This window comes from Halichoerus grypus, chromosome X, assembly GCF_964656455.1.
Source record: "Halichoerus grypus chromosome X, mHalGry1.hap1.1, whole genome shotgun sequence".
Taxonomy (NCBI): domain Eukaryota; kingdom Metazoa; phylum Chordata; class Mammalia; order Carnivora; family Phocidae; genus Halichoerus; species Halichoerus grypus.
In genome coordinates, this window is record NC_135727.1 from 120,045,913 (window position 1) to 120,118,001 (window position 72,089).

Genomic DNA, 72,089 nt, shown 5'->3' on the forward strand with positions numbered 1-72,089 from the left:
CTAAGATAGTGAAATAAAATACTTAATGTATATTAATATGAAAAGTACATGCAAATCTATATTTATACAACTGATTAAAAGAGGAAAGAACTGGGGTGCCTGGGTGGCTCAGTCGGTTAAGTGTCTGCCTTCAGCTCAGGTCATGATCCTGGGGTCCTGGGATCGAGCCCCACATTGGGCTCCCTGCTCAGCGGGGAGTCTGCTTCCCTCTCTCCTTCTGCCCCCCACCCCAGCTCATGCTCTCTCTTGCTCTCTCAAATAAATAAAATCTTAAAAAAAAAAAAGAGGAAAGAACTATGCATCAATAATGTTTATTACTTGATTCTTTTGTTTGGTGGTAAGCGCTAAGCAACACAACTACTGGTGGTTTGAGAAGAAATGCTGGCAGAGTCGATATCCCCACCTAGAACCCAAACCAAAGTACCATTTCTGAAGAGTGGTTGAACTCAAAAAGTGGGAATCAGAATGTACACAGGGATGACAAGTGTCTTAGTCTGTTTGGGCTGCCATAACAATGTACCATAGACTGGGGAGCTTACAAACAACAGGAATTTATTTCTCACAGTTCTGGAGCCTGGAAGTCCAAGATCAAGGTGCCAGCAGATTCAGTATCTGGTGAGAACTTCCTCACTGGCTCTTTGATGGCCATCTTCTTGCTGTATCCTCACATGGCTGAAGAAGTGAGAGAACTCTCTGGGGTCTCTTTTATAAGGGCACTAACCCCATCATGAGGCACCACCCTTATGACCTAATCACCTCCCAAAGGCCCCACCTCCTAATACCATCACACTGGGGGTTAGGTTTCAACATATGAATGGGGGGGCCATAAACATTCAGTTCCTAATAAGAATGCATTACTATTTACATGTAAAGTAGCCAGTATTGTTTAGATGTACTCATTATATGATTAAAATTAGAGCCTATTCGCTTAAATAAACTATATCCATTTTTGATCAGTAACATTTTATAGGAAAGAATTTAACCAATAAAGTTGAATTAAAAAGACAATAAAACATTAAGTAGAATAGGTATCAAGTAAATAATGTTGGTTCTTCTAGTGACACAGAAAAATACCTAAAGTGATTACAGTACTGTAATTTTGCTAATACTGCACCAAAAGAAATGTGTCCCTCGGTGAGCAAGGGAAAGACATCTTCCCCAGTTTTTTTGAGGGGGATGCCTGCTTTTAGAATAGCCAACTTTACCCTAGCCCACGTAGCTCTGGAAAGGAGAAAAGGACTGGCAGCTTGCCCTATTGGAATGTCAGCAGATTGTGCACTGATCTGACAGAAAGAGGTGAGCTGAGGAGTGGGTGGTTTTTGTTTTCATGCTTTTCTAATAAATCTGTTAGGAGTTTTCCAGTCACTTTCCGATCTACATGGTAAAGGATGTCCCACTAATTTTAGAGATATTGTACATATTAAAAAAAAAAACTAATAGGAAGAAAAAGCCATTCAACAAATATTAATATTGTAAAGGAAGTGTTTTATTATAATATTTAATGAAGATGAGCAGCAATGTTAATACAAAATTCTTTCTCAAGCCCTCTGACAGACCTCAAGCCCATTTTCCCCCTTCAAGTTTAGGAAGGTACAAGTAAAACACTTTTGGAGGCACAAAAGACAAAAAGTTTCTTGTTAGGGTGTATAGTAGCCCCGGAATCTGCAGCACCCCTTTGGAGATCATATGGTTAAGGTGGAACCACACCTCCCCAAGGCAGTTTCCATAACCTCTATGGAGAAGGTGACCAAGAATTTATCATGCAAACCAGGACATGATTGAGAGTGGGAGGATGCTGTTAATAATCACACCAGAACACCAGGTGCAAGTGAATCATGAGTGGCAAACCGGGACACACCCAATAAATACATCTTTGTAGCTCTAAGATTTAAGGGCAAATCAGGCATTGGTACGTTGGTTCTCACTCCAATTTGGAAGACTCATTGCAAGAGAATTGTGCATGAGGAGTTTGCAAGAGGCCTGGGAGGGAAGCCTATGTGCTCTGGAAAATGTGTATCTTGTGTGTTTACCCTTTTAAATAAAGGTAACTATGGTTTGAACAGATCAATTATATACAGTTAACATAAACTCCCCCCCCCATTTATCTTTTTAAGAATTTTATTCATTTTCTTCCCAGAGAAGGCGTGCATTTTAGAAGCAAATGCCTTCGCCCCCTCCCTTTTTTAAGAGCAGATATCCCCCCAAACTTACACAGACAACTCCAACCTTATTTGTTTCCTACTGAATGTATTATTTATTTTTAATTGTGGTAAAAGACACATAAAATTTACCATCTTAACCTTTTCCAGTGTACAGTTCAGTAGTGTTAAGTCTACTCATCCAACCTTACCTTGCAGATCAGATGATTAGCATACTAATGAAAGAAATACTACTAGTAAATGCAATATGAGTTTGAACACAGGCTTATAGGCAACTAGAAACATTCCAAGATATTTACAAGCAAAGGCAACAATGGCATGGATTCCTCAGAATATGTAGAATTCTCTAGATTTTTAGCCTGTTAAGTTTCTCTCCTTATTACTGTAGCAAAAGTCTTCTAAACCACTGTTTAAATTGGGAAGTTTATGTTGAGCACCTGCCTTGCAAAGAACCTCAAGTTCAGACAGTTTTCAAGGGAAGTCAAGATAGTTCTGTCATTGTGGAAAACATATTTTATGAAAGCGTACAAACAATGCAAAATAACACTATAAACTATAGACTGTTATATTACTAGTCTTTCGAAAAAGATTTCTGTAAATATGTCATGAAAGAATTTTAAATTCTAGGCACTTCAGGCATTTTCTTTAAAATGTTCTGCATATGCTTTCTATATGATCAAGTCCTGAAGTAATATATCTAATCTTCAGAAGTGCAAAAGGATTCCCAGTTATAAGTAAAATCTTGTTTTCTCTGAACTACAAAATATTTTTTCTATACCATAAATTGATAGTAAGCATATCATGTACTAGGAATGACAACTGAAGATCAGGGCAAATACTGAGAAGGCCTCATAAAAGAATATACATTCATGTTTTAAAATAAAATATACCTAAAACCATGGCCAATGTTCAGCGAGCCAGGAAGTACCAGTTTGGGCCCTAGGGTTGTTTCTGAAAGGCCTGCCTTCTGGATGGTGTCTGTGCCTTTCTAGTTGTTAAATATTTTGATTACCATCCCTACTTATAACTCTACAGAGCTACTAATAAACATAAAAGGGCAGCGCAGAAATATCAGACATAAAAAGACATTACAATTACCAACAGGTTGCTGTAAGGAGAAACTCCCGTCTTGTGCTGCTACTTCAGCGTTAGATGTCATTATCAATAAAATTAAGAACTTGTTTACCAAAGAGCTTTCCTCAAAGACTGACGAAGCACTGCCACACCAAGAAATGCATATCTATAATTATTATTAAATGCAGGTGTTTAGAATAGTCCAGTTAGCAATTTTTAAAAAGCTAGTATTTATTAAAGCAAAGTACTGCTTAGAGATGAGCACCTTAGGGGGTCACTTGGCTAGTTGAAGGCTGGGGTTTCGCTTGTATATTCAGTACATAATCATGACGGAAGGAAGAGCGGACAGTGCGATTCATTAGGGGCTGAAGGGGGCGGAAATTGTCCACCATTCTTTTCTCTTTCTCCCCCTCTGAAGTGAAAAGCAGGGTCCGAAACTGTTCAAGCTAGAAATAGAAGTAGGAAGCATAAATAATTTCAACAGAGTAACAGCTTAACTTTCATTTTTACAATTCTGAAACATTCTTCCACAACTAGATACAGTACAACTTCTTTCTGGGTAGGAATGCCTTTCACTGCTAGATAGGGATTAAAATGTGTAGGGAGGAGAGTGAGAGGAGGTGGTAAAGCCAATGTGGTACTTGGAATCTGAAGACTGGGGGTCAAAGGCCCTGTCCCCCACATATTGGCCACTTGCCAAGGACAAGTTACTTCATCTTTGATTCTAGGAACCTCATCTTCATTTTTTTAAAGATTTTATTTATTTATTTGAGAGAGAGAAAGAGAGAGCAAGCACAAGTAAGGGGGAGCAGCAGTGGGAGAGGGAGAAGCAGGCTCCCCGCAGAGCAGGGAGCCCAACGCCGGACTCGATCCCAGGACCCCGGGATCATGACCTGAGCCGAAGGCAGACGCTTAATCGACTGAGCCACCCAGGTGCCCCTAGGAACCTCATCTTGGAATGGGCAAAATAACTAGCCTACAGGATAATACAGGGAAGACCTGATGCATATAGTAATGGTGCTGAAAACGTTTTATTTTTTCAAAATGTAACTAAATCATTAACATAAACAATGTATTCTTCATTGCTCACTGTACCTGGGCATTGTGGGGAAGGCAGTGTATGTGGATATCTTTTTAACAGGCAGTGGGATACCTACCCCCTGCCATCACTGTCCAAAAGAATTTGCTGTGATGATAGAAATGTCCTCTGCATGATTCATTATGGTAGCCACAAACCACATATGGCTACTGAGTGCTTGAAATGTGGCCAGTGCAACTAAGGAACTGAATTTTTCTGTATTTATTTATTTTTAATTTTCTTAAGTTTATTTATTTATTTTTTAGTAATTGCTACATCCATCGTGGGGCTCAAGCTCACAACCCCGAGATCAAGACATGCATGCTCTATTGACTGAGCCAGGAAGGCGCCCTGTAACTGAATTTTTAAATTAATTTTTATTTTAATGTGTATATATATATATTTTTTTAAGATTTTATTTATTTATTTATTTGACAGAGAGAGACACAGCGAGAGAGGGAACACAAGCAGGGCGGGTGGGAGAGGGAGAAGCAGGCTTCCCGCGGAGCAGGGAGCCCGATGTGGGGCTCGATTCCAGGACCCTGGGGATCATGACCTGAGCCGAAGGCAGATGCCTAATGACTGAGCCACCCAGGCATCCCTGTATTTATATTTTAATTTAAATGGCCACATGTGGCTAGTGGGTAATGGATTGGACAAAAAGTACAGTACAAAAGGAGCAGCCCCAGATCAAGGGCTTGTTCTCTAACATGGCAATAGCATCACTCACCCCCTGGCTTTCTGAGCAACCGTATTTTGGAACACTTGACTTCAAGCCAGCCATAAGATCTTTTCACAACATTTCTCCTTACTCAATCAGGCACACTGCAACTATGGAGAGGACAGCCTGGGGCACAGTAGGCAAGCATGTTTGGATCAAAGACTTCAGGTCAAGTAGAGCTGCAAAGGCAGGACTGTGACCAGGGACAAGTGCCAAACATAGTGACCATACTTGCAAATTATACATATACCCTCATAAATTAAGAACATGTCCAAGTAGTTAAGATTTATTTTTATTCAGCTAATTGCAAAAGATTAGAAATAACTCAAGTATCATTAATAAGTTACATTAGGGGTGCCTGGGTGGCTCAGTCGGTTAAGCGTCTGCTTCAGCTCAGCTCATGATCCAAGGGTCCTGGGGTCGAGCCCTACATCGGGCTCCCTGTTCAGCGGGAAGTCTGCCTCTCCCTCTCGATCTGCCTCTCCCCCTGCTCATGCTCTCTCTCCCCCTCTCTCTATCTCAAATAAATAAATAAAATCTTTAAAAATAATAACAAGTTACATTAGATCTATAAAATGGACTAGTACATTGCCATAAAAAATACTGAAGATAATGCTTATTATCTATAAAATGTTCTACATATCACTGAGTGAAAAGAGGAACAAAATGGTAGGTACAGAATGATTCCATTTGGTTAAGAAACTTATGTATATTTATGCAGATAAAAGACCAAAAGGATTTATGTGTATCTGTATAGATAAAAAACCAGAAGGATTTACCCAGTGACTGACACTGATTATAGGTGACTGGGATTATAGATGACAGCTAACATTTTTTTTCTCAATGAATTTTCTGTGTTGAGATTTCATTTGAAAACTCCTCACATGGGCCACTGACCCTCTGATTTATTGATTTTACTGATTTATTTTTCAGTGTTATATCAGTTTTTAAATATGAAGGATAGATGCAGACTAAATGTATAGGCCACCAAGCCCAGGCTTATGGACAGTTAAGCTCTCTATTTTTTGTAATTTGTTTTTGGTGGTTTTTATCACACAGATTTAAAAAAAAAAATTTTGTGGTCTAACTTACTAGTTACTTTCTTTAGGACTTCTGGGTTTGATAAAATGTTAGAAAAGTTTCCTCCATTTGGAGGTATAAAAGATTTCTCTATGCTTGTCCTAGCACTTTTATGGTGGTGTTTTTAACATTTAATATATCTGGAATATATTCTTGTGTGAGGTCTGAATGGTGGATCTAACTTTTCTCCCCCCAATGTCTGCCCAGTTGTCCCCCAACAGCATTTACTGAGGAATCTCATCCCTACCGCCCCCAACTGAGATGAGATGCTACCTTTATCACAAACTAAATTCTCATATGTACTTGGCCATATTCCTGAACTTACCACTTCTGACCACTCTTCACTTGTGTGCCAGTACCACACTATTTCATTATTGAGGCTTTATAACTTTGTGGATCTAATCATCTCTCATTTTTTCTTTCAGAATTTTCCCTATTTATGCCTGTTTGTTTTTCTGTGTGATTTTAGAAGTAGCACATCTATCTAAAAATCCTATTGGCACAGTAAATGGACCACATCAAATTTAGGGAGAATAAACAATTAATGGAGAATAACAACTGAAAGAGAGTTGACATCAAGGTGTTTTTATGCTGTCTTCTGATTAATAGCGTGGTATGAATTTTATGAATTCTCTTATGTCCTTCAGGGATGTTTTAAGTTTACATGTTAAATTTTCTTGATAGGCTTACTCTAAGGTATTTTATATTTTTGTTTCCATTATAAACAGTGTTCATTCTTCTATTATAACTTTATATCATTATATCCTTTAACTGATTATGATTTATATATGTTAAATATATTGATTTTTATAAATTAATATTATACTCCACTAATTACTGAATTACCTTAGTTTTGAAGTAGTTTTTTATTGTTTCTCTAATTTGTTTTTTCTTTTTTGGGCTAATCATATTGGATACTTCAGGAACATAATACAAAATTGTATATGGTAATAATCTTTCTCTATTAGGCATACTATTTATTTTTGAACTGAGAGCAATCCCTTTTATCAAGTTAGGGAACTCTCCATTCATTTCTATTTTATTTAAAAATTTACGAAATTGAGGGGTCCCTGGGTGGCACAGTGGGTTGAGCATCCAACTCTTGGTTTTGGCTCAGGTCATAATCTTAGGGTCATGGGGTCAAGCCCTGCTTCAGGCTCCAAGTACCGAGCTCAGTGAGGAGCCTGCTGAAGTTTTTCTCTACCTCTCCCTCTGCCCCTCCCTGTGTGCTTGCTCTCTCTCTAAAATAAAAAAACCTGGGGGGCCTGGGTGGCTCATCGGTTAAGTGCCTGCCTCTGGCTCAGGTCATGATCTCGGGGTCCTGGGATCGAGCCCCCCATCGGGCTCTCTGCTCAACAGGGAACCTGCTTCTCCCTCTCCCTCTACCTGTGGCTCTGCCTACTTGTGCTCTCTCTCTGTGTCAAATAAATAAATAAAATCTTTAAAAAAATAAAATAAACCTTAAAAAATTTTTATTTTTATTTTATTATTATTATTTTTAAGATTTTATTTATTTATTTGACAGAGAGAGACAGCTAGAGAGGGCACACAAGCAGGGGGAGTGGGAGAGGGAGAAGCAGGCTACCCGCCGAGCAGGGAGCCCGATGTGGGGCTCGATCCCAGGACCCTGGGATCATGACCTGAGCCGAAGGCAGACGCTCAATGACTGAGCCACCCATGTGCCCCACAAACCTTAAAAAAATTTTAAAACTGAATAGTGAATTTTGCTAATGCCTTTTAACAATATATGGAAATGGTTATATGATTTTTTTTTTTTAAGATTTTATTTATTTTTTAACAGAGAGAGAGACAGCGAGAGAGGGAACACAAGCAGGGAGAGCGGGAGAGGGAGAAGCAGGCCTCCCGCCGAGCAGGGAGTCCGATGTAGGACTCGATCCCAGGACCCTGGGATCATGACCTGAGCCGAAGGCAGACGCCCAATGACTGAGCCACCCAGGCACCCTGGTTATATGATTTTTCTATGTAGATTCACTGATATGATGAATTATATTAATATCATTCCTAATAATGAACCATCCTTACTTTGCTGGAATATACACTATTTGGTTGAAGTGTATTATTTCTTCTAATGTACTGCTAGCTTCTATTTCTCATATATTATTTTTGCTTTCTTTAAAATATATTCTTCAGAGGGGTGCCTGGGTGGCACAGTTGGTTAAGCATCGGACTCTTGGTTTCGGCTCAGGTCACGATCTCAGGGTCATGGGATTGAGCCCCATATGAGGCTCTGTGCTAAGCATGGAGCCTACTTAAGACTCTCTCTCTCCCTCTCCCTCTGCTCCTACTGCTCATGCTCTTTCTCTCTCTCTCTCTCCCTCTCTAAAATAAATAAATAAATCTTTAAAAAAATTAAATATATTTTTCAATCTTTAGTTTATCTTTATTTTTTGGTCCAATATTTGATGGATGTTGGTATCTGTTATCCTGACTTCATAAAAAAGATTTTGGAAGCTTTTGCTCTTGTGAAAATGCTTTGTAATTAATAAAAAGCCCATAAAGCAAGCATATACAAATATTACTGTAGTTTAGTTCAATTATGAATTAAACAGGATTTTGTTCGTTGACATAGTAATCACCACTTAAACTTACTTTTAAAGAGAAAATAAACTCCAAGTTCAAAACATCTGACTTAGAATTTCTGGACAGACATTGTTGGATTCTGTCTTTATCCTGAGGTTCCAGAGCAAAATTTCCTTATGGATTTTAAAGGGTTTTGAGCACATCCATTTCCAGCCTTCATTCTTCCCTTTAAAAGGGTCTTGTTTATATAGAGATTCATATTTATATATAAAATACACAATGCATAAGACATATGTCATTGCCAAATATGGAAGTAAAAAGCTTGTTTCCTAAATTTTAACTCTTCTCTCTAGTTGACTTGAAGCATTCCCTAATTTATATCCAAATTTTAAGACAAGATATTAGCACATTTTAATAAAAATGTATAAGCATTACAGGATGTTAACAACTGATGCCAAAGTCGGAGGCCAGCCTTGTTTTAAAGGGGCAGGCTAGCATTTCCTCAGACAGAAATGTGGGAAGAACATACCTGATCATGATCAACCTCTACGGGCTGCTTCTTAATGATCCAGGTGACGGACTCGGAGAGTGGCGGGGTAGTCAGGGACCCTGAGTAGGTCCAGTAATCTGGGCAGGCAGGCATTAGGCAGGAAGGATCAAATGACTCAAATTCCACAAGGGTGTCCTGGCCAAGAGAAGAGGTCACCAAAGTTATCATTTCGTGGTGAAAATCACTCAGGAATCAGATGATGAAGTGATGAATCTAGGGGTGTCTGGGGACCAGCAATGGTCTAGAGGATCTCTGGGTACCTTAGGACAGAATCACGCCCATGCCTTGTTCCTGTAATTAACTATGTAGTTCTGATACTCCTCCATGGGAACATAGCACAAACCACTTCCTCCCTCCATTCTAGTGAGTTTACTGCAGGTGGTCTCCTCTGAACTCTTTGGGAGGCATCAGGCAGCAGCTGGTGCATGAACAAGGAGACTTCTCTCTTTCAAGAGAAACCAACAGAATCCTCCTTTCTAAAACACAATGCAAATTTGGGGGAGCTAGGCTCCTGGACTAAAAGGGGAGACAGAAGAGAGGGAAGGGAAAAGAGGGAGATAGACAGGGAGAGAGAGGGAAAGAGGCGGTGGGGAGAGAGACCGAGGTGGGGAGGAGAGGGGGAGAGGGAGAGAGGGAGAGAGGGAGGGAGGGAGGGAGGGAGGGAGAGAGAGAGAGAAGATGCGGACCTCCAGGGAACAGCCCCTTCGGGATTCTGAATCATGAACAGTTAGTCCTGGGGCCTGGACAAAGGTATCCATTCTGAAGGATACAGGTCATTGTTCTTTACAGGCCAAACCACATTTCTGTCAAACGCTTCTCTGCTCCCTGCCCATGGGATGGGAGGTCGAGTCAACAGGGCTGCTCTGAGTGTTTCCACAGGGACTCAGAAGGAGCAGAGGAGGGGACAGCACTGGGTTCCCGAGTCCCCGAGTGCTAGGGCAGGGCAGCAAAACCAAAGTGGTCAGCACGTACCCACAGAACCACTTCTGTCCCCTGCAAGGTGTCCCAGGGCCGGGAGCTCTCAACACACACATATGAAGTGGCAAGTGCTCTTCCACAACTCGCAACATGCCTTGTGAGTGTCTCCACTCTGAGATTAAACATAACATGTATTTCAAGTGACTTAGGGAAAAATAGTACTACCTTATGCTTGATCGATGGCAAAGTATCCACCAATTTCTGTAGCTCTTTGTGATGTTTGCCTAGCTAAAGGAGCAGCAATGAGAAAATATTAAAAACAACTGACATCTCACTTTTGAAACATGACAGAATGTGAATTAAAATTAGTCACCTGGTGATTACATAAAAACAAACCAATCACACGACTTATACTACACTTAAACTGGTAATTTAGATCACTAAAAACGTCACTGAATTCAATTAGATACAGAACAAATGAGCAGGCTGTTTGCTGACAGGGTCTGCGTGCCTGCAGGAAACGTGCCCCTGCTCCACTTAAATAGCAGTCCTTATGCTGAGATTTTAATTAATTAAAATTAAAAATTTTTCAAGAGCTCATTTGCCACATGTGGCTTGTGACTACTCTACTGGACTGTGCATTTTTATACCATTTGAAATATATTCATAGCAATCTTGTATTTTAACCACTGTTTATTTTTTTTCTTTCCTGTTTTCTTAAGTTGAAGTGTAGTTGACACAGAGTATTACTTTAGTTTCAGGTGTACAACATTCCACAAGCCAGTCATTGTTTCTTTTTAATCCCAATACACTTAGATCTTAATATTACAATGTCGTATCTTTTCATCCTAGGATACAATACATCATTTAAAGTTGGTCAGACTTTCTTACCTTTAAAAATACTCCGATCACAGCCAAACCATGTTCTTCCAATGCTGCATCCTCAAAGTTTTCAAATTTGACTGCATTCCAATGCACCAAATGCAGCTGAAACACCATTAAAAGCTGGTTTGACACATGACCACATAGGATCGCTCCAAAACAAACAGCTTTACTCAACACGGTATTTTAACATGGTTCCTCACCCAAAATAAAGCCGCTGAGAAAAGCATACACCAATCTGGTGCAAAATGAGATAGAAATAAATAGGAAGAATTGCATGCAGGAGCAGTAATTGGTATTACTTCTTTTTTTAAAAAAAGATTTATTTATTTATCTTGGGGGGGAGGGGCCGAGAGAGAGAGAGAGAGAGGGACTCTCAAGCAGACTCCACATGGAGGGTAGAGCCCAATGCGGGACTCGATCCCAGGACTCTGAGATCATGACCTGAGCCGAAATCAAGAGTCAGCCACTCAACTGACTGAGCCACCCAGGCACTCCTAATATTACTTCTGAATAGAGGGATTTGTTCAGAGAAAAATAAAAAAAAATACAACAAGGTAATATTTCAGTAAGGGAGCAACATCTGTGCATTCCCATACTGATTTGCATGAATCCATCATATCCAAAATCTATTTGCATCCTAAGGAGAAAGGTTTATATTGAGAGAAATAGATTCTCTCCACGGGAATTAGACAAGAGTTGAAGACAAATTTCTTTGAGGGATAACCACTTAAAATGTGCTGCTTTTTAAGGTGACATCTAAAACTAAATTAGGGGAAAAATTGTAAGAAGAAATTCTACTTCCTTATGCCTTCCCTATACCTCCCTACTAATTATTTCTTGTCCATCATTCACGAATGCATCATCACCCAGCCTCCCAAGTAGACCCTCAAGGTCACGGTTCACTTGTTCCTCTCCTCTCCTGAAGTGGACCCTGCCTCCAAGTCCTGTTCCTTTTTATTTCAGAAGTGCCTGTTAAATCTTGCTCTTTTCCTCTATTTCTATCGCCACAGCCTTCCTTGAGGCTCCTACCAATTCTCACTTGGATTAATTCAACCTGGTGGCCCTGCATGGTGGCCTAGGTTTTAACTTCAGGCTATAATTTGAGCCTAGCTTAGAATTCTGGAAGGATTCTGTTTTAGGATCTTACGGTTCATTTCTGCTCTATTACTTGAGATGAGGGCAGATCATCATGTTTACATGTATAAACTGGGAGTAATCACATATGCCTGAGAGAGCGCTTTAGCATTTATAGGACCCGCCCCCCTGATTTTTCCTGAGGCTATCTTAGAAACACAGCACTGTCCCCGCCTCACAGTTGTCACTGCTCCCAAGCTGCTCAACATACCTCTGCCGGGTAACATTTGCTGTCCACGGTGTGCTCGGAGCCCCAGGCATCGATGGCCCCCCAGTGAAAATGGAATTGCTTCAATCGGTAGTTGTGCTCCAGGGGTCCTCCCTCGATCACTGAAATGGCACGCCCAACAATTCAGGGGACAGTTTTTCACACCATGGAGGAATGTGGGGGGAAAGGCCAGAGCTTTGGGTGGACCTTCTACATAAACTGTCTTAAGCGGAGCCCACTTAGATATTAGATACAAGTGTATAGAAACTTGATTCCACGCAGTCAATACAGGTATAAGGGCGCGACCTGCACTCTGGAAGACACTGAGATTTAACGGCACTCCAAGCTACCTACAACTGTTAAAGGCCAAGTCTTGGCTTATTTTTATATTCTATATTTACTGTGCCCACTTTTTTTTTTTTTACAGGAACATGAAATAAGTTTAAGGGTTTTATTATCAAAGTCTTGTAAAACAATTTTAGAAACTGTACATCAACATGGCACAGACTGTAGCCTACTTTAGTTTTTACTGCACAAAAGTGAAGCTTGAAACTCCTGTAACTAAGAACCCAGCTGCCTAACTATGTTGCATTTCACATGGGATCACTGTGTGCATTAGACTACTATCGCAGTAACAGTAACAAAAGGTACTGGTTTTATACTTGAGGTCAAATAAAAAGTACATTATAAAGTAGATCTGTCTTATATGAAGGTCCATTTAAAATGCACTACCCCCCTTTTCCAACACTGAGATGAAAACAAATTAATGAAAGAGTGGGGAAATTGAAAATCAGGACAAGAGACAACTTTCTTTTACAGATGCACTCACGCAGATAGCTTTCACTGCCGTACAGGTGGGATAAATGCTTTCAGGGAAAAAAAATTCCTAAACACCTTAATGAAAAAGTATATGACTCTACTTCAAAATATGCTACTTATTCACCGCCAAAGAGAGTTTCATTTGAAATCTTGTTTCTGTAATTAAAGCCGTTAAAAAAAATGAGTGCATACATAACCTTTCAAAGTTAAACAAAAGCCACAAAAATTTAGCTATGAGGCTTAAAGGATTATCTATTTCAAATGTTCACTTTCAGATGTAACTATAAGAACGCTAATTTGTCATGTCAGCAAACAAGACCATAAGCAGATCCATTACGTTGGAGATTTTAATGACATTTAGGATATTCCTGCCACAATTAACACTCATTCCCTATATGGCTCTATTACAGCAATGAATCAAATTCTAGAAATACTGTAAGTGAACTTACTTAATAAAGGAGATCACACAACATAAACAGTCCATGCCTGCTGTGGATGCACGCTGCTTTTCATGTTTGTTATGAAGCAGCACCAGAAGACTCAAATTGCTTGGTTACCCAATCAGATTTCAGCATGTCATGAACTGGTTACTCCTGTATCACTTTGCACAAGCTTTGGGGATGTAAGTAACTAGTATCAATATCAGGAGCTATGTAACCATTTATAACTCAGAGCTGTATCCATGTGGGTTTGAGAACAAATACAGCATTAAGAAGTCAGACAAAGGAACGGCCGCTGGTGCGAGTATGCAGCTGGCTCCCCATGGAGGCAACGCGCAGCCACTCACATCTCTATCTTCTTCACGATGATCATCTCCATTCACTTCGATTCTCTCAGTGAATCACCAATTCCTTTTTCCACAGAACAATTTTTTGTTTTAGGGGAACTTGATTCTGTTGGCTTCTTCTCTTTTTTCTCTTTATCGCTATCATCCCCTTGTTCCTCTCCATCATAGTCCTGTGTAACTTTTACATCTTTTTCACTCTCTGATTTTCTTTCCTGATGATCCTTTTCCTGATCTTTCCTTTTCTTCTTCTTGCTTGTTGATTATTCTCTTTTATCTCTCCTTCTTTGTCTTTATCTTTCTTCTTCTTCTTTTTATGTCTTCTAGGGGATGGTGAGTGAGACGATTTTCTCTTAGGTGACCTAGGCTTTTTAGGAGATCTTGTGCCACTCCTACTTCGTCCTTGTCTCTCTCTGCTTGCGCTTCTGGAACGTCTGGCTGTGCTATAACTTTTTGGTGGTATTTTGGAACATTCCTTTTCTTCATCTTCTTTCTTTTTGGCCCTGGTTTTTGATGTACTCCTTTACCTTCTACCTCTCTCTCTGGAATGAAATCTTCTCTGTCTTGGACTTTTGGATCACCGCCTACTCCCTGACTTAGAATGTGATCTCCTTTTCAGTCTGCTTCTTGATTGCCTATGCCTAGAAGATGAGGGAGTCCTCCTCTTCCTAGAACATGATCTTGACCTTGAGTTACTGTGCCTGCTTTCTAATTGTGCAATAAAATGCAAATTTCTCTTAGCATATTTATCCAAACCAATCTCACAAAACTGAAATGTGGGGACAAAAGATGCTCTCTTTCTTTATGCACAGATACGTTTTTTTTCTTAAGTAAACTCTATACCTAACGCGGGGCTCGAACTCACAACCCTGAGATCAAGAGTCACATGCTCTATCAACTGAGCCAGCCGGGTGCCCCTTGTTTTTCAATTTTGGAAGATACTAGCATTTCTTTCCCTTTCACTGAAATGGAATAGGAAATTTGCAAGTGAAAAATTATCCCCCATCTCTCTTTGAACACAGTGAACAATGTGAGTCATGCACACTCTACCACTGGCCTCACCATGTTGGATAATAAATACCTTCTGTTTGTGGAGTTTTCTGAACTAGTGAAATCAATACATTAAACGCAAAATATTCAGATAAAACGAGATTTTAAAATCACCCTTCCTCAGACTTTGGGTTGTGCTGGTATTTTTTCCCTTGAATTTGCTAACACCTATTAATTAGTTCCTCTTTTCTTCCATCTAATCCAACCCTGGTGATGTCTGTCCACGGTTAAACCAATACAACAGCACAAAACCCACCCATCTCATCTATCTTAGTGATCTTTAGTGCTTCTTGCATCACTAGTTGAATTTTATGTACGACAACAGCAACCCCAAGGACCAAATACATTGGCTATGTCATGCAGTGGTCTGCTATGTATCTTACTGCCTTTTGAAAATATTTTACATAATTTCTTCTTTAAAAAAAGTTTTTGAAAGGGGCGCCTGGGTGGCTCAGTTGTTAAAGCGTCTGCCTTCGGCTCAGGTCATGATCCCAGGGTCCTGGGATCGAGCCCCGCATCGGGCTCCCTGCTCCCCAGGAAGCCTGCTTCTCCCTCTCCCACTCCCCCTGCTTGTGTTCCCTCTCTCGCTGTGTCTCTCTCTGTAAATAAATAAAATCTTTTTAAAAAAAGTTTTTTAAAGAGGCGAGCAAAGATACCAATGAGAACTTTTCTTTGAGGGGCAGGGGAGGTGCAGAGAATAATACCACCTGATTCACTAAGTTACTAGGAGAATGGTACTAGAGCATACTGAAATAAAAATAAAATTATCTTTCCAAAACGTGTTTTTCCATGCCAGCTCCATACTGTGAGCTTGATTTTGGCAGATATTCAATCTAATGTGTTTAATGAAATTGAAGGTCTCATCCCAAGTTAAGTGAGCAAGGTGAGAGAGGAAGGCCTTCTCTCCTATCCCCAGAAAAACTGGCAACATACCCTGGACACTCACTGTGTGCCTCCTCCCAAGATAATGAGCAAGGCAGAAAGATGTTAGCATAGGGAGCTGCAGGGGGAAGGGGGCAGAACTGGTCTTCAGGTGTGTTTTGATTCACCCACACAATACTAAATACATTTTAAAGTTCATTACCAATATTTAAAGCTAGACAATTTCACATAAAAATCCACATTTGCCACTTCAGAAAGAGATGTCCTGCCCATGTTGGGCACATGCTCGCCAGGCAACAACAGGCTGGGCGGGAGAAATGGCCACTGCCTTTAGATGGTCCTGCCAGTTCTTCACAGTCACCATCACTGCCTTTTCTTCCAGACTCTCCCTGCCTGGCTCAGGCTCATTATCTCTACGGCACTGTACCTCTACCTTTGTGATCTCTGGGAGGGAAGTTAGAAACCCAGGCATCTGACTTGGGCACTTCTAGCTAGAAAAATCATTAAGTCACTACATGTAGGGGCGCCTGGGTGGCTCAGTCGGTTAAGCATCTGCCTTCAGCTCAGGTCATGATCCCAGGGGTCCTGGGATTGAGCCCGGTGTCGGGCTCCCTGCTCAGCAGGGAGTCTGCTTCTCCCTCTCCCTCTGCCCCTTACCCCCACTCATGCTCTCGCTCTCTCTCAAATAAAATCTTTTTTAGAAAAGTCTCTACATGTGCTGGGTACTATACCTATATAAATTGTACATAGGGAAGACGTGAGACAGGGACGTATTCTCCTGTTTGATGTGGTTAAGAGCATTCACTTTACAGGAAAAGGACCTCAGTTTGCATTAATGGGCTTTGTGTCATTAGCCATGTGTCCTGGCAATTTCTAAGATGACTCTCAGTGATCCCTACCTCCTGGTCTTCACACCCTTATGTAATTTCCCCTGAGTATGAGCTGGACCTTGTGACTTGCTTCTAAGGGCAAAATTGATGGGATGTCACCTTTGAGATTAGGTTACAAAAAGATGCTGGTTGCCATCTCGCTTGCCCTCTCAGACTCTTCTTACTTGCTCGCTCTGACGAAGCCAGCTGCCATGTTGTGAGCTGCCCTACGGAGAGGCCCACTTGGCAAGGAAAAGGGAGCAGCCTCTGGCCAACAGCCAGCAAAGAACTGAGGCCCTGAGAGAAACTGATTCCTGCCAACAGCCACTTGAGTGAATTTGGAAGAGGATCCTTTGCCAGAGGAGCCTGGAGATGAAATGCCAACAACAGCTGACATCTCAATCACAGCCAAGTGCGAGACCTAGAGCAAGAGTTCCCAGTAAGGTGCACCCAGATTCCCCATCTCTGGGCACGGTCTGCAGAACTCTCCGAGTATCGGCTCCTGCCTACCTCAGGATGTGCTTGTCTTCTTCCTTCTTGCACTCTACACACAGTAATACCTAATACAAGCATTGCACTTCCTTGAACCTCCACCTCCTTGTGGACTACCCAGATGTCACCTCTGCCAGGAAGCCTTCTCCCACTGGAGCCCACGTGAACACTTCCCTCACAGCACTTAGCACTCTGCATTAGCGTTGTCTCTTCAAGGGTCTGTCTACCCCCCCCCCCATTGTAAGCTCCTTAAAGGCAGCAACCGTCCCTTCTTCCTCTTTCTATTCTGGGTACCTGGCACAGTGCCTGGCACTTAGATCCTCGATGAAAGCAGGGACTAAAGAAATAGACTACAAAGTGTCTGTTGGGTTTGTTAATTGAAACATCACTGGTATCCTCAGCAAGAGCGAGGAAAAGGGTGGGGTAAGGGGGAGCAGAAGTGTAGATGAGAGAGGCAAGTATAGTCAGCAAGAAACAAGCAGAGAAGGGAGACGGAAGATAGGAAATTAGAAAGCAGAGTAGTCATAAGATGTTTCAAACAAATATATATTTATTTATTTGAGCTTGTTGACATTTTGTTCTTTTGGTTTTCTAAGGTGAGAAAGGATTAAACTTGTAAAAAATAACGTGAAGGTGAAGGAGCTAGCAGAGAAAGGGATGATGAAGGGAAAGGCGATACACAGGACCCAAACAAATGAAACTAAATGCAAGGAAATGGGCATGAAACTGTCTGGGGGTGATGGAAATGTTCTAAAATTGGACTGTTCTAATGGTTCCACCACCTTCTAAATCTGCTAAAAATCATCACATTGTTTTCTCTGAAAAAGTAAATGTGGGACCAAAATTCGGAAGAACTTCAAATGTCTGTGGAAGCGTTCTTCCTGGGTTTACCAGTGATGCCCCATAAAAGTGTAAAGTGATGCAAGATGGGGCAGGAAGCACCCTTAGGAGAACAACAGGACTCATCTCTTCCTCCCTTTGAGGCCTGGTGACATAGGCGATGAGGGTACTTATGGAGGAGGTGAAATTATTAGAGATCATTCAAGGGCATAATTTAGTGCCCTTCCCCAGAATATTTTGTATCCCTCACATGCACTCATTAAAATCACTATCTGTGTCCTATTCGGGGAAGACAAATAAGAAAACAACACCCAGCAAAGGGCGGCGGTACGAGATGCTCACATACCTTCTCTTATTATCCTTTTAATTTCGATAAGGTTGGTGGTGATGTCCCTCTTTCATTCCTGATTTTAGTAATCTGAATCTTCTCTTATTTGTGTTCTTGGTCCACCTGTCTAAGAGTTTATCAGTTTGGTTGATCTTTCTGGAGAATCAACTTTTGACTTCATTGATTTCTGCTCTGTCCTTTATTATGCCTTTCTTTGTGTCTGCTTTGGGTTTAGTTTGCTCTTCTCCTTCTAGCTCCTTAAGGTGGAAAGCTAGGTTATTGATTTGAGAAATTTCTTCTTCTCCAATATAGGCATTTTCATGTCTAATTTCCCTCTAAGCACTGCTTTTGCTGCATCCCATAAGGTTTGGTATGTTTTCTTTTTATCACATACCTTCCCCAAACCCTTTCCTTGTATATGTTATCCTGAGTTCTTTGTAAAGCACACTGCAGAAGCATTGCCTAGTTTTTTAAAATTTATAGACGGTGATATTTATTAGCTCCTTTCCTTTCTAGAATTAGAACCAATGTTCTTGCCTTTCTTCATTTCTAGGTAGTCTTTGCTCTCTTTTACTTTTTCTTTAGGTTTTATGTTCATTCACTCTTTCTTCCTCTTTGAATGCTATGAATTATTTTGCAACAGCATGGAGAAATAGCAATGAAGAATAAGCAGGAAATAGGAGGCAATCACTGAAATGTGGAAAAAGAAAGAGATAGAGAAAGTTAGGTACTTATCATAGATTAATGGTATCTTAAAGAAAATGATTATTAACGCTTAATAAAAAGAGGTTACCTATATTTTGGTCCTTCCTAACAAAACAAGCAGAAAATTAGCAACCTCTCCACAATTTTTCTTGTATGTTTTGTAAAAACAGTGTGACACTCTGACACACCTAGAGAAGGTGACGTGAAGGAATGATTTAGTTAGTTGTCTTGGGAGGTACCTCATGAGCTATTATGAGGAAAATGCAAGTCATTTGTTTTCCATCTGAGACTGCCCAAGCAAACCGGTGGAAAAGCATTCTTGAATCTATTATTCAAAAGAAAAAAAAATGACTAGAAAATAAAACAGAAAGCTATTTGCCTGGAATGATCTGGAGATTAACTCACTTGGTTAAGAAACCAATTGAACAACTTCCCACAATTTCCAGTTCAATGAAGCAATCATAGATTGGAAACACACAGTCTCTAGATCAGCAAGGTCATTAGAAGGCTAACCAATATTTAGGATCCTCAGAAGAAAAGAAAGAAGGTTGCCAGGGCCCTACACAGGACTGAGATTTGAGAGAATCGCCACGCATCCTGAGTGCATGCAAGAGAGTTGGGTGTTTACAGACTGGGTCTGCCCACTAGTCTAGTTGGCAGGAGTAACGGTAGAATTCGACAGAGACAAAGTAAAGCTCATCATCATGCAAGGTGGTCATCTAGGACATAAGAATGCAGGTTGCTATTTTGAAGATTTCTGGAATCGTTATATACAATGTAATATTATAGGCTTCCAGTTGAGATGGGGGCACACTATGGGGTTTTGGAAAAAACTAGGAAGGATACTAATGAATTTGGGAGGAAAAGGAGTAATTACTTTCTTCTTAGTTTGAGAAATATATGTAAGATGGTCAAGGTTGGGGGGCCAGGTCATACCCTGGGGGAGAAAGAAGAAAATGGGGAACACAGGGACACCTAAACTCTTAAGGAGAGACTTGAGCACTTCCTGGATCACAGCAGAGAAGCAGGTCAAAGGGAAGAGAGCCGGAGATAATTCCCAATGGAGAAGCAGTCAGTTTGTGGCTGGGGCCAGAGGGCTGGGTCTGTTTCAGAGCATCACTAGGAAAATGCAGAGAGAACCAAGATACAGGTGAGAATCCTAGAGCCAGAACCAGGATAGATACAGGAGGGAACACTTCTGTTTATGCTTTAGGTTACATTTTTTACTTCATTCATTCACACTTTCATGGGCTCATCTCCTCATATTCATGAGAGAAAACTAATTTCCGAAAGGATTTCTCAATCTTGGAGGCTCTATTGATTTTTGAGGCTGGATAAGTCTTTGTGAGTGCTGCCCCGTGTACTGTAGTTTTTCTTCAGCAGTTTTTCTGGCCTTGACCCACAAGATGTCAGTCGCACCCCCCTCCCCCCCAATCTGCAAGGGTGACAACTGAAAATGCCTACACATGTTGCCAAGTCCCCTAGCCCCTGGGGAGGGAGATAGGGCAAAACTGCCACTGGTTGAGAGCCACTCTTTAAAGATACACTATTTCAACTAAAAATGATTTCAGACTAAGATTACTTGATACCATCAAATTTGGTTGGGAAAAAAAAAAGGAGAAAAAGAGAAAAGAAATCTACAGAGAATTAATCACATTCTGTGTTCAGGAGACACTAAAAGTTTCAGGTAAACTTTGAAATCATTCAGATGAGTCTATATCTGGTAGGTTGAAACCAGAAGATTCAAAAGCAATACAACATTTGGATTTGAAAATCTCTTTTAAATTGTGTTTCTATTAAACCAGGTAATATTGTTTAATCAATAAAATTAACAGAATGTGAGTTTTCATTTTTCTATGTAGAACTGGTTGTTAAGACAATAACGTCATGTACACATGAATATTCTTTTTGCCCCATTTCAAAGGTATTGCAATCTGCTCAGTTAAATCTAAATAGTAATACTATTTAATGTAAAAGTGTCTTGTAAAGTCAGCAAGCAGAGAAAATGAGTACATATTCAATACACACAAAATAAACTTCAGGCAAAGCTTTAATTTCAAATCCTATCTCTTATCTATATATAGAGATATACATACTTATTAATAAGTACTACCTATACTAGTAGAAGAAAATGTTCATAAAAACTAGACGGTATCTTTTTCATATGTTGAAAAAGCTCAGTGCAGTGAGTCCCATGCCACTGCCCAAGGCGGTCTGCGTGCCCATGGATGCGGTGTGGTGTGGCCTGGGCTGACACGAAGCTGTCCCTTAACTCCAGACAAGACCACCAGTCGGGCTCTCACCTGATTTATCTGTAGAATCTTCAAATTCCACGAGGAAAGAGTACCCGTTATTCCAGACATGGAGGCAGGTGGTGGGGTCGTAAGAGATGGTGAGCGGTTTTAAGCCAGGATCATAGACGCTGTCCCTCCACCGGATGTTGATGGGCGACTGGCGCTCGCCCCCCGGGACCAGGTCCACGGTCTCCCAGAGCGGGTGCACTAGGAGAAAGCACAGCGGGGCCATCGTCAAGACGCCGCCATCCGGGATCCCAGAGCAGGCAACTCCGTGCTGGGGTGTGTCGAGGTGACGCAATCTAAGTCTCAGGAGTTAGCCACCCGGAGGCGCACGGGCCCGACGGAAGCAGGGGGCAGAGGCGGCTCAGAGAGCGCCTGGCGCAGGAGCAGCCCGCTGCTCTGTCCGCCACGAGCCGCTCGGTCTACCCGCTCCTACCCTGGCCTCTCACCTAAACCAGGCGCCGCCCGGTCTCCTGAGGACAGGAAGACGCGGGCAGGCTAGCACCACGTGGAAGGAGGGTATTCTCAAATGGGTTTCCTTTCTTTACCGATCATCTTCTGAGCCCCACCCACCAACCAGGTTCACATACAAGTACAAAGTAATGAAACTTTCCATCGTGGACTTCTCTTCAACAAAGGTCACGGGGGAAGAGGAGGGACACTTTTTGGAACGCAGATGTTCACTAAAGCACTGTAAATTTTTTAAATTGCCGGGCTAGTAGAAATAAAGGCTTGCGTGGCATGCGTCTGTAACTTAGCTTGCAATGTGGAAGATTTCTGGATTATTTATACAATGCGATATTACAGTCTTCCAACTGAGATGAGGGCAACACTCCAGGGTTTTGGAAAAATGAAGGAAGGTACCGATGAATCTGGTGAGGAAAAGGAGTCTTTTTTTTTTTTATTTGACAGAGAGAGAGAGCGAGAGCAGGAACACAAGCAGGGGGAGTGGGAGAGGGAGAAGCAGGCTTCCCACGAAGCAGGGAGCCGATGCGGGGCTCGATCCCAGGACCCTGGGATCATGACCTGAGCCGGAGGCAGACGCTTAACGACTGAGCCACCCAGGCGCCCCCAAAGGAGTTATTTCTTCTTAGTTTGAGCTATGCTAACCTTAAGAATAACACTGCCAGTCATTTCACCAGCAAAAAAAAAATGGGGTTTTGGGGGGGAGGGGAATAGCAGAGAATTACAATCTGGGACAAGCAAGCTATAGCAAAACCATACACAAGTCCAGAGAACAAAGAGGAATGCTCTTTTACAGAGGAAAGGAGGAAGCTGGGAAGGCTTTTAGAAACAAAAAGTCCACTGGAGCAACCTGGGAGCTGGAACTGCAGTGGCTTCTCGTTGCCTGAGTTGTAACTGTTTCACTGGCTGGGCTCTTGCTGGGGGAGAGGGGAAATCTTCCTTCCTCCTGCTGCCACAGTAAAGGAGTAGCTAAAGGAGTATCCACGTGCAACGTTTATTTCTTACTGTTGGGTCTGCAACTGACAAGGAGCACTCCGACTCCACTCTAGATCCAGGTGTTCAGGTGTACTGTACCAATCGTCCCACACAGACGCCACACATCACTGATAATGATTTTTCTACAAAGAATCAAGCACCAGGTGTTGTTCGTGGGAAGTCTCTGATAAATCACAGTGGACTTCCTGTAACACAGAGAGCTGCTGAGACATCCATGCATGATGGATAGGACGTCATGCATAATCGGGGGTGCTCCAGTTCTCTGCCCCTTAGAAACGCCCCAGATGGGTAGAACCAAGAGCAATAGGGAAAGTAGAAGAAACATGAATTGAGATAAATCATTACCAATGACCCTCTGAGCCTCACCCCACTACGAAGAATGAGAGTAAGGATCTGAGAAAGTGATAAGGTAGCTGCTATTCAGTCAACCCACTCTGTATGGCAGGTTCACAGAGACACCTTTTTTCATTTAAAAAAAGGCCCAGAAACTTGCCTCCGGTTGACCTTTACAAAGGAGACATTTGTTTTGCTTGGGTAGCTGGTAAAATGTATAAAATTGAAATCCTAGCCGTATGGGTTTTTTTGGGGGGGGGGGTAAAAATGAGACAGAGGGCTCTCCTGAGAGTAGACCAGTTGTTCTCAACAGAAGGAGGGATGCTGCCCCTAGAAGACACTTGGCAATGTCTAGAGACATTTTTGGTTGTCACAACTGGAAGAGAGTGCTACTGACATCTAGTGCATAGAGGCCAGACATGCAGCTAAACATCTTACAATGCACAGAATTGTATGACCCTAAATGTCAGTAAGTTGAGAAACCATGGTCTCTGCAAACTCAGGGTATTTTTTTTTTTTAACTATTTCTTTCTATAAAACAGTACCATCTTATCTCTGGAGAGATCCAAACCCAATGTTTTTATTGATTTTCTTAGTATAAAAGAACTTGCTCGTTTGAGAACAAGAATTTTGTTTCAGAAACCTCAAACAGAAAATGCATTTGCCTGGTACAATATTTTAATATAATAATCTAATTAGAATGCAAATTAGAAAGCAACTTGTAGGAGTGCTGACAATACTGACTCCATCTTTGGCCCACCATCTCGTTCGCTGACCTGTCTTAGGGCTATGTGTTATGGGCCCCTTAGAGATTAATATTCGTACCTTAGAAATGCCAGCCAAGGCCAGAACGTGGAGATGTTCGCTTTGGCCTCCCATGAATCTATTAGAGATAACACAGTCTCTCTCCCCTTCCTGACGCACAGATGGTCCCATAAGGACTGTTAAATGTTGGCTGTCAATTAGGTGCATGCAAACCCTGTGAAATGCATGTGAACCCTCTGACCTCACTACAGTGCCCCCTGAGAGTCCCCTCACTCTATAAAATCTGTGGACCAAGGTCCAGACTTTGCAAAGAATAGCTGTGTCTCGTCTGGATCGTCCGTCACCTGCCTGATACCCCGCAGTAAGTTACCCTGAATACAATTTGGTGTAAACTGTACAGAGTGGCCTGCTCTGTTTTCTGGTCTCAAAGTGCCTACTCAGTTTGGGGGAAACTTTACTATCCTTCTCCCACCTTCTAACACAGGCAAACAGCCCTGATTCGGTTGTAAGGATGCCTGGCACAAAGAGACCTTGCAACTCCTTCCCCTCTAAGATACTCAGACTATGGCTGAAGGTTTGAGAATTCACTCTTCAAAACCAATTCATGAGGGTCTCCTGTAAGGACTAGGCAAGAAGGAAACTAACAAGCAGATCCCCAAGACGATCCCTCCTTTCACCTTGACTCGTCCCCCACACTCCATTCAGGAAATGCCCAGAATCTACTCTCACCCATGCAAACACTAGCCCAAGAAAAGCAGGCCTATTCCTTCACTGCTCTTTTATGACCTTAACGCTCCTATCAATTTATGCCTTTTGATTCACAAGTTCAGCTTCTAGAAGGTTTCCTTTCCCCCACCACTTCCTCCTTTAGCCCAAACCATCCCCCCAACCAGGGGCCCGTGGTGACTGTGCCTTAGTGAAGACAACTTTTGCCAAGGGTTTGTTCTGATAAGGATAATTCACATTTTTGTTCTGTCCTCCCATCCTCTTCCTCCATGTTAACAAAATACAGATTGAAATGATATCTTGGTAGTTGCTCATACTTTCCCTCAAAATAGGAAGAGGATTAAGTGTTCTGACTAACAGTGCTTTCATTTTCAGGGGAAAATGAAATAAACAGAAACAGTGATTTTATCAACCATGGTTTCAGTGAGCAGAGGTACACTGTCATTATGAAGGAGTCACTACTATATTGCTGACAAGCACCAAAATCTCTTTAGATACCATAATGATAATGTGCTTGGTTTTAGTTCTTATTTATACGACTAGTCCTGGCTTTGATTTATTTTGTGTTTGTACCACCCTATGTCTCCAGCCTCAGGGGTGTCCCTCTTTCAACTCCTGAAACACAGAAAGCACGTTCCTGTCTTAGCCCCTCAAGTTCCTGCTCCTCCTCGTCAGAAATCAATTTCCCCTCATTCAACTTCCCCCTTATCTATAAGTCTTGGGCTTAATTGCCACCTTCTCAGTAAAATGTTCTCTGGCTACTCTCTTATAATATGATCCCCTCTTCTTATTATTTTTTAATCATAACACTCTGATCTTTTTCTTTTGAAAGATTTATTACACTGGTATGGCTATTATTATATTCATATGAAGGGTAGCAGAATATGCCACTGTAGGGAAGGACAAATAATTTTTCCCTCTACACTTCTGGGTCCTTAGGTGAGACCCCCCCTGCCACTGTAACAAAAAGACAGATTAATAGAAGAAAAAAATTTTTTTAATTACCTACTTCCTGACCAGAGACCCACAAAGATATGAGACTCAAAAGGTAGCCAGGTGATTGAGGCTTAAATACAACTGGAGCTAAGGAATGGGACAGGGCTCTGAGGCTTCAAAGTGGAGGAAGGCAATTCACGGGAAGGTGAGAAGAGGAAATATATGGAGAGCCAAGTTTGCCTTCCCAAGCAGGTAAGTCTAATGAAAAATCTGTCTGTGGTAATAGCTCTCTTCCTGGTACAGCCCCCCTTCTTAATGTAAATTTCCCTGACAAAAGGATAACATCTACTCTGCTTTCAGAGCTTCTCCTGTGTCTGCAGTTTCTCAAAATAATCGGCTCAAAATAATCCTTATGCCAAAGAGGCATATTTTGGGGTGGTGATGGGTAGCATAATATACCATCCCATATGTCTCTTTGGCATAAGGATTATTTTGAGCCAATTATTTTGGAAACAGCAGACATGGGAGAAGCTCTGAAAACTGAGAAGTTACCCTTTTTGTCAAGGAAATTTACATTTATAAGGGAAATCTCCATGTGTACGGGTGTCTCCCTCTCTGTACTAGGAAGAGGATGACTCTAAGTCACCAGGAGCTCTCGTAGGAGAAGGCTGGACTTAAATCTACATTACAACCATGCCCTTGTTTACTGTGCTTTGCTTGGTAACCTCCCATAACTGCCCCCCCTCAACATCTCTTGTCTTTAGCTGAAGATGGTATTTAAGGTGATGGCTTGGGCCATCTTGGGGAGTTTCTCAGCTTTCCTAGGTCTCTCCCATGTATACAGGAGGTGTACATGTTACTAAACTTGTATTTGTTTTTCTCTTGTTAATCTGTCCTTTATTATGGGTGGTCTCAGCCAAGAACTCAGAAGGGTAGAGGGAAAATTATGTGTTCTCCCCTACACATATACACATAATTATCTGCCTCCCCCACTGCTCTGCAATCTACAAGTGAGCTGGCTTTCAATCACTGCTTGTGCACTGAATGTATAAGATAAAGAGCATCCCTGGGAAGGTTCCAGTCCCGTTTTATCTTTATTCCTCTTATCCTACTGACCACCGCATTACTTTTTCTTTAAGGATCTTTCAGGTTTATCTCTTCCTTGACTTGCCCATGACCAGCAGCCCAGTTCAGGCCCCTACACCCTGGACTTCCTACCATACTCCTTGGTTTCTTTTCCTGTTCTCTCATTCCCCTCTACTCCATCTTCCCAAACTTTGGTTTTGACATTTTCTCCCACTGCTCTGACCTCTCTTTCTTTTGAACTCACATCATGTTCACTCTTGCCCTTTTCACACCCAACCATTGCTCCTTCAGTGTGCATTTGCTTTATCTGCTCACGGGGCCTGTGTCAAGGCCTCAGTCTTAGGGCCGGTGTCCTAAACTTCTTCTACAACCTCTAGGCTGAACCTGGTGCCAGGCAAAAAGAAGGCACTCAATGCTTATTCTACTGACAGAGAAAACCAAACAAGTTGATACCAAGGCTCTCTACCCTTACCTCACACCCACAGTCACTTCAACCAGGCAAGCAGGTTTAGGTCAGAAAACTTCCTTTGTTCCGTAGGAGCCAAGGGCAGGCCACCCCAAGATGGCCTACTTTGGCATGAACATTATTTTGAGTTAAAAGCAATCCAAACCCAGGAGATTCAGGAAAAGTTCTTTACCTCCCCTTCAACAGCCTGCTTTACCAGGAAGGGAGCTATTAACAGAGATTCCTCTTTACCTAGGGAACTCATCTGCATAAAAAGACAACCTCTGTTTTCCAAACACTTCCTTTCACCTTCTTGCTAATGGTCTTTCTCCCCTTTGTGTCCTCAGGCCTCTACCCTTCTCTTTAGTTCAAATAAGCCTCAGGTTGCCTCCTTGTCTTTGGAATTTCCATGTCTGTGTGGATTCCCCTTACATATGCTATTAAATTTGATGTTCTCTTGTTAATCTGTCTCATGTCAATTTGATTCTTAGTCTGGCTAGAAGGACCCTGAAGGGTAGAAGAACTTCTTCCTCCCCAACAGTTGGCGTAGTCCGCAGGATACTTTAACTCACTGGACATCACGTGCCCCAACGCTGCCACAGCTGAGAGCTTGGGACATCTGACATTCAGCTGGCAGAAGGTGAGATTTCTTACCATGTCAGCCTCCCAGAATCTCTATCTGCAGAGTCCGATGGAGTGAGAATGGTGACAGTCCTTTTTCTCTCTAAATTTAGATTAGCAGGAGAAAATATTTGTGGAAAATATTTGTCTTTCGGCCTAGTGACTCTGGTTAAATTTGATAGAATACTCTGGTTACCGATCCATTTCCTCCCAGAGATGGTCTTTGTTTTCTTTTGTCTGTATCATTTGAGGCACACTTGAGGTAAAGGCTGTTGCTAAGGGACATTTTGGAAGCCAAAGCCACAAAACTGGTGGGCACAGGCTGAGCACTTAAAAGCTATTAAAGCATTTACCACCTCCTATCCATGACAGGATAAGTTGGTCACAGAATGGGTTAGATTGACACTAGGTCACCTGCCAACCTCAAGAAAACCGTGTAACAAAGTATACTGTAAAACAACCCAGTCCCCAACCCTGTGGCACATCCTTCTTAGGTATTAGTGTGTCTCTTAAGAGACCCAAGGCTTAGCCAAGACCGTTAGCATGAGAATATTTTTCCTTTCTTTTGTTCTATGTCCTAAGAGCTTGGCTTTGTGACCAATGAGAACATTCTCTTTGGTCTCCACCATCCAGAGGGTGCACTTGCCAGGGTGCACCTTGGCAGCCAGTTAAACAGACTGGGGATCGAACTCAGACACTCTCTCTCTCTGTCCAGCTGTGTCAGCTCTCCAGGGTGTTGGACATGAGAGGTTCCAGCCCATAGGAACCTCTGTCATCCCAATCCTTGTTGCCTGTTAGTGCTGGAAAGTCCCATTCCAGTACCATCTATCCAGTGTCATAGATTAGTGGGTATGTGACTGAAGACATCTTACAATTTTGTGGGAGACTGGAGACCCCGTTCTCACCACACCATTTTTTCTGCCTGTGCAACAAAGGTCTTTGCTTTCCTTCTTTTTTTAAGACTTTATTTATTTTAGAGAGAGAGTGAGGGAAGGAGCAGAGGGAGAGGGACAAGCAGATTCTATACTGAGTGCAGAGCCCCACGCGGGGCTCGATCCCATGACCCTGAGATCATGACCTGAGCCAAAATCAGGAGTCAGACACCTAACCAACTGAGCCACTCAGGCGCCCCAGGTCTTTGCTTTCTTAGACTAATTTTGGGAGTAAACTTCTGGATCACAGGGACAGGTCACCTATGCCCTCCTTGGATGCATCTTGCATACATCTTCGGTTACGCCATTAAGGCTTATCGGTTTGAGTTGCTATTAATAGATCCTACTCATCAATGGCCAGACAATGGAACCTCTAAATTGGCTATATTTAAAAGAAAAATTTTCTTTATACAGAGCTCTCACTTGTCTTATTAGTATAACAGCTAGTCTTAGGGACTCCCTTGACAAGATAAAATCACAGAAATTAGATTTAAGAATTTCCTTTCCATGTTAAGATTTATAGGTAGCACTCAGGCCTAATCTCTAGGTTCAAAGTATACAGGTCTTCGGGTAAATGCTGAAAGCCAGGAAATGAATTTAACAAAAGCACTTGAGACTGGCAATAAGGCTTGCAGTGCTCCTACCTTCCAAGGATTGATAACCAGGCCTGCCAGCTTCAGGCATTCCAATGCAACCTCCTTTGCAGGTGTATCCTAGACCCCCTACTATAAAAGAATTCATGTCTCCTAGATGGCAGCAAGATATTTTAAATTATAAAGCCCTTTTACCTCCACTTTGAAAAGGTCCTACTAAATTTAGAAATTAAAAAGAATGACTATTCACAAACCCTCTTCAGGGGAAACAGGACTAAAAATTTCTCTTAGGCCCTCTTACAAATGATCTGCAAAAGGCCATTATTCAGGGATTAATAGAAGCCCACGCTGAATTATGAACCCAGAAAGAAGGGTTAAAATGCTTTGTTAAAGGCTATAATGTTAAAATGTTTTATACAGACTTTACAAAGATAAAAATCTTTTGATTCCCATTTTAGTTAAAAACCTCCCTAATATAAAGAAGCAAATTTAGTTAAAAAGACAGGTCAGTCCTTTGATATTCAGACTATAATCTAGTTCTTTGAGGAATTAAAAACAATTCTTTGTCGTCGGGCGCCTGGGTGGCTCAGTTGGTTAAGCGACTGCCTTCGGCTCAGGTCATGATCCTGGAGTCCCAGGATCGAGTCCCACGTCGGGCTCCCTGCTCAGCGGGGAGTCTGCTTCTCCCTCTGACCCTCCTCCCTCTCATGCTCTCTGTCTCTCATTCTCTCTCTCGCAAATAAATAAAATCTTTAAAAAAAAAACAACAAAAAAACCCACAATTCTTTGTCTTACAAATCTCTACAAACCCAGAAATGCAACTCCAGAAACCAGTCAAAGCCCACCCATCTTTACCAATTCTCAAACCTCACCTATTCCTCTCAAAATGTTTGTGGATATTATGAAAGATCACAATATTAAAACAACTGTCCTGTACTTTAAAAGAAAAGTAAATTCTTTTTTAAAGATTTTATTTATTTGTTTAACAGAGATAGAGAGAGAGCACAAGCAGGGGGAGCGGCAGTCAGAGGGAGAGGGAGAAGCAGACTCCCCACTGAGCAGGGAGCCTGACACGGGGTTTGATCCCAGGACCCTGGGATCATGACCTGAGCCGAAGGCAGATGCTTAACTGACTGAGCCACCCAGGTGCCCCAGAAAGGTAAATTTTAAATCACAATTGCCCTGAAACTCTGGGAAAAAAAATAAATTTTTTTTGCATCCCTTCTGTCCCCTGAAATTATAAATCTTATGTCTTTAAAATGTAAATACAGCCCATAATTGCCTTAGACTGAAGAAACAAAAGGGAAAAAGGTTTTTAAAAATACAAATTTCTAGAATGGCTTTTGTGCCCCAACTCCAACACCTCTCATAATAGACAGATATGCACCAAATCTCCATTTTGAAGAAAATGTGGATACTTTCTCTTCCTTTGTGATGTAAATTTCCTACTCCCATCTTCTTTAGGACCTAAAAGCCATTCTTTGAAATAAAAACAATTAGGGGGAACGTTAGAGAAAAGTTTTTCCCCAAAACAAAAAAGGTGGGGAAAGGTATTTGGAAATTGGGCCTTTAATGTCCTTTCCACAGATCTTAGTAAGACAAAAGCTAGAAGACTGTTTGCATCTTTTTTTATTTTTATTTTTTTTTAAGATTTTATTTATTTTCTTGACAGAGAGAGACATAGCGAGAGAGGGAAAACAAGCAGGGGGAGTGGGAGAGGGAGAAGCAGGCCTCCCACTGAGCAGGGAGCCCGATGCGGGGCTCGACCCCAGGACCCTGGGATCAGACCTGAGCCGAAGGCAGACGCTTAACGACTGAGCCAACCAGGCACCCCGACTGTTTGCATCTTGTCTGTGTATGAGTGTCTATATATGTTATAAATTTTGGATATTTTCTCTACCTCTGGATGGTATTGCTAAAATTAACTTGTAAAAGAGCTCTATTTAGTTGGTTTGAAGGCAAGTGCCTGTAAGAATTGAGTATTCCAAAACTCTGAAAGATAGAAACCCAAATCTTTTTTCAAGTTTATGTGATCTGGAAAAATATTCAGTACTAAAGCTAACTTAAGGTTGTTGGTTTACTTGAAATAAAATTGTCTTTGAGTTATGCATTAGATGTCAAACTTTGATCTGTGTTTAATGAAGGTCAAATGGATTCTTGTTGTCTCTGTTGCAAATGTGTCAAAAATATTAGAATAATGGTTAACTTTGTCTAATGCCTCATGAAGTTTTGTAGGTATCTGAACATAATTGTCAAGAACAAGTAGATTAAATAGATGTAAGTAAGACTAAAAGGTTTATAGGTGAACTTTTAGGTGGCTTCCAAAATGTTTGGCAACCTGCAATTTTGGAATTTTCCTGAGTCAGATGATGAGTTGAATTTGTTGAGTATCTGCATAATTTCCAAATAAGATAAAATAATAAAGTAATAAACATAGGTCTACTTTTGTCTTATTGCAAAGAAACTAAAAATAATATGGTTCTATTAGTAAATTTGCCATGTGATTTCTTTAAGAAATTGTACTATGAAAAAATGCATGTCCCTAGAAATTATGAAATGTATTCATAAATTTACTAATCTAAAGAATACTGTATAACAAAAACTTATAGTTGCTTAATACTTAGTTTTCACCAAAAGCTAAGGCTCCTAAGAGTTAAGAATTCTAATAAATGCAGTTAAGGCTACTAGAAATAATAAGAAAAACAACTCTGTATGCAAGAAAAGTAAGATCTGTGTTTTGGGGAAAAAATACGAGGAATGAGAATACATTTCTGTTGAGGGAAAAGAAAGTAATTTTTTCCTAAAGTGAGACTGATTATTTAAAGAAGGGAAACTTAGGGCAAACTCTGAATGCAAACAAGAAAGTTGCAGGTTTATGAAAAGGGAATCTTCAGAAGGGAATTTTGTGTGTGGTCAGTACTAGCTAAGATTAGAATAAATTTAAGTAAGTAAATGGGTTTTAATGTCAAAAATACACTAATGCCAAGTTAAAATTGTTTTCCCTTTGTTAAAAAACCCAAAGTTTCCTTAAACTATTGATCTGCTCTTAATAAGACATTGTAAATGTTTTTATCTTTAAAGTTAACTGCCTAGGGACACCTGGGTGGCTCAGTCGTTACGCATCTGCCTTCGGCTCAGGTCATGATCCCAGGGTCCTGGGATCGAGCCCCGCATCGGGCTCTCTGCTCAGCAGGAAGCCTGCTTCTCCCTCTCCCACTCCCCCTGCTTGTGTTCCCTCTCTCGATGTGTCTCTCTCTGTCAAATAAATAAAATCTTAAAAAAAAAAGTTAGTGCCTAGAAAACAAGGATTCTGTGGTTTGCCAAAATAATTTCCTATGTTTATCAGGTCTTTGATTTACTTTAAAAAAAACACCTCTGAATCTTAATATTTTTAAAAAGCTAAATTTGATTACAGGTATGGAACCTTCTGTATTTGCCTTTGATATCTTATTGCTGAGTTGATTACATGGATAATTAAATACTATTTCTTAATGATCAGAGATCCTATTTAATAAAATGTTCAAACCTTTTGATAGTTTTTGACATTCTTCCCAAAATCAAATTCTAAAATGAAATCTTTTGACTACAATCTAACTGAGATGTTCCAGAGAGCTCCTGGAACACTTCAAAGATTTTGTGAGAAATTAAACCTATTAGACTTATTTGGTATATTAAATTAAATGAGAAGCCTTGTCAAATAAGTGATATTACACCCTATTAGATTATATTTGTGTAGATGTGTAATTAAAATAAGTGTTCTAAAAACTGCATACAACCCCTAGAAATCTGATGTTCTGGTATGTTATTATCTTGAAGTGTTGTGTGTCAAAGAAATAATCACATTTCCTTGCCACCTGCATCATAATGAACGCTAATCAAATCTTTAACCATGGCCTTTTTTTTTTGTTTTTTAAAGATTTTATTTATTTATTTGACAGAAAGAGCACAAGTAGGCAGAGCGGCAGGCAGAGGAAAAGGGAGAAGCAGGCTCCCCACTGAGCAGAGAGCCCGATGCAGGATTCCATCCCAGGACCCTGGGATCACGACCTGAGCCGAAGGCAGACGCTTAACTGACTGAGCCACCCAGGCGCCCCATAACCATGGCCATTTTTAACTATTGTCATTTACAGTCACTGTTTTACACTGATGCCATTGCAGTGTATTTCATCTTCAGTGAAACTCACAGAAAAAAACTCTTGAGGACAAATTTCCGATAACCTTAAGATCGTAAAACTGAACTAGGTAAGAATTTCTACAACTAGTGGAAATACTGGATTCAAGGAAAACAAAAACATGGCACTAAATGAACTGAGGATGATGATTATAATTTTTGTGACTTTTAAAACATTTCCAACTTTTTAAAATGGTTTGTTTTTCAAGATTAAGGAAATCTTTTCTCTTAAGCTAACTGATCTATAATAATTTGATAAATTATACCGTTATAAGCAGTATTGAAACATTTATCTTGTCTCCCTCTCTGAACCCTCCAGAATTCAGAAACTCAGTGAGAATTCTTATATTTTTATGGCAGTATATTTATTCTCGTAAGTTCAATAAGAATCTGTTCTCCTTGTAATAGGACACAGTTGGAGGCATTGGCTATATTACCAAGGCTTTGACTAGAATGTCATATTTGAGACCTGGATAGATTCAGATATGACCAGACAGCTTTAAGAAACTAAGAATGACTTTATGGAACCAATAAAACCCTGTGGAAATATCAGCCTATTACCTTGCTTACAGAATTCCCAATAGCCATACCAGGTGATAAATTAGGTTACTTCCTAGCAGGTATGGGAACCTCAGGATATATGGAGAAGCTCAAGAAGAGGAGAATTCACCCAAATCTATAGGTATTGCAGACAAAGTCTGGCAGTTGTCTGGTGCAAGTTTTGGCTTGGTTTCTGGCCTTGAGGCTGTTAAAAGTTCAGTCTAGAAATTCCTTATGAAAAGTTCTAGCAGGAAGAACAAATATTCTTAAAATGTCTATACTACCCAAAGCAATTTTCACATTTAATGTAATCCCTATCAAAATACCAATATTTTTCACAGAACTAAAACAAATAATCCTAAAATTAGCATGGAACCCCAAAAGACCCGAAATAGCCAAAGTAATCTCAAAAAAGAAGAACGAAGCTGGAGGTATCACAATCCCAGATTTCAAGATATAATACAAAGCTGTAGTAATCAAAACAGTATGGTATTGGCACAAAAATAGACACATAGGTCAACGGAACAGAATAGAAAACCCAGAAATAAACCCACGATTATATGGTCAATTAATCTTCGACAAAGCTAGAAAGAATATGCAATGGAGAAAAGAGTCTCTTCAACAAATGGTGTTGGGAAAACTAGACAGCTACATGCAAAAGAATGAAACTGGACCACTTTCTTACACCATACACAAAAATAAACTCAAAATGGATTAAGGATCTAAATGTGAGACCTGAAATCATAAAAATCCTATTAGAGAGCACAGACTAATTTCTCTGACATCCCAGCTGAAGCAATATTTTTCTAGATGTGTCTCCTGAGGCAAGGGAAATAAAAGCAAAAATAAACTACTGGGACTACATCAAAATAAAAAGCTTCTGAGGGGCGCCTGGGTGGCTCAGTCGTTAAGCATCTGCCTTCTGCTCAGGTCATGATCCCAGAGTCCTGGGATCAAGCCCCGCATTGGGCTCCCTGCTCAGCGGGAAGCCTGCTTCTCCCTCTCCCACTCCCCCTGCTTGTGTTCCCTCTCTTGCTATCTCTCTCTGTGTCAAATAAATAAAAAAATTAAAATCTTAAAAAATAAAAGCTTCCGAACAGCAAAGGAAATGATCACAAAACTAAAAGGCAACCTACCTATGGAATGGGAGAAGATATTTGCAAATGACATATATGATAAAGGGTTAGTACCCAAAATATAGAAAGAACTTATGCAACTGAACACCTACACCCCCAAAAATCCAATTAAAAAATAGGCAGAAGATATGAACAGACATTTCTCCAAAGAAGACATCCAGATGGTCAACAGACACATGAAAAGATGCTCAACATCACTCATCATCAGGGAAATGCACATCAACACCACAGTGATATATCACCTCACACCTGTCAGAATGGCTAAAATCAACAACACAAGAAACAACAGGTGTTGGCGAGGATGTGGAGAAAGGGGAACCCTGTGCAGTGCTGGTGCGAGTGCACACTGGTGCAGCCACTGTGGAAGAGAGTATGCGGGTTCCTCAAAAAATTAAAAATAGAGGGGCGCCTGGGTGGCTCAATAGGGTAACCTTTGTTTTCCAAACATCTCCTCTCATCTTCCTGATTTTGGTCTTCCTTCCCTTTGTATCAGTGGACCCCCACCCTTCTCTATAGCTCATATAAGCCTCATGTTGCCTCACTATCCTTGGAATTTCCATTTCCATATGGATTCCCCTTACATACACTATTAAATTTGATTTTCTCCTATTAATCTGTCTCATGTCAATTTGATTCTTAGTCCGGCCAGAAGGACCTGGAAGGGTAGAGGAAATTCTTCCTCCCCAATAGTTCACATGATCACATCTACCCATTTCTCTCATTTCTTAAAATCCTACAGGCTCTCAAGATCACTTCCAGCCCCTTCCCTGACAGCCCCACACTACATTAAGCATCCCTTCATCTGCTGTTACTCCTTGGCATCTATTCTCTGTACCTGCACTGCCTAATAAGGTAACCACTCACCCTGTGTGACTATTTAAATTGAGATCTGCTATAAATGTAAAACACCTAGGGACCTAAAGACTTAGTACAAAACCAAGAATGTAAAATATTTTATTTATAATTCTTATATTCATCTCATGTTTAAGTGAGAATATTTTGGATATGCTAGGTTAAATATTCTTCCTTCCCAACAAATATATTGGTAAAAATAATTTTACCTATTTACTGTATTTTACCTACATATTTGCTATATTAGAATGAATTTCCCCCAGTTTTGAGATGTAATTCACATATTATTTGTTCTTTTTTAAATGTGGTTGTTGGAAAACACAGAATTGCCTATGTGGCTCATATTGGTGGCTCACGTTATTTATCCACTGGACACTGTTGTTCTACACCCTCATTGGCTTTTTCTCCCGCGCCTTGCCCTGTTACCGTCCTCTTTCTCGAGATGTGCAGATTTCCTCATGGAACTGAAGACCACCCTAGTAGGCCTGGGGCTCAGCACGGGGACATGATACATAGGGACAGCCCCCTCCCAAATGACATTGTTAAGGGTGATCTCAGAATCACAAATTGTCTTCTCGGAGCACGAGGGCTGTTAGATGCACTTTGATGCTGAGCCCAGGTAGCTGCAGCATACACATGCGGCTATCAGCACAGGAGACTAAAGCCCACAGTTCCTGGGCTTATTGTTAGCTCCCTGTTGCTGCCGACACCCCTGAAGCTATTAATACAATTCTAGGGGGCTCTTAAGCAGCCTATTGTTTCTGAGGGTTATTTGAATGTTAATGAGAGACTCTGCCTGGCGCATCCTGAATCTTTATTACTTAGGGATTACCAGAGTTCTCTGTGAAGACACTGCACAGCAAACTTTTTAATACTAACGTTCTCGAGGACTTTTGTCCTTCAAAATTAATTGGAGAAATAATGGAACAACTTTCTAACACAGTTCAGTTATAATACAGACCAGTCCTGTCAAATAGAACTTCTCTGATGACAGAAATTTTCAGTATGGTAACTGCTAGCAACATGCAGCCATACCATTTTAATAAATTTATATTTACATGAAAATAAACACATGGGACTAGTGGCTAGATTTTATACAGTGCCATTCTATTCCACATTGTCCTAAAAAAATACTTTTCTTCCATCTAAAAGTAGAGATCATGAATAATAAGAATCAATGAAATAATAATAAATAGCAAATATGTACCATTTCAATTCTAGATGATATTCTTTAAATTTAATTAAATTAAGAATTAACATTATTAAATTTATATTGTTATGCTCTAAGATCTCATGTTTAATTTTTTTTAAAGATTTTATTTATTTATTAGAGAAAGAGAGCGTGTGCATGAGCAGAGGAGAGGGACACAGGGAGAGGAAGAAGAATACTCCCCACTAAGCAGGGACCCCAATGTGGAGCCCAATCCCAGGACCCTGAGATTGTGACCCGGGATGAAGGTAATGCCTAACCGACTGAGCCACCCAGGCACCCCTCATGTTTAATTTTTTAAGACTTTATTTATCCATTAATTTATTTAAGGTACATTGATTTCCCATTTACCCCTGTCCCCACACATGCAGCATCCCCCATTATCAACATCCCCAACCAGAGTAGGACATTTGTTATAATTCATGAACCTACACTGACACAGGATAACACCCAAAGTCCATAGTTTACATTCTTGGTGTTATATATTCCATAGGTTTGGACAAATGTATACTGACCTGTATCCATCATAATATACAGAGTATTTTTACTACCCTAAAAATCATCTGCTCCACCTATTCATCCCTCTCTATACTCTAACACATGGCAACTATTGATCTTTTTACTGTCTCCATAGTTTTGCTTTTTCCAGAACGTCATATAGTTGGGATCACGGAGTATACAGCCTTTTCAGATTGGCTTCTTTCACTTAGTAATATGCATTTAAGGTTCCTACATTTCTTTTCATGGCTTCAGAGCTCATTTCTTTTCTTTTTTTTTTTAAGATTTTTTATTTATTTGCGAGAGAGAGAATGAGAGACAGAGAGCATGAGAGGGAGGAGGGTCAGAGGGAGAAGCAGACTTCCTGCTGAGCAGGGAGCCCGATGTAGGACTCGATCCCAGGACTCCAGGATCATGACCTGAGCCGAAGGCAGTCACTTAACCAACTGAGCCACCTAGGCGCCCTCATTTCTTTTCAGTGAGGAAGAAAATTCCATTGCCTGGCTACGCCGTACTTAAGATATCCATTCATCTACTGAAGGACATCTTGGCTGCTTCCAAGTTTTGGCAATTACGAAGAAAGCTGCTGTAAGTATCCATGTGCAGGTTTTTGTGCAGACCTAAGTTTTCAACAGTGCTGGGTAAATACCAAGGAATATGACTGCTGGATTGTATGGCAAGGATATATTTTGTTCTAAAAGAACCTGCCAAGTTATCTTCCAAAGTGGCTGTACCGTTTTGCATTTTCACCAGCAATGAGTTAAGAGTTCCTGTTGCTCTACACCCCCATAACCACTTGGTGTGGTCAGTGTTCTGGAATTTGGCCACTGTAATAGGTGTGTGGTAATATCTTGTTGTTTTAATTTGCATTTCCCTGATCACAGAACACATAGTAGGGCACCTTTTTATACTCTTATTTGCCATCTATAGATCTTCTTTGGTGAGGTGCCTGTTAAGTAAGGGCTCTGATCCATTTTTTTATTAGATTTTTAAATCAGATTTTCTTGTTGTTGACTGTTCGGCTTTGTTTCCTGATCTGCTCTAACCCTAGATTTTTTATGTGACAAAATAAATTTCAGTAGAAGATATACTAAGTGAATTTGACTTTATTTTCATCTTGGGTAACAGGTGCAGCCTTTTATCTTTATTTTGTCATATTACAAATCAAGTTAGGATTGTCAACACTGTCTGCTCCTTGAGATAAGAGCAAACAGCAATGTGAGTGGACAGCCAATGATTCCCTGGGAAGGGGGGGAGCGGAGTGAAGGTGAAGCACAAAGCACAGATAGGCTCCAGGGAAATGCTGCTTTCTGAATCTGCCATATCCTCCTCCTTCCTTTACTCCTCATCCTGCTTAACCCAATCTTAACAATGTTCAAACATCTGAGGGAGGCACTGAGCCTATAATGATGATGATAAAGATGGTGATGATGATAATCCTAGTACTAGAAGTAACGTGCCAACACAGTCCTCACTGTGTGGCAGGCACCAGCTAAGGACTTTCCATGTTATCTTTTCTAACCCTCAATGATCTTGGGTCACTCTGTCACACAAGTAGACAACGGGCCTTCTGCTGGAGTTTTAAGTTGCCAGATACAATGTGTATTGTTTTTGCAACTGATCAGTGGAGGGTCTGGGATTTAGGAAGACAACATGCTCAGTGGCTCAGGGCAGCAGAGACTATAATATTCTCCCCTGCGAAAAGGGAGGGGTGGTGCAATATGCCAAAAACCAAATCAAATCATGTCTGTTACCTTTTTTTCTTAGTAACTTAAAAACAAGAACATCTGATGTGACAAATTAATCACGGAAAGCCCACATCTCCCCAAGCCACCACTTTTTGTTTTAGTCAGCCCTAGAAGAAGCAAACTATCCTGAAGACATTCGTATGTTGGATTTTAGACCTTTAACTTTCAACTCTCTGTTAAAAAAAGTAAAACTTTAGTAACTACATGAACATGACTAATTTTTTCCATTTTAAGCCTCAGACCACAAAATGCCAATGCTGAGAATAAGCCAGTCCTGGTAGGATGTAGGTCTGTTGTTAGGAAGCCACACCCAGCAACCAGAAATTTGTTATAACTCCAACCAGTTCACTTGAATTAGAACACTGTCACTGTTGGAGGAAACAAAGTAAATATATAATAGAAATCTATTTATGGAGCAGTTCCAAATCCTTGGATTTAGCTAGATTAGCTTTACTAATTTAAAAGCATTCCTTTCTTACCTTCTTTTTTTATTACGTGCATATGAAATCAAAAGAGAGTAAACCCAAAGAGAAAAAGTGGAGAAACTTAGACCCAGAAGGAAGGCAACATGTGAAAACTCTTGTCAATTCCTTTAAAATAACAGAAAATATGAAAAATTCCTCTTTAACAATATACTTAGCCATTTTACCTCTCCACAAATTCAAACTCATCTCTCCACAAATAAATACATTATTCTCTCCTATCGTCCCACTGATTCTTTTTTTTTTAAAGATATATATATATATTTATTTATTTGTCAGAGAGAGAGAGAAGGAGAGAGCACAAGCAGGGAGAGTGGCAGGCAGAGGGAGGGAGAAGCAGACTCCCCACTGAGCAGGGAGCCCCATGCGGGACTCAATCCCAGGACTCTGGGATCAAGACCTGAGCCAAAGGCAGATGCTTAACCGACTGAGCCACCCAGGCGTCCCTGTCCCACTGATTCTTAAGCAGGGGCAGTTTTGTGCCCCCAGAGCTCATTCGGTAATGTCTGCTGATATTTTTGGTTGTTACAACTGGGTGGGGATACAACTGTCATCTAATGGGTATTTGGCAGGGATGCTGCTAATCACCCTACAGTGCACACTGCACCCACAACAACACAGAATGACCCATCCCTCGTGTCAGTAGTACCTCGGTGCACAATCCCTGCACCATAGGGACGGGGCAGGGAACTGGTATTTCAGGAGGGGAATGAGATACGAGAGCGTTCAGGAAAGGCCATCTGCTGCCTCGCTTGATATGCTGCGTCTACGGCAGAGCACACACTGGTAAGCTGGTCAACTAGAATGAACGCTGCCATTTGTGACTTGAGAAAGAATATTCCAGAGCGTGAAGCTACTGACCTGCTGACAAACATTAACATGCAACTTCCAGAACGTTAAGACTCACAGAAATAATTCGCAGTCTGTGGATCAGTGTCAGTAAGAAGACTGTTGCTAACAAGAACGATACAGAACAGGTTCCAGAGTATCTGAAACTGGGACACCTCTCTTATCCTTTTTCTGCATGACATCATTTTAACATGTTAAAATTAGTCAAGAAAAGAACTTTCCAAACCTATTATGGAAATCATTTTGCAATATATACGTGTATCAAATCAGCACATGCCACACCTTCGACCTACACAATGTTAGGTGGCAATTCTATGTCAATAAACCTGGGGGAAAAGAATCTTCCACATTTATTTTAGAAGACAAAGAAACAAGTAGTTATTCTCACATTCTCAAGGCACATAATCCCACTCTGGAATGCCACTGACACCTATGGATAAACACAGGACACACGTCATTGTCATGCAACACCAAGCCTCTCACTCTCTCTTTTTTTCAAAAGTTTCATTTATTTATTTGAGAAACAGAGCATGGGCCAGCGGGGGAGGTGGGGGGCAGAGGGCAGAGGGAGAGGGAGAGAGAATCTCAAACAGACTTCAAGCTGGTGTGGAGCTCGATGCGGGGCTCCATCTCATGACCCTGAGACCGTAAGCCTGAGACCACAACCTGAGCCGAAACCAAGAGTCCAAGAGTCCGCCGCTTAAGCGACTGCGCCCCCCAGGCACCCCCACCTCTCGCTCTCTTTAAGGCAGCAGCGTACTCACAGGCTCGGTTCCGGCTTCTGTACGTGCAGGTGTAGAGGCTGCAGGGCCTCGCTGGCACGAACCTGGGGCTCTGCAATCTTCTCCACAGTGACTTGCATGGAGAGGCTTGAAGAATGACCCTCAGGCTACTCGTCGCCATGTTTAGCTTGAAATCTTGACCGGGTCCCAAATGACTTGCAGGAACCTAATAACCTAGAGGCAGGAGGACAGAGGAGGCAAAGCTATACACAACGGAGACTGACCATCAAGTGGAAACCTCTAAGCAGGACACCACCACTCAGACTATGAGTACACATGGCAGGGGTGGGGGTGGGGAGGGGGAGGGGAGGAGGGGGGGATGAGTCGGTGGTTAATCCGCTCCTCTTCCGGAAACTCACTGGTTACCCCAGGAGGACAGACTCTCTGGCTGTGCCGGCCACTTCCCACCGCTGCCTGCACACCAGCCCCGTGGACTTGGGTTCTTCCCGCTCCCGAAGCTCCCTCCCGCCTCAGGGCTTGTGCAGATGCTCCTCCCCCACCCTGCCTGGTGAATTCCTCCCCTCCCTCCCCTCCCCTCAGGCGCTCCTCTCCCGCACCACCTCCTAGAAGCCTCCCCTGACCACGCGCTCACCGGGCGAGCCTGGCGCCCTCTTCGGCTCCCTCACGCTGCTGCCTGCAGTTGCCCACCTCATCGAGAATGGACTTTATGACGCCACCTCCCCAGCCACGAGCCCCGCGGCGCTAAGGACCCTGTCTGTCTCTGGCACAGCTGCATCTCTCAGGGACGCAGTGCCTGGCCCGTGAGGGCAGCTCCGTGACCTGGGCACACTTCCTTGGTGAGGGGGATGTTGATCCCGATTCCAAGAACCGCACGCTGTGAAGTGATTGCCAGCAGGTTCTTGCACAGTAGGAAGGGCTTTTCCTAGATGCCGCCATCACCCCGTTGTGTGGTTATCTATACTTCTGAAACACTTTTAGATGCTTGCCATTTAAGAGGAGGGCCTCGTATCCCTACCGATAAGATCTGAAGGAGGACCATATCCAGAGACAAATCTAAGCTAGTCTCACAGGGACGGGAATTCTGCCAGTAAACGTTTGCATTTCAACATTTACTGTCATTTCCTTTGTTCCAGGAACCATGTTGGCTGCTGGGATGCAAAGCGGAACAAGGCATGAACTCTACCTTCCAGGTGTGCAATTAATTTCTCCCCCTTGGAGCCTCTGGAAATGCACATCATATGGCAAGGAAAACCATCCATGACTCCTCAGATTCTGCCTTTGGCCTATCAGAGGGCACTCAAAAGTCTGGCAATGGTGGCGCGCAGGAGAGGGGCCCAAAGTCACAAAAAGAAATTATGATCCCTACCAATGCTAAGCAAAGACGCAAATGTTCTCATTTCACCCTTCCCTCTCTTCATGTACTTTACTGCTTTTAATTGGCTGTGAAAGAGCTCTTCTCCCCTGTACTGCTGCCCTTGACCCCACTAGATCGGAGCTAGAGAGGAGAAGGCTACACCTAAGGGAAAGGAAAGAACAAAAAAAATTACACCTGAGCTGTGTCCAGTAAAAGCAGGAAGCAGAGTTACTTCCTATTACTGCCTTGAAAGGAACAAATGAGGGCTCCAGGCAGAACCCTTTATAACCAGCAACAAGCCATGTGTCTGGACATGTGTCTGGACAAGTATTGCAAAGTGAACTGTGGCAAACAGCCAGCCTCTCAGCCTGGTGCCACGCACTCTGTTGTATGCATCACTTTGCCAGTGAACACACTGAACGCAGGGAGCAAAGATGCACGGTCACCACATTAAAGGGGACTGGTCGAAAGTTCTGAATCCCATGGAGGCTCCTCACCTGCTGGCCTAACTCCTTACCTGGGGTCTTTAGACCAGTGACACCTAAAGTATGTCTGCATTGCTAAGAGATGTCAGAAATTCTCAAACCAAGTTAAAATCACTTTTGTTTAGTTTTATGTGTGTGCATACACACACACACAAACACACACATTTTGGGGGGTATGTCAGTATGTACCTTATTTAAGATATACAAAAGTCTGACTCAGTGGGGCGTCTGGGTTGCTCAATGGGTTAAGCGTCGGCCTTTGGCTCAGGTCATGATCTCAGAGTCCTGGGATGGAGCCCCGCTTCATACTCCCTGCTCAGTGGGGAGTCTGCTTCTCCCTCTGCCCCTCCCCCTGCTCGTTCTCCCTCCCTCGCTGGCTCTCTCTCAAATAAATAAGAAATCTTGAAAAAAAAAAGTCTGACTCAGGATTTCAAATACAGATTGGTAATAAACTTTCAAGATATTATCTTGATAGTGCCTTGAGCCAAATCAAAGTCCCTCATTTTCAAATAACTTCATTAACTGAATTAACTGAGCAGGCTTAAGGAATAATAGACCACTGGCTACCTCATTTAAGAATCTATTTCCTTTTTTCCTTTAATTTTTTATTTTGGCAAACTTCAAATTTGAACAAGCAGTGGAAATACTAGAATAAAACCACCTATGTACCCAACACTTTATTTCAATAATTATCTGTTGGTGGCCAAGCATATTTTATTTATATCCTCCCTCCTACTTCCCCTCTCTGAGACTTTGAAGCAAATGACAGACATCTTAGAAACTTGTCCATGATTATTTTCCATAGGAAAATATCTCCAAATTAATTTATAATTTCTTCTCCCTAAAAATCATCTGTAGGAAATAGCCTCTGGTGGTAGTTTATGGACAGAATATGAAACCTATCAATTTTCCAAAATTAAAAAATAGCAAAAAGCCCAGTAACCTGATACTTTCTCAGCGCTCACCTATTTCTTCATGTAAATATTTCACTTCTCTCTTGATCTCTCCACCCTAATCTTGGGTGAGAGTTCACGTCGAGAACTTTATGCTTCTTTCTAACTTGTAAGACTATGTGCAGCATGAAACTGTATAATTTATAACTGCAGATCAGCAGAGTAAAAGGATTTTTTGAACTGAAATATTTAAGAGTGAGGCTTAATGTACACCCTTCATCTTTTTTTTTTTTTAAGATTTTATTTATTTATTTGACAGAGAGAGGTAAAGCGAGAGCAGGAACACAAGCAGGGGGAGTGGGAGAGGGAGAAGCAGGCTTCCCGCTGAGCAGGGAGCCCAATGCAGGGCTTGATCCCAGAACCCTGGGATCATGACCTGAGCCGAAGGCAGACGCTTAACCATCTGAGCCACCTAGGTGCCCCGAAAGTTATTATTATTCAAACTGAGCTTGCTAAAATGCTCCCCATGCTATAAATGCAAACACTAAGAAAATAGAAAGCAGTTTGGGATGATTTTTAATTTCATGTTTTTCATTTTCTTTCTGAGATAATACCATCAAACAATTCCAACTACACAGGGTTCTCTCTGATAAAATCAATTTGACAATAAAATGAATTTTTAAAAATTGCTAAGAGGTATGGGGAAACCTTGCCTGAATTCTGTGCTTCTTTCCATTGACTTCCATCCCTGAATTGAAGCAATAATGAGTGATTATTCCATGCAAAGCATTGGGCTGGGTGAAGATGAAAAAATCATGTTTTCTCCCCATCCCCACAAGCTTGCAATCTATTAAGAAACTATTAAACAAGTAATCTTTCTGGGTTTTTTAGTTACCTTTTTATAGTATGGTAAAATACACATATTTATCATTTTAACCTTTTTCAAGCGTACAATTTGGTGGCATGAAATACATTCATGATGCTGTGTAACCATCACCAGTGTCTGTACCCCAAACTTTTTCATCATCCCCAACACAAACTCTATACCCATTCAACAAAAACTCCTCATTCCTCCGCACCCCCGCTGCCCCCAGCAACCTTGATTCTATTTTCTGTCTCTACGTATTTGCCTATTCTGAATACTTCATGTAAGTGGACTCATACAATATTTTCCCTGAGTCTGGCTTACTGCACTTAGCATAATTAAACAAATACTTCCTAATCAAAGCCAGATGTGATGACAGCTCTGACTTAATTCAATGAGAACACAGAGGGCAGAGGCTCTAAGTTTCAGGACGGGGCAGCATCTGAACCATGTGTCATTAGGAGAGAGACGATTTTAACAGGAGGGAGAAAGGTAGAGATAGACAGGCATAATGTCAGGGATTATGAGGACATTTGGGGAGGCGGGGGTGTTTAGGAGTCAAGGCTGGAGAGGACAATTAGGGTTGAAATGGGCAGAACCTTGGGTTTATTCAATAATCCCAGTGTCAGAGGGAGGTTGGCAAAGATGTGGAAAAGGACTTCTTTCTTGCTTACAATTAGATAGAAAAAGAGACCTAGTAATTCCCAGGAAGACAATGACAAGTACAACATACACTCAAAAGACAGGACATGCTGGTTAGTCCTTCAAAGGGAAAGATGTAGTAAGATACAGCCAAGGGCATGCCTAACTGCCAAGGGAGTAGTACAGACGAGTCGGCATGCACTTGGTCCCCCATAAGGGGCTCTATGGGGATCTGAGGCATGTTAGCGGGGTGCCAGAGAAGTCTGGGGGACTGATCCTTGGCCTAGCTCCACAGAGAGCCACGGCTGTGGTCATGCCTTGGGCAGCTGCCCTGCACTCCGCAGTCATGCTGCTTGTGCACAGTGCTGAGGCTGGGGGCTGATGACACCTGGCCCAGAGGAACTGTCTCCTGCCCACTTCCAGACTGACTCTCTAGGGCTAGGGGTACACCAAAGCTCCAGACGGCCTGACACCACCTCACCCTCTCCTTCCTCCTCCTTCACAAAACCCACCCAATGGTGGGGTTGCATGTCGTGGTGTGGAAATCTGACCCTCTGTCTGTCTCCTAAGAATACTGCTGACCTCACTGCGGTGGACATAGACTCTGAAGATAACTTTTTGTGTGTTTAGACAAAAAAGTCCTGTTTTGTTTTTTTTTTCTTTTTAAAGATTTTATTTATTTGACAGAGAGAGACACAGCGCGAGAGGGAACACAAGCAGGGGGAGTGGGAGGGAGAAGCAGGCGTCCCGTGGAGCAGGGAGCCCGATGTGGGGCTCGATCCCAGGACCCTGGGATCATGACCTGAGCTGAAGGCAGACGCTTAACGACTGAGCCACCCAGGCGCCCAAAAAAGTCCTGTTTTGTAACAAAGCTAAGTGTATCTGAGCTTCCCATCATCCCAAGTCTGTTATGAATATTTCTTAAGGTGCTGGCCACACAAATGCCCAGGGGATGCAATGGAACCAGATGGGGATTTGAGACTAACTTGAAGAATACCGATTTCCAAGAGACTGGAAGACCCTCAGGTATTATTCCGTACATAGAGGACAGTTTCCGACGACCCCATGTACACAGCACAGGATGGAATGCAGTGGGCAGAGTGGAGCCGGGAAGGTCAGTGACAAGGAGATTCCTTCAACCATCCTTCATTCAATCCATCACTCTTTTATCCTTTCATTCATCAGGATAGCAACCAAACATCTATTAAATGCCAGACACTGTTCTAGGATCATTGGGGGGATAAAACAAAGTCCCTACCCTTGTGGAACTTACATTCTAGTAGGGGGAGACAGACAACAAACAGCAGTGTAATACGTAAGTCAGTTGTACAGACAATTAAATTAAAATATACTCAGTGAAAAGCAGAGCAGGAGAAGTAAATTTGGAGTGCCACTGGGAAAGGAGTGTTGCATTTAAAATAAGTTGCTCAAAGGAGGCCTTACTGAGAAGGTGAGATTTGAACAAAAGATTGAAGGAAATGAAGGAATTAGTAATAGGACTAGCAGGAGGAAGGGCATTGCCCAGGAAGAGGGAATTGCCTGTGCAAAGACCCTGAGGTGGGAGCGTGTCTGGCACATACAAGGGGATAGTAAGGAGGCCAGCATGGCAGGAATAGAGTGTACTAGGAGGAGGGTAGTAAGGGAGAAGGTGGAGAGGTCATGGCTGCCAGATCATGTAGATTTCTAGGCTACTTTGTAAAGGTTTTTTCTCCAACTCAGGGTTCCTCAACCTTGACATTATTGGCATTTGACCAGATAACTCAGTTTGGGGGCTGTCCTATACGCTGTAGGATGTTTAGCAGCATCCCTGGCCTCTACCCATTAGATGCCCGTGGCACCTCCCTCCAACTGTGACAACCAAAAATGTCTCCAGACGCCGCAGATGTGCCTTGGAAAAGGGGAATCACCTCTGACTGGAAACCACTGCTCTAAGGAAACTGGGGCACAATGGAGTTTTGGCAGCACAGGAGGGACACCATCTGATTTATATTCTTAAAAGATCACTCAGGCTGCCCTACTGGAAATCAACTGGGATGGGAAGCAGGAAAGCAGCAGGGAGATCATTCAGGATAATCCAGGGGCTTGGAACAAAAGATGTCATGGTGGAAGTGGTGAGAAGGGGTTGGGCGTTAGCTATATCTTGGAGAGACTGCCCATAAGATGTGAAAGAAAGGTAAGATGTGAAAGGAAGGAGTCAAGGATGGCTAGAAGATTCTTGGCCTAATCAACTGGAAGGATGGAGTTGCCATGAACTGAGATGAGGACCACAGTGTGCAGAACAGGTTTTGGGTGGGACATCAGTAGCTCAGATTTGGGCACGTGAGTTTGAAATGAAATTCCAGTAATCCAAGTAAGACAATATGAAGCACTGAACCAGAGAGTGACAGTAGAGATGGACCAAAGTTCTTTGTATTCAGGAGATTGCCATTTTGGTAAAAAACGTAGGATTTGGCACTCAACTGGAGGAGAGAGAAGGGAAGCAGTTGTTGAAGAAGGCCCCATGATTTTATGGCTGGATGATGCTGGTGGTAGAATGAGGATGAATGCCTGAAGAGAGAAACAAACTGGCAAAAGGAGCAGGTGGGAAGGGAAAGAGGACAGACAGTCTTCCTGCTAATCCTATGGATTTGAGGTCCAAGGGGACAGCAAGAGGAAAAATCTAGAAAAGAGTTCTGATCTGTGATCAGGAGAGGTCATGTGGCTAGAGAGAGAAGGAAAATCCCCACCCTTCCCCCCAGGAGTAACAGGTGTATACAGGGAGCCTGACAAAATGGAGTAAGGAGGCCAAGAGACAGAAGGAGCAGTCGAAGACAATCAAGGAAGGAACAGAGCATGGAAGGTCAGCAGTGAAGGTTCCAGGAAAATCCAAATAAAAAGAAACTCAATTTAGCTAATGCTAGGCTACAATACCTGTGGCAATACATGAGGTTATTTATGTTAAAGCCTAAAGCCAATCTACTCTGTGACATTAAAATTATAATTTATTGATAGGTGGTTATTTAAATTTACCTACAGATCTCATAAAATCTAAGCTTGTAAAACCACAAATAATGTTTATCAAACATTATACATAACAATGAACTAATAGCATACATTACCAGATTTCACAGAAAATCTGTCCTTACTTAAGTTTGTCTTGAAGATGGGACCGTAGCCTGGATGGGCCCCATGAGTGCTAAGTTTTTTGTACCATATGCCTTTGCTATCACTAATGATTTATGTATGTCCCTGGCTTTTACTAACATGTCTTTTATCTGCTGTTTTGCAGACTAAGAAATGTGTGAAAAAAGAAAAAATTCTAAAAGCCTTTAAAGAATCATTCATAAATTATGTATTCATTAAATGACAGGTAGAGCTGACCTTTGAACAACAGAGCTCCATATATATGTGGGTTTTTTCCCCCCAATTAATACAGTACAGTATTGTAAATGTAATTTCTCTTCCCTATGATTTTCTTAATCATGTTTTCTTTTCTCTCGCTTAATTTATTGTAAGAATATAATATATAATACATATAACATATAAAATAGGTGTTAATTGACTATGTTATTGGTAAGGTTTTTGATCAACAGTGGGCTATTAGAAGTTATGTTTTTGGGGAATCAAGTTATAGGTAGAGTTTCATTTGGGCAGGGGGTCGGTGTCCCTAATCCCTGTGCTGTTCAAGGGTCAACTGTAGTTTGAACTCTGCCTGATTAAGCCATTTATACATATGCAAAACAGACAGAAAAAAAAAAGTACTCTAACTAAAGGTTACAGTTACATTGAAAAAAATTCCTTGATTCTCATCAGACTGACCTTTCGTTTTCTCACCTCCTGAGTTCAAAGGAAGCCAGTCTTTTGCAAAAGCCCTGAAATGGAAATCAGAGGTTATGCTGTCTTGTCCCGACAGCATAGAAGAAGCTGAGCTTCTTCCTCTCACCTACTTCTTCCCCAAGATCATGATCCCAATCTGGGGTTGCCAGAGGTTTCAAAATACATTTCTAGTAACTGTTTTGTGTGCTGCAACTAAGTGCCCCAGCACTGCCAAAGAGATGCATTGTCCTCCTCCCGTAAGATTTCCAAAAGTTCACTCATTCACTCACAATTCACTCAATCTTTATTGAGTCCCAACTGTGAGTGATCATAACCTTTTGACTGGCTCCAGGGAGAACAGGAAAGGTGTGTACAGGCCCAGAGAATGGTGCCCTTGCTGATCTTGGCCTTTCCGTGAATTTCAGTCCTGGTCCTGACATAAAAATTATCTGAGAAATGCCCCAGGTAGGGTTTTCCATTTCCAACATACCCGTGAACGGTGACCACCCTGAGGGATGTGCAGCGGCAGATAAGAGGTAGGGTCTGGAGCAGCTTCCCTCATGAGAGAAATCTGCCTACTCCTCTCCTTATTCCAGCAAGGTTTTTTGTTTTGTTTTGTTTTTTAAAGATTTTATTTATTTATTTGACAGAGAGAGACACAGCGCGAGAGGGAACACAAGCAGGGGGAGTGGGAGAGGGAGAAGCAGGCTTGCTCCTGAGCGGGGAGCCCGATGAAGGGCTCGATCCTAGGACCCTGGGATCATGACCTGAGCCAAAGGCAGACACTTAACGACTGAGCCACCCAGGCGCCCCTCCAGCAAGGTTTTTTAATAAAAGAGAGGAGATGGCCAGATTAGCAGTAAAGGACGAAGAAGGAGAAGCAGAAAGCAACAGTTTTCAGTGGCTGGAGGAGAACAAGTTCTAACCGAATTAAGATGTACACATTAACTTCTTGTATTTCTCTCTCTTTATAAAAGATTTTATTTATTTGACAGAGAGAGAGATAGCAAGAGCAGGAAAACAAGCAGGGGGAGTGGGAGAGGGAGAAGCAGGCTTCCCGGCGAGCAGGGAGCCCGATGTGGGGCTTGATCCCAGGACCCTGGGATCATGACCTGAGCCGGTAACGACTGAGCCACCCAGGCGCCCCAACTTCTTGTTTTTCTCAAACTTTCCCAGGGAAAATACAGGGGAGGAGACAGCACTTACATTAATATTAAGGAGTTGCCACCAGGCTTAAGGTAGTAGCATTTAACACTGAATGCCCCAAAGACTCGTAACTATCAAAAATGTTTGTACTTCAGCGGTTCTCTTTCAGTTCTGGGGTGGGGCACAAAACAAAAAGGCCAGAAGTAATTGCGGAAGGAGAAGGCTCAGATTTGTCCACGTGACACAGCTGTGATGCTGATCCCCTGCCTTGGAGGTGGCTGTGACTCCGTCCACAGACCCTGGTAATTTAGGGGGTGGGGGATGGGGGGAATACAATCCAGACCCTAGTTAGTCCCAGCTTGCTGCGCTTCGGTTTCCGGAACTGCTATTTCAGATTTTGTAGCCTTTACCCCTGTCTACAGGTATTTCACAGCAGACTGGACTTTCTTGAGTTAATTCACGTCCAACCACCCCTGGCCACACTCCCTCCTAGGGCCCTCAGACAGCTGTTTCCCGGCAAGTGCAATAACTCTAAAGGAGGTGCTGCCATCTGGTTGGTGACTCCCATTGTAGAAGAGGGCTACAGTGGGGAAAGGGCGATGCCGTGCCGGGACCCCGGCAATACTCGCAGGACTAACAGCTGTCCGGGCTCTGAGATCTGGCGTGGCGGGGTGCGGGTGTGTGAGCACGGTCCCGGCCCTCCCTGAGTCGGCCTGCCCCCGCTGTGGGCCTCACTCCAGTCGGCCACCGGCCCTTACCTTAGCGTTTCTCCACAGCACGAAGTTCGGCGGCTAGCTCTAGCCTGGGGACCCGCGGCAAGTGCGCTTGGACATCATAGCCACGCCTCGTCTTCATGCCCCACAGCCCAGGCCACGCCCCCTCCAAGCCTCTCCCAAAATGGTCGGGACCACGCCCCCTCACGTCCTTACGTGCGGCCCCGGCTACGCCCCTCCAGGCCAAGCTGTCTGGCCCACCGCCTGGCCTCTCCCCTCCCGTCACAGCCACGCCCCCTCACCCGGGCCACGCCCACGAGCTCCGCCTGGGCCCCGCCCTTCACCTTGGTTACGCCCCTGCGCTCCGGGGTGGTTTAGCTCCTCCTGCAGGGCCAATCCCCTAGCGCTCCCTCCTACCAGGCGGGACTTGGCCTCAGGGATTCGAGGTCGCGTGGGCGGCCCCCCTTGTCTCTAGAGAAACCCTCCCGGGTCTGGGAACTGAGCGCTGGCGACATTTTGTTGGGTGAAATCAGACTGCAGGCTTAAGAGCCTCGTCTAGAGAATGACTTCCCTCAGGTTTCTCCCATTTCCAAACATAAGATTGAATGTACTGAGAGCAGGTCGCTCAGTAGGGAAATGCAAATATTGGACGAGTCACACAACCATGTTCCTTCCTATTATTTTCATGTTCACTTTACCCGAGTTTCTTGGAGTCAGCTTTTACACCTGAACTCGAATTTGTAACTGCTTCTTCCAGCCAGTTTTCACATCCTCTAAACCAGAACTATGGACCAATATTCCTTCTAGTCCCTTAGCCAACCTTAAGTGCTAGACAGATGAGTGGAGTAAACAGAACTGCTGTATTTCCTGATATCTCCTCCATTGCTTAGGCACCCAGTGAGCTCCCGCTGTCTAGGGCCTGTGGAGACGCGACCACAATGAGACTGCAACTCTGGTTGCAAGCCCTGTGTGTGCCCTGAGATCACTCTGCTAGCCTTCCTCTCTCCACTTACAACTCTGGGTCCACAAAAGAAATGTGAAGGTTATAACCAGCTTTTCTACCCCTGTGCAGACATCTCTGATTCATTTATTCAAATCCTATTTTTTGAGTACCTGCTCCCCTAACAAAGAAGATAAGCCCCAAGGAGCTTGTAGTCTGAAGTTGTCCCAACTTGGGTTTGGATGTGACAAGAAATGATGAGAAAGTTAGAGAAGGTGTGGCAAGGGGCTGATAGGTAGAAAAGGATTTGGTAAGCACAGGTCTTCTTGATTTGATTAGTAGGAATATTTTTGGGTAGCAAACATAGGAAGTCACTTTTATAGGACTTGGTACACTTCTTTACACTATAAATTCTCAATAAATCTTCATTGAATACTTAGCCTTTTCACATGTGTAGAAAGATAACATTTCTTTGCTCCCAGCAGTAAGATTTGCTACATTTATTTCTTCATATGCCAACAATACAGATTTTATGAGAGCATATATAGCTACTTTCTCTTTTCTTCCCACCCTCCATTCCATTCCTGGCTTGAAGATAGTGGGAATATTCAAAATGTTGCGCTACAAAGAACACAGAGAAAAGGACAAGTTTAACAGAACACTGGTTATTAAGCTCATCCTGACCCTAAGAACCCTGCCTCATTTATAAAATGTTCCAACTATCAGTCATTTTTGCCTGAAAAATGAACTCACAGAAGTTGGTACAAATACAGCCTGTATAAATTAGTGAGCTGATTTTTATAGTGAGTTCTACCTCACCTTCTTCCACAAACAGTTTGAGGCAGCTTATGAAAATATTGACATTACTGGATAAAACAAATAGCTGAAGGAGCCAGGGAAAGGGGAACTTAATGTAAGGAGAATAAAGCAACCAATGATAAGATCAGCATTTAAGTATGCAGGCCACCAGATCCAGAACGATTGTTTAAGCTGGGACAAAGATTGCCCCTAAGCTTCTGAACAGCATTAGAAAAGAGGAAATAGCAATCGTTTTTAAGGTTTTCTAGTGTTCTTAAGATAAAAATCAATCTTTTAGTTTTTTTTTTTTTAGAAACAGTTTTTCTTGAATTTCAGTCCTGAGAAAAATCCTATTTCCTCATATAGATGATGTGGTGAGAGAAGTGGGAAATAAGTGTCGTGAGGAGTTAAACACAGGTCCCCTCAATGTAGCTGTTGGCACAATCACAAAGCACAGTGCATTAAATCAATTCTATGAACCATCAAAACTTTTCTGTTCATCCAAGTACACAGGCCCTCTAGGGTAGCATTTTCATACTCTTTCCCCAGGATGGCAAATGGGTTTCAACTTACATGTCAACTTTGAGCTATTTGTGGTGCCTGCCTGAGTAACTGTGCTGAGCTTTGTATCTTTGTCTAGGCTCAGAAGGAAAAAGTTCTGTGACTGATTAACAATGTCTGTCATGGGTGCAAGATGGATGAGTGGCTGCATGCAAAAACCTATCTTGGTAGCTCTCATTTGCAGAAATAGAGGTCTCTGCATGTAGAACTTTTGTGGAGTCACTGCAAATCAACAATTCTCATTATAGGGCTTTTGATAAATATCCAACAGTAAAAGTCAAGTTATCTTCTCTTAATCTGTCCCACCCACACTCATCTCCCCTGTTCATTCCTATCTCGGGACATTTCCTTTGCTGGAGTTCCCATTGTTTGGACCACTCGTTGCCTACATTTACATGACTGGGTTTTTCTTCATCATTCAGTTCTCAGCTAAAATGTTGTCTCCTTAGAGCTGTCTTTCCTGACAACCGTATGTGAAGTTGTATCCAGAGCCTCTCCATCTTCACTGAACATAGGGAGCACCCGGAGATCATGTTACAATGCATACTCTGACTCAGTGATTCTGGAGTGTGACCTGAGATTCTGCATTTCAAGCAATCTCTCAGGAGATGCAAAGCTGATGTTCCACAAAACACACTTTAAGTAGCAGCCCCACCTCTCTCTGTTACATTGTCTGCTTCGTTTTCCTTATGGTGTCTCACCACTTGTAATTATGTATTTTCTGGCTTGTATATTGGATTGTCTGTTGGTTGGTTGTTCGCTACAATGTAAATTCCCTAAGAGCAGGGACTTTGACCAGTTTGTTCAACTTTGTATTCCCAGCACCTAACACAGTACTGTCACACTGGTAGGGGCTACTCCGTAAATATTGGTGGTAAGTGATGTTCAAGGTTCATTGATTCCTCCATCTCTTCAGTTCCTGCTTATTGAATATTTCAGTCACTGCTCATTTATATACCAGGAAGTAGACTAGAAATGAAAAATGGCAGTGCTCCTCAAGTACCAGTCCAGGAACTGCTAGTTACTGGTCCAAGCTGAGATAAGAAGCTTGAACCGGAATGTAAATCTGATATGTCATTAAACAGTGTTCAGTTAGATGACTTTTTTTTTTTTTCATAGCAAGGCTTTCTTGATGACAGAAGCAATGAGTTGTTTTTCTTTCCAGGGCAAGAAACTCTGGGGAGAACGAAAGATTTTGAGCAATAACAGAATTGTGGGAGAGACAAAGAATTTGGAGAGACAAGTTGTGATGGTTAATTTTATGTGTCAACTTGGCTGGGCCATAATGTTTAGATATTCTGTCAACATTATTCTAGATGTTACTATTAAGGTTTTTTTTTTTGAATGAAACTAACATTTGAATTGGTGGACTTTGTTGTTTTTTTTTTTTTAAGATTTTATTTATTTATTTGACAGAGCGAGAGAGCACAAGCGGAGGAAGCAGTAGAGGGAGAAGGAGAAGCAGGCTTCCCGCTGAGCAGGGAGCCCGATGCAGGACTCGATCCCAGGACCCTGAGATCATGACCTGAGCTGCAGGCAGACACTTAACCGACTGAGCTACCCAGGCACCCCTGAATTGGTAGACTTTGAATAAAGCAGATTATTCTCCATATTGTGGGTGAGCCCCAGCCAATCAATTGAAAGCCTTAATAGAACAAAGACTGACCTCCTCTAGAGGAATTCTGCCAGCCAACTGTTTGGACTCAACTCAACTCTACCCTGAGTCCCAGCCTGCAAGCTTACTGCAGATTCTGGACTTAACAACTCCATTATCATTTGAGCCAATTACTTAAAATCAATCTCTCTCTCTCTCTCTCTCTGTGCATGCGTGTGTGTGTGTGTGTGTGTGTGTGTGTGTGTGTATCCTGTTTATTCAGTTTCTCTGCAGAACCCTCACTAACACACCAGGTATTATAGAAAAGACTGAGAACTGGCCCCTTCACCTTGGCCTTGGCACCTGAGCTCAGTCCTAGTCCTTGGGATATTCCCTTGGCTGCTCCTTTGCTCCTTCATGGCCATTCCCATCCCTCTTGAGTCATGCCCCTCTGTTCTGGCTGACTGAAGTTTCCTTTTCTGAGCCACTACCCATCCCTTCTCCCTGCCACACTCCTCCTTTTCCTGGTCAACCCTTGTGCTCCACCTTGGCCACCACAACCTGGGAAAGCACCTACCATTCCATCTAGGCCTTGTCCTTTTCCTTCTTGTCGCCATAAGCTAAGCCCTCTGATCAATGTGGTGACTACACAGCTACTGCCAGAGCCATGCCTCCTGCATGTCGAAACAGACATGTCCACTACCAAGGCACCACAAAGAACCTGGGGAAACATACAATTAAAACAGAAAATACATATAACAGAGAATTGTCAGTGAGAACAGAAATATGTGAGAGGCAAGAAATTTTGGAAGAGAGATTGTGGGGAAAACAGGTACTGTGGGAGAGACAGAAAATTCACCCTTTGTACTTGCCCTGCCTCTTCTGCTTTGCCATCTTTGTTTCTTTATGACCACCATGGCCCCAACCCAGCTGCCAACCCACCTTTCCCACTATGGCCACTCCCACAGGTGGTTCCATGGCATCTTGCTCTCCATTTACAGCCACTCTTTGCTGCATCATAGCCATGCCCCCTACCTAGGACCCACAGATAATTATAGGGAACATGAAATTATGGGAGAGAATTCTGGGAGAGACAGACAGTTGTGGGAGAGAATGAAGCATCTTGGGAGAGAACAGAGAATTCTGGGAGAAAACAGAATTGTAGGGGAGACCTCTAGATGGAATGATTGTGGGAGAACATGGAAGACTGGGAGAAAAAAGAGTCATGAGAGAGATGAAAGACTGGGGAGAGCATAGAGGATGGTTGTGGGAGAAAACAAGAATTGTGGGAGAGACAGGAATTATGGGAAAAACAAGATATTCTGTGGGAGAGAGAGAATTCACTTGCTCCTGAAGTGCCCATTCTCCTATCCATACCCCTCCTGTAAGACCCCTCCTCACCTTCTGGCCATGCCCTCACACTATGAGTCGTGCCCTCTTTCCTAGGTTATGCCAATTTTACTTTTTCATGACCACACACCTCTCTTGGGCATGTCTCTTCTGTAAGGGCCACATACCAGTTATCCATGGCCATACCCTGGCACTAGTCATAGCCAAGACCCTTACCTACCCATCAGGGAGAATTGTAGGAGAGACCTGAAATTGTGGAAAAATAGAGACTTGTGGGAAACAATGAAGGACTGTGGGAGACTACAGAGTATTCTGGGAAAGCAGAAAAAATTGTGGGAGAAAACAGAAGGTGAGCACAAGGGATTAAGGAACAGCACAGGGGATTTGAGGAGACCACAGAGGATGAGGGAGAGCAACAAATTGTGGGAAAACATGGAGGATTGTGGGAGAGCACAGAGGATTATGGGAAAGAGGAAGCATTATAGGAAAGCACAAGATTATGGGAGAACATGGAGGACTATGGGAGAAAACAGGATTGCAGTAGAGAAGTAGCATTATCGGAAAGCATTAGGAATTGTGGGAGAGCAGGAGGATTGTGGGAGAGCAAAAGGATTGTGGGACAACATGGAGTATTGTGGGGGGGGAGCATCCTGATAAAGCATGGAAAATTGTGATAGAGCAGGAAAATTGTGGGAAGGCACAGAAAAGTGTGAGAAACTGCAAAGGACTGAGAAAGAGAGAGAGCATTGTGGAAAAGCATAGAGAACTGTGGAGGAGCAGGGGGACTGTGGGAAAGCACAGACGATTGTGAGAAAACACTGGAGAACTGTAAAGGAGAGGGAGCATTGTAGAAAACCATCAGAAATGGTGGGAGAGAAAAAGGATTGTGGGTGACAGCCAACATTGTCATAGAACACAGAATAACAGGAGAAAACAGAATTGTGGGAGAGCATGGAGGATTGTGGGAAGCAAAAAGGATTATGGGAGAGTGGTAGCATTATGGGAAATTACTGGAGAAATGTGGAAGAGTACAAAGGATTGTGGGAAAGCACAGAGGACTGTGGGTGACCACAGAAGATTGTGGGAGAGAGCTAATATTGTGGAAAGCATGGAGAATTGTGGGAGAACATGGAGGACTGTGGGAGAGGACAGAGGATTATGGGAGAGGGACGTAGCATTATGGGGGATCACCAAAGGATTATGGGAGAGAACAGGATTGTGGAAAAGCACAAGTGACTGTTGAAAACCATGGGAATTGTGGGAGAACAGGAGGATTGTGGGAAAGCACAGAGGATTATGGGAGATTGGTATCATGGGAAATCACTGGAGGACTGTGGGAGAGTACAGAGGATTATGGGAGAGAGGTAGCATTGTGGGGCATCACTGGAGGATGGTGGGAGAGTACAGAGGATTATGGTAAAGCACAGAAGATTGTGGAAGAACATGGAGGATTGTGGGAGATCACAGAGGATTGTGGGAGAGAGATAACATTGTGGGGAATCACTAAAGGTTTGTGGGAGAGGACAGAGGATTGTGGGAAACCACTGGCTGATTGTGGGGGAGAGGCAGCATTGTGGGAAAGCATGGGGAATTGTGAGAGGAGGAGAATTGTGGGAGAACATGGAGGATTGTGGGAGACAAGAGAGGATTATGGGAGAGAGGTAGCATTGTGGGGAAACACTGGAGGACTGTGGGAGAAAACAGAGGATTGTGGGAAACTACAGAGGATTATAAGAGAGAAGTAGCATCCTGGGAAAGCATGAAGAATTGTGGGAGCACAAGAGGACTATGAGAGAAGAGGATTGTGGGAAAGCACAGAGGATTGTGGGTGACCACAGAGGATTGTGGGAGAAAGGTAGCATTGTGAAAAGCATGAGGAATTGTGGGAGAACATGGAGGATTATGGGAAAGCACAGAGGACTGGAGGGGAAGCAGGAGGATTGTGGGAAAGCATGGTGGATTATGGGAGAGCACTGATGGATTGTGGGAGAGCACAGAGGATAATGGGATGAAACAATTGTGGGAGAAAACAGATTTGTGGGTTAATACAGAGAATTGTGGAAGAGACAGGAAATTTGGGAGAGAAAATGGAATTGTGGAGGAAAGATAATTGACTCCTTGTTCTTCTACCCAATTGTCCTGCAGGGCCCATACCTCTCATCTTCTGGCCATGCCCTCTCTGAATAATATCCCTCCCTCCTAGGCCACACTAATTCCAGCACAACAATGCCTTTCTTGCTGGGGCCACAGGCAGTTCTTGTCTATGACCACATCCCTGCGCTGTCATAGCTATGCCTCTTACCTGCCTGCTACTAAGAACTGTAGGAGAGAACAACCAATGAATGGGTCAATGAAGAAATTAAAAAAAAAAAAATACTTTGAGACAAATGAGAATAGAAATACAACACACAAAAATTTATGGGATGTGGCAAAAGTGTTCTAAGAGGGAAGTTCATAGTGATAAATACCTACATCAAAAAATAAGAAAAATCTCAAATAAACAACCCAAATTTATACCTCAAAGAACCAGAAAAAGAACAAATGAAGCCCACATTTAATAGAAGGAAGGAAATACAAAGATAAGAGCATAGATAAATGAAATAGAGACTAATAAGACAATAGAAAGGCTCAATAAAACTAAGAACTGGTTCGGGAGATTAGTCCAAGATGGTGGAGGAGTAGGAGACAGTTTCATCTGGTCCCAGGAATTGAGCTAGATAACTATCAAATCATTCTGAACACCTGTGAACTCAACCAGAGATCTAAGAAAAGAATCGCTGAAACTCTACAATAGAAAAGCAACCACTTTCTGCAAGGTAGGAGGTGTGGAGAAGTAAATCTGAGGCGATATATGGGAAGATAAACCGAGGGGCAGGGTTGGGGGGGGACCCTCCATAAGCCGGCTACCGGAAAGTGATATAGCAGTGGAGCACAAGACTGGAACTTTTATAAGTCTGCTCCAGTGAGGGATTTCCTGGCCTGAGAGGTGCTCAGGTGGCTAAGCGGGAACAGGTAGTCTCAGGATCCCCAAGGTCACAGGAAGAGCAGGGGTGCCTGAGTGTGGCAGAGTTCCCAGAGTGGGGAAGCCGGCTGCAATCAGCGAGTCCAGGGGTGGGCTCTCAGCTCGGGGTGCTATAAACCATGAATCAAGTCACGGTCGGGCAACAGCTCTCTGAGCAGGGGCCCAATGAACAGCAGAACCAGCGAGAACCCCCTTCCTCCCTGGGGAGGAACTGCACAGGAGCATGCTGCAGGTGTCTACAGGGTTTGGAGACTCAAAACGGGGTCAATGCCTGAGATAGAAACACTCGGTCACAGGCTGGGTGAGCACGGAGTGCAGATGGAGACCAGTGAGACGGAACTGATTGACTGCTTTTCTCTGAGGCCACACTGAGGAGTGGGGCCCCAAGCCTTCAGCTCCAGGGCCAGAGACTGGGAGGCCACCATTTTCATTCTCATCCTCTAAAGCTGTGAGGAAAGCCTCCAGGGAACAAAAGCCACATAGAGCAATCAGGAGCAGATTACATAGCCTGGCTCCCTGGTAAGGGCGGTGCAATTCTGCCCGGGGCAAATACACTTGAGAATCAAAGCAACAGGCCCTTCCCCCAGAAGATCAGCAAGAACATCCAGCCAAGACCAAGTTTACTGATCAGTGAGAACTGCAAAACTCCAGCACTAGGGGAATACAGCCTATAGAATTCATGGTTTTTTTTCCCACAATTCTTTAGTCTTTCAATTTTAATTTTTTTTCTCTTTCCTTTATCAACCAATTTCTTATCAACTCTTTTGTTCAAATCTTTTTTAATTTTCATTTTTACATTTACATACTTTTCTTCCATTGTATTTAGTTTTATTTTTGTACATATATACGTTTTTCTTTCTTTACAATTTTGGAATCTGGTTTTCTAACAACTGGACCAAAATATACACAGGATCCAGTGTATTGCTCTATTCTGTTCACCTGTCTGATTATATTCTTTTTTCCTAATTTTTTTTTTCTGTTTCGGGACTTTTCTGATTTGTTCAGTGTCTATTTCTCTGGGGTCGTTGTTGCCATTTTATTATTCGGTTCTCTCGTTCATCTAGTCTTCTCTGCACAGAATGACAAGATGGAAAAACTCACCTAAAAAAAGAGAACAAGAGGCAGTACTGACTGCCAGGGGCCTAATCAGTATAGATATAAGTAAGATGTCAAAACGAGAGGTCAAATTAACGATTATAGTATCTTTATAATATAGCTGGGCTTGAAAAAAAGCATAGAAGACACTAGAGAATCCCTTTTTGGGGAAATAAAAGAACTAAAATTAATCAAGTCAAAATAAAAAAGTCTATTAATGAGATGCAGTCAAAAATGGAGGCTCTAAGTGATAGGATAAATGACGCAGAAGAGAGAATCAGTGATATAGAAGACAAAATGATGGAGAATAAAGAAGCTGAGACAAAGAGAGATAAACAACTACTGGACCACGAAGGGAGAATTCGAGAGATAAGTGATACCATAAAGTGAAACAATATTAGAATAACTGGGATCCCAGAAGAAGAGGAAAGAGAGAGAGGAGCAGAAGGTATATTAGAGCAAATTATAGCAGAGAACATCCCTAATCTGGGGAAGGAAACAGGCATCCAAGTCCAGGAGGCACAGAGAACCCCTCTCAAAATCAATAACAATAGGTCAACACCCGACATATAATAGTGAAACTTGTAAATCTCAGAGACAAAGAGAAAATCCTGAAAGAAGCTCGGGACAAGAGGGCCATAACCTACAAGGGTAGAACTATTAGACTGGCAGCAGACCTATCCACAGAGACATGGCAAGCCAGAAAGGACTGGGATGATATATTCAGGGTGCTAAATGAGAAAAATATGCAGCCAAGAATACTTTATCCAGCTAGGCTGTCACTGAAAATAGAAGGAGAGATAAAAATCTTCGAGGACAAACAGAAACTAAAAGAATTTGCAAACACCAAACCAGCCCTACAAGAAATATTAAAGGGGATCCTTTAAGCGAAGAGAGAGCCCAAAGGAACAGAGACCAGAAAGGAACAGAGACCATATAAAGAAACAGTCACTTTACAGGTACTATAATGGCACTAAATTCGTATCTTTCAATAGTTACTCTGAATGTAAATGGGCTAAATGCCCCAATTAAAAGACAAAGGGTATCAGATTGGATAAAATAGCAAGACCCATCAATATGCTGTCTTAAAGAGATTCATTTTAGACCCAAAGACACCTCCAGACTTAAAGTGAGGGGATGGAAAATCAATTATTATGCTAATGGACATCAAAAGAAAGCTGGGGTGGCAATCCTTCTATCAGACAAATTAGATTTTAAGCCAAAGACTGTAATAAGAGATGAGGAAGGACACTATATCATAATGAAAGGGTCTGTCCAACAAGAAGATCTAACAATTATAAATATTTATGCCCCTAACATGGGAGCAGCCAATTACATAAACCACTTAATAACAAAATTAAAGAAACACATTGATACTAATACAATAATAGTAGGGGACTTTAACACCCCACTCACTGCAATGGACAGATCATCTAAGCAGAAGATCAACAAGGAAACAAGGGCTTTGAACTACACACTGGATCAGATGGACTTCACAGATATGTTCAGAACATTCCACCCTAAAGCAATAGAGTACACATTCTTCTCGAGTGCACGTGGAACATTCTCCAGAATAGATCACATCCTGTGTCACAAATCAGGTCTCAACCAGTACCAAAAGATTGGGATCATTCCCTGCACATTTTCGGTACAAAAAGATTGGGATCATTCCCTGCACAATGCTTTGAAACTCGACCTCAATCACAAGATGAAATTTGGAAAGGACTCAAATACATGGAGGCTAAAGAGCATGCTACTAAACAATGAATAGGTCAGCCAGGAAATTAAAGAAGAATTAAAAAAAATTCATGGAAACAAATGATAATGAAAACACAACTATTCTAAACCTTTGGGATGCAGCAAAGGTGCTCCTAAGGGAAGTATATAGCAATATAAGCCTTTCTCAAGAAACAAAAAAGGTCTCAAATACACAATCTAACCTTACACCTAAAAGAGCTGGAGAAAGAACAGCAAATAAAGCCTAAACCCAGGAGGAGAAGAGAAATAATAAAGATTAGAGCAAAAATCAATGAAATAGAAACCAAAAGAACAATAGAACGGATCAACGAAACTAGGAGCTGATTCTTTGAAAGAATTAATAAGATTGATAAACCCCAGGCCAGACTTATCAAAAAGAAAAGAGAAAGGACCCAAATAAATAAAATCATGAATGAAAGAGGAGAGATCACAACCAAAACTGAAGAAATATAAACAACCAACACTGAAGAAATACAAACATTTAAAGGAACATATTATGAGCAACTATATACCAACAAATTAGGCAATCAGGAAGAAATGGAAGCATTGCTACCAAAACTGAAACAGGAAGAAAGAGAAAACCTGAACAGACTCATAACCAGCAAGGAAACTGAAGCAGTAACCAAAAATTTCCCAACAAAACAGAGTCCAGGGCTGGATGGCTTCCCAGGGGAATTCTACCAAATATTTAAAGAAGAATTAATACCTATTCTTCTGAAGCTGTTTCAAAAAATAGTAATGGAAGGAAATTTCCACACTCGTTCTATGAGGCCAGCATTCTCTTGATCCCAAAACCAGACAATGACCCCACCAAAAAGGAGAATTAAACACCAATATCCCTGATGAACATGGATGCAAAAATTCTCACCAACATACTAGCCAATAGGATCCAACAGTACATTAAAATGATTATTCACCACGACCAAGTGGGATTTATTCCTGGGCTGCAAGGATGGTTTAACACCTGCAAATCAATCAATGTGATATACTACATAAATAAAAGAAAGGACAAGAACCATATGATCCTCTCAATAGATGCAGAAAAAGCGTGTGACAAAGTACAGCATCCTTTCTTGATTAAAACTCTTCACAGTGTAGGGATAGAGGGAATATACCTCAATATCATAAAAGCCATCTATGAAAAGCCCACAGCAGGTATCATTCTCAATGGGGAAACACTGAGAGCTATTCCCCTAAGATCAGGAACACGGCAGGGATGTCCACTCTCACCATTGCTGTTCAACATAGTCCTAGAAGTCCTAGCCTCAGCAATTAGACAACAAAAAGAAATAAAAGGGGGGCACCTGGGTGGCTCAGTCAGTTGAGCGTCTGCCTTCAGCTCAGGTCATGATCCCAGGGTCCTGGGATCGAGCCCCACATTGGGCTCCCTGCTCAGTGGGGAGCCTGCTCTCCTTCTCCCTCTGCTGCTCCCCCTGCTTGTGCTTTCTCTCACTCTCTCTGTCAAATAAATAAATAAATAAATCTTAAAAAAAAAAAAAAGGAAATAAAAGGCATCCGAAATGGCAAAGAAGTCTAACTCTCACTCTTTGCAGACGACATGATACTCTATGTGGAAAACCCAAAAGACTCCACCCCAAAATTGCTAGAACTCATATGGGAATTCAGCAAAGTGGCAGGATATAAAATCAATGCACAGAAATCAGTTGTGTTTCTATACACTAACAATGAGACAGAAGAAAGAGAAATTAAGGAATCAATCCCATTTACAATTGCACCCAAAACCATAAGATACCGAGGAATAAACCTAACCAAGGAGGCAAAGGATCTGTACTCAGAAAACTATAGAACACTCATGAAAGAAATTCAGGAAGACACAAAGAAACAGAAAAACATTCCATGCTCATGGATTGGAAGAACAAATATTGTTAAAATGTCTATGCTACCTCGAGCAATCTATACATTCAGTACAATCCCTATCAAAATACTATCATCTTTTTTCACAGACCTGGAACAAATAATCCTAAAATTTGTATGGAACGAGAAAAGACCCTGAATAACCAAAGGAATGTTGAAAAAGAGAACCAAAGCTGGTGGCATCACAATTCCGGACTTCAAGCTCTATTACAAGGCTGTCATCATCAAGACAGTATGGTCCTGGCACAAAAACAGACACACAGATCCAGGGAACAGAATAGAAAACCCAGAAATGGACCCTCAACTCTGTGGTTAACTAATCTTCCGACAAAGCAGGCAAGAATAGCCACCGGAAAAGACTGTCTCTTTGACAAATGGTGTTGGGAAAATGGGACAGCCATACGCAGAAGAATGAAACTGGACCATTTCCTTACACCATACACAAAAATAGACTCAAAATGGATGAAAGACCTAATATGAGACAGAAATCCATCAAAATCCTAGAGGAGAACAGAGGCAGCAACCTCTGTGACCTCGGCCGCAGCAGCTTCTTGCTAGACACATCTCCAAAGACAAGGGAAACAAAGGCAAAAATGAACTATTGGGACTTCATCAAGATAAAAAGCTTTTGCACAGCAAAGGAAACAGTCGACAAAAGCAAGACAACTGACAGAATGGGAAAAGATATTTGCAAATGACACATCAGATAAAGGACTAGGATCCAAAATCTATAAAGAACTTATCAAACTCAACATCCAAAGAACACATAACCCAATCAAGACAGAAATGTCCAATCAGACATTTCTCCAAAGAAGACATACAAATGGCCAACAGACACAAGAAAAAAGACTCAACATCACTTGGCATCAGGGAAATCCAAATCAAAACCACAATGAGATACCACCTCACACCAGGCAGAATGGCTAAAATTAATGTCAGGAAACGACAGATGTTGGTCAGCATGCAGAGAAAGGGGAACCCTCTTACACTGTTGTTGGGAAGGCAAGCTGGTGCAGCCACTCTGAAACAGTATGGAGGTTCCTCAAAACGTTGAAAATAGAGCTACCCTATGCCCCAGCAATTGCACTACTGGGTATTTACCCCAAACATACAGATGTAGTGATCTGAAACACCCCAATGTTTATAGCAGGAATGTCCACAATAGCCTAACTATGGAAAGAGCCCAGATGTCCATCAACAGATGAATGGATAAAGATGATGTGGTATATATATACAATGGAATACTACTCAGCCATCAAAAAACACAAAATCTTGTCATTTGCAATGATGTGGATGGAACTGGAGGGTGTTATGTGAAGCGAAGTAAGTCAATCAAGAGAAAAACAATTATCATATGATCTCACTGATATGTGGAATTTAAGAAACAAAACAGAGGATCATAGGGGAAGAGAGGAAAAAATAAAACAAGATGAAACCAGAGAGGGAGACAAAATGTAAGTGATTCTTAATCATAGGAAACATACTCAGGTTTGCTGGAGGGTTGTTGGAGGGTTGCTCCTAATGACAGACATTAAGAAGGGCATGTGATGTAATGAGCACTGGGTATAAGACTGATGAATCACTAAAAACAAAACAAACAAAACAAAACTAAGAGCTGGTTCATTGAAATGATAAACAAGTTGACAAGTGAGGTAGGCTCACCAAGAAGAGAGAGGGCTCAAGTAAATAAAATCAGACATGAGAGAGGAGACATTACAACTGATACAACAGAAATACAAAGGATCATAAGAGACTACTATGAACAATTACATATCAATAAATTGGATAACTTAGAATAAATGGCTAAATTCCTAGAAACATCCAATCTTCCAAGCCTGATGAAGAAATAGAAAATCTGAAGCAGGGGTGCTCCCTGCTCAGTGGAGAGTCTGCTTCTCCCTCTCAATCTGCCTCCCCCCTTGCTTGTGCTCTCTCTCTCTCTCAAATGAATAAATAAAAAAAAGTCTTCAAAAAAAAAAAAAGAAAAAGAAAATCTGAACAGATGGACTACTAGTGAGGAGACTGAATCAGTAAACTAAAGCCACCTAAAAGACAAAAGTCCAGGACCAGATGACATCATTGATGAATTCTATCAAATATTCAAAGAAAAATTAGTATCTATCCTTCTTAAACTCTTCCAAAATATTGAAGAGGAGGGAACACTTCCAAACTCATTTTACAAAACCAGCATTACCTTGATACCAAAACCAGACAAGGAAAACACAAGAAAAGAATATTACAGGCCAATATTTTTGATGAACATAGATGCGAAAATTCTCAATAAAATTTAGCAAACCAAGTCCAACAGTACATTAAAAAATTATACACCATGATCAAGTAGGATTCATTCCAGGGATGCAAGGATGATTCAACATCCACAAATCAACAACATGATACACCACATTAATAAAATGAAGAATAAAAATCACATGATCATCTCAGTTAAAGCAAAAAAAGCACTTGACAAAATTCAGCATCCACTCATGATAAAAACTTGCAACAAAGTGGGTATAAAAGGAACATACCTCAACATAATAAAAACCATATTTGACAAGCCCACAGCTAACATCATACTTAATGGTGAAAATCTGAAAGCTTTCCTCTAAGATCAGGAATAAGACAAGGATGCCCACTCTCACCACTTTTATTCAACATAGTATTGGAGATCCTAGCCAGAACTGTTAGGCAAGAAAAAGAAATAAAAGGCATCCAAATTAGAAAGGAAGAAGTACTATCACTGTTTGTGGATGGTATATTACATATAGAAAATCCTAAAGACTACCAAGTAACCAATAGAACGAGTCAATGAATTCGGTAAAGTTGCAGGATACAAAATCAATATACAAAATTCTGTTGCATTTTTATAAACTAATGTACTATAAGAAAGAGAAATTTAAAAAACAATCCAATTTACAATTGTATCAAAAAGAATAAAATACCTAGGAATAAATTTAACCAAGAAAGTGAAATGTCTATACACTGAAAACTATAAGACTGCTGAAAGCAACTGAAGAAGACACAAATAAATAGAAAGAGGGGCACATGGGTGCCACAGTCAATTAAGCATATGACGCTTGGTTTCAGCTCAGGTTGCGATCTCAGGGTCATTAGATCAAGCTCCATGCTGGGCCCCACGCTCAGTGTGGAGTCTGCTTGGGACTCTCTCTCCCTTTCCCTCTGCCCCTCCCCCCACGCACACACACACTCTCTCTTTTAAATAAATAAATAAATATTTAAAAAAACAACAAATAAATAGAAAGATATTCCATGCTCATGAATTGGAAGAATTAATATTGTTAAAATGTCCATACACCCCAAAGCAATCTACATATTCAATGCAATCCCTATCAAAAGTTTAATGGCATTTTTTTAAAGATTTTATTTATTTATTTGACAGAGGGAGACAAAGGGAGAGAAGGAACACAAGTAGGGGGAGTGGGAAAGGGTGAAGCAGGCTTCCCGCTGAGCAGGGAGCCCGATGTGGGGCTCGATCCCAGGACCCTGGGATCATGACCTGAGCCGAAGGCAGACGCTCAACGACTGAGTCACCCAGGTGCCCCAGTTTAATGGCATTTTTTACAGAAATAGAATAATCCTAAAATTTGTAAAATCATACAAAAAACCCAAATAGCCAATGCAACCTTGAGAAAGAAAAACAAAGATGAAGGCATCACACTTCCTGATTTCAAACTATAATACAAAGCTATAATAATGAAAACAGTATGATATTGGCATAAAAACAGACACACTGATCAATGGAACAAAATAGAGAGCCCAGAAATAAACATACACATATATGGCCAATTAACTTATGACAAAGGAGCCAAGAATATACAATGGGGAAAGGACAGTCTCTTCAATAAATAGTGTTGGGAAAACTGGACAGTCACATGCAAAAGAATGAAACTGGACTATTGTCTCACACCATAGCCAAAAATTCAAAACGGTTTAAAGACTTGAACACACGACCTGAAACCATAAAGCTTCTAGAAGAAAACATAGGAGGTAAGCTCCTTGACATTGGTCTTGGCAATGACTTTTTTGATCTGACTCCAGAAGCAAAGGCAACAAAAGCAAAAATAAACAGGTGGGACTATATCAAACTAAAAAGTTTCTGCACAGCAAAGGAAATCATCAACAAAATGAAAAGTCAACCTACTGAATGGGAGAAAATATGAGCAAATCATATTCTGATAAGCAGTTAATATTCAAAATATATGAAGAACTCATACAACTCAATCGCAATAAATAAATAAATAAATAAATAAATAATCTGATTTAAAAATGGGCAGAGGATCTGAATAGACATTTTTCCAAAGAAGAGATACAAATGGCCAACAGGTACATGAAAAGATGCTCAACATCACTCATGACCAGGGAAATGAAAATCAAAACCAAAATGAGATATCACCTCATGCCTGTCAAAATGGCTATTATCAAAAAGACAAGAAATAACAAGTATTGGTGAGAATGTGGAGAAAAGAGAACCCTTGTGCATTGTTGGTGGGAATGTAAGTTGGTGTAACCACTATGGAAAACAGTATAGAATTCCTCAAAAAATTAGAAATCGATGGGACGCCTGGGTGGCTCAGTCGGTTAAGCGTCTGCCTTCAGCTCAGGTCATGATCCCAGGGTCCTGGGATCGAGCCCCATGTTGGGCTCCCTGCTCAGCGGGGAGTCTGCTTCTCCCTCTGCCTGCAGCTCCCCCTACTTGTGCTCTACTTGTCTCTCTGACAAATAAATAAATTAAATCTTAAAAAAAAAGAAATAAAACTACCATATGATTCAGCAATTCCACTTCTGGGTGTTTATCCAAAGAAAATGAAAATACTAATTTTCAAAAAGATAAAAGCACCCCCATGTCATTGCAGCATTATTTACAATAGCTGAGATATGGAAACTACCTAAGTGTCTACTGATGGGATGAATGGATAAAGAAGATGTGATACATATACATATGTATGTATATATATACACACACACACACAATGGAATACTATTCTACACACACACACACACACACGAATACTATTCAGCCACAAAAAAGAACGAAATCCTGCCATTTGCACACATGGACTTTGAGGGCATTATGCTAAGTCATATAGAGAAAGATAAATACTGTACGATCTCTTATGTGGAATCTAAAGAAACAGACAAACGAACTCATAGATACAGAGAACAGATTGTTGTTTGAGGGGAGGAATGGGGTCAAAGGGTACAAGCTTCTAGTTATAAAACAAGTAAGTTGTGGGAATGTAATATACAGCATGGTGACTATAGTTAATAATACTGTATTACATATATGAAAATTGTTGTGAGAGTAGATCTTAAAAGTCCTTATCCTATGGAAAAAAATTGTTATAACTATGTATGGGCACAAATGTTAACTATTTATTGTGGTGATCATTTTGCAATATATACAAATATTAAATCATTATGTTGTACCTCTGAAACTAATATGTTATACGTCAATTATACCTCAGTAAAAAAAAGATGGTTAAAAAATTGCAGGACAGACATGGAAATATGTGTGTAAACAGAAATGTGGGAGAAACAAGAATTATGAGGGAGAAAGAAGCAGTATGGGAAAGAAAGAAGCATTTTAGGGGAGAATGGAGGATTATGGGTTATAATGGAGAACTGTGGGTGAGAACAAGGAATTCTGGGAGATGTAGAGACTTGGGGAGAGATGAAGAATTGTGGGAAAGACAAGATGTTGTGGGATGTATAGATAAATGGTCTCTTGAGCTTCTCCTGACCTTTCTGCATGAGCAATATCCCTCCCATTATGGCTACACTCTTGTGGTCCATCTGGGCCACCCTTCTATCATGCCCCCCTCACATCTCTCTGGTCTCTGGCTGTTGCCCCAACACCTTTCTGGAATTCTTTATGTCCATGCCCATCATTTCAAAGCCATGCCTCTGGGCTCCACCTGGCCACATACTTCCTGTTCAGGTCACACCCCTAGCACTACCAACTGGCAGTTCCTTTCATTCACTCCTGGCCACCTCCTACCTCCCAATACACTTATTTTGGCTAGGCTAAGTCCTCGAAGCTCAGCCTTGAGCACACCTCTACCCCTAGGGCCTTGCTCCCAATTCACTGTCATAAATGAGCCCCTTCCTAACCTGCCAGACACCTTCACTAAAGGTCATGCCCTTGTGATCCACCTGCACCATGCCCCTACTGGCTGGGCCATGACAAATGAGCTCAATCCTAACCACATTCCCTCTTGCACCCAACATTCCTCCCCCTCGAAGGCCACTCCTCTGGCTAGCCTCTGTGCCAGTCAATGGTCACTCCCCTCCCACCATAACTACACCCCATTCACACCCACTGGTCATGCCCCTCTCATGAGCCGTGCCCCTCCCAACTGGGCTATCCCTTTGCTCTCTGCCCATGCCACTTCCTCGCAACCTGCCATGGCCATGCCCATCCAGTCCCAGGAAAGCTAGGTGCACTCTGTCTCAATCCCACCTTACTGTGCATGCCACACCCCCTTTGTTTCCCCACTGGCAAGGCCTGGTCCCTGGTACCTCAGGGAGTGCCTGTTGGGGGGCGCTCAGGTCCTGAGAATCCTACTCAGGCCCCAGAGCTTGGTTCCAGGGGCATTTGTATAATGAAATGAGGCTGTGGACTCATGGTCCTCATCTAAAATATAACTTTCCTCAGATTTCTCCTGGCTTGAAACACCACGACTTAATGAGAAAACGTAGTTGGTTCAGCGGACAAACCCAACTGGTAGATGGGTCATAGGACCATGTTCCTCCCAGCCAGTTTTCATGTCCATTAAACCTGTGTTCCTTCTAGCCAAGTTTCATGTTCTATAATGTGACCTGGAAAACCTGTTCCTTCCAGCTCCTCAGCTGACAGATGCACGGAGTAAGCAGCAATCCTGTATTTCCTGATGTCTCCTCCCAAGCATCTTTCCTAGGCACCCAGGGTGCTCTGGCTGTCTAGGGCCAGACCTGACATCACCCCGCTTAGACTGAAACTCCGGCTGTAGCCTGGTGCTCTGAGATCACTCTGCTAGCCTTGCTCCCTCCATTTACAACTCTGAGTCCAGAAAAAAAAAAAAATATGAAGAGGTTATACATAACCAACTTTTTTTCCCATCCAAAAATCTCAGAATGAGCACTCCTGGGGCCAGGGCTCTCTTCGTTAGCTATTCAGTCACTCGATCATTCAAACCATATTTATTAGGTACTCTAAGTCCAGTCACTAATGAGCCTCAAGGAGCTTACAGCCTGATGTTGCCCCAACTTGGGTTGTGAAGAATAAGAAATGACTGGAGAGCAAAGGAAGGTGTGTTAAGGGGGTTGATAGGTGGAAAAGGACTTGGTAATGCTAAAGTAAATTTGTATATTGGCACTCACAAACTGGAGGGTGCTCCAGTGGCCCTGCCCACAGCACAGATCTAAACCTAAGTCAGCCGGCTCTTACAGGAAACAGCTAACATACACTAGTCACAGTCCCCCCGCTCTGCTTTAGTGGGCCTACCTTACCCTAGAAAATAGGACCTGCTAGCCTTATAAGGAAACCCTTGGCTTCTTAGCCAACTGTGCTCTGTTTCTGGGCTGCCTCTTCGAATGCTCTGTGAAACTCGCTCTTGCCTGAAATCCATGGGGAACAATGCTTGTGAGGCACTGTACTCCCCAATC

At 42.0% G+C, this 72,089-nt stretch overlaps 1 protein-coding gene across 2 annotated transcripts; it reads right to left on the bottom strand.

Annotated features, from left to right (window-relative positions):
• Positions 1 to 1,464: 1,464 nt before the first annotated feature.
• CA5B (carbonic anhydrase 5B) lies at positions 1,465 to 51,594 on the bottom strand. 2 transcript variants are annotated; one of them, XM_078064774.1, is made up of 9 exons: positions 51,480 to 51,583; positions 49,579 to 49,631; positions 41,563 to 41,754; positions 21,421 to 21,618; positions 12,352 to 12,470; positions 11,013 to 11,108; positions 10,347 to 10,409; positions 9,183 to 9,338; positions 1,465 to 3,679 (listed from the first exon to the last, which is right to left on the bottom strand). In XM_078064774.1, exons 3-9 carry the CDS (start codon positions 41,699 to 41,701, stop codon positions 3,500 to 3,502), a joined length of 951 nt encoding a protein of 316 aa, XP_077920900.1. In that variant the 5' UTR covers positions 41,702 to 41,754; positions 49,579 to 49,631; positions 51,480 to 51,583; the 3' UTR covers positions 1,465 to 3,499. The 2 variants fall into 2 exon arrangements, with proteins under 2 accessions (XP_077920900.1, XP_077920899.1); XM_078064773.1 differs by lacking the exon at positions 49,579 to 49,631 and having other exon boundaries at positions 51,480 to 51,594.
• Positions 51,595 to 72,089: the final 20,495 nt, after the last annotated feature.

Coding starts and splice junctions, on each gene's coding strand:
- CA5B (XM_078064773.1), bottom strand. CDS start 41,701: ATGGCGACGAGTAGCCTGAGGGTCATTCTTCAAGCCTCTCCATGCAAG. Junction 21,619..41,562: donor CAGAAGCCGGAACCGAGCCT/GTGAGTACGCTG, acceptor GCTTTCTCCTAG/TGCACCCGCTCTGGGAGACC. Junction 11,109..12,351: donor GCAAATGTTACCCGGCAGAG/GTATGTTGAGCA, acceptor ATGGTGTTTCAG/CTGCATTTGGTGCATTGGAA.